Source organism: Coffea eugenioides, chromosome 1, assembly GCF_003713205.1.
Source record: "Coffea eugenioides isolate CCC68of chromosome 1, Ceug_1.0, whole genome shotgun sequence".
Classification (NCBI taxonomy): domain Eukaryota; kingdom Viridiplantae; phylum Streptophyta; class Magnoliopsida; order Gentianales; family Rubiaceae; genus Coffea; species Coffea eugenioides.
The window spans coordinates 40,548,263-40,609,279 of record NC_040035.1 but is presented as its reverse complement, the minus strand read 5'-3'; the positions used below and the strand labels follow the sequence as shown (position 1 = coordinate 40,609,279).

At 33.7% G+C, this 61,017-nt stretch overlaps 3 protein-coding genes across 5 annotated transcripts; 2 read left to right on the top strand and 1 right to left on the bottom strand.

The window, feature by feature from the left end:
- The first annotated feature begins 21,416 nt into the window (after positions 1–21,416).
- Positions 21,417–24,766, top strand: LOC113772714. Its single transcript, XM_027317254.1, has 3 exons — positions 21,417–21,651; positions 23,581–23,828; positions 24,089–24,766. Exons 1-3 carry the CDS (start codon positions 21,417–21,419, stop codon positions 24,431–24,433), a joined length of 828 nt encoding a protein of 275 aa, XP_027173055.1. The 3' UTR covers positions 24,434–24,766.
- Positions 24,767–28,059: 3,293 nt separating this feature from the next.
- Positions 28,060–39,539, top strand: LOC113769417 (ubiquitin carboxyl-terminal hydrolase 8). The gene is made up of 13 exons (XM_027313892.1): positions 28,060–28,405; positions 29,223–29,471; positions 30,164–30,299; positions 32,190–32,249; positions 32,329–32,424; positions 34,169–34,507; positions 34,880–35,020; positions 35,213–35,383; positions 35,990–36,247; positions 36,360–36,508; positions 37,198–37,752; positions 38,477–38,750; positions 39,011–39,539. Exons 1-13 carry the CDS (start codon positions 28,248–28,250, stop codon positions 39,131–39,133), a joined length of 2,709 nt encoding a protein of 902 aa, XP_027169693.1. The 5' UTR covers positions 28,060–28,247; the 3' UTR covers positions 39,134–39,539.
- Positions 39,540–45,521: 5,982 nt separating this feature from the next.
- LOC113765036 (putative axial regulator YABBY 2) lies at positions 45,522–54,222 on the bottom strand. 3 transcript variants are annotated; one of them, XM_027309103.1, is made up of 6 exons: positions 53,821–54,222; positions 51,519–51,638; positions 50,700–50,817; positions 49,283–49,331; positions 49,000–49,075; positions 45,522–45,994 (listed from the first exon to the last, which is right to left on the bottom strand). In XM_027309103.1, the coding sequence occupies exons 1-6, from the start codon at positions 53,887–53,889 to the stop codon at positions 45,875–45,877; spliced, it is 552 nt and encodes a 183-aa protein (XP_027164904.1). In that variant the 5' UTR covers positions 53,890–54,222; the 3' UTR covers positions 45,522–45,874. The 3 variants fall into 3 exon arrangements, with proteins under 3 accessions (XP_027164904.1, XP_027164896.1, XP_027164891.1); XM_027309095.1 differs by having other exon boundaries at positions 50,700–50,823; positions 53,821–54,221; XM_027309090.1 differs by having other exon boundaries at positions 50,700–50,826; positions 53,821–54,217.
- Between the last annotated feature and the right edge of the window lie 6,795 nt (positions 54,223–61,017).

Genomic DNA, 61,017 nt, shown 5'->3' with positions numbered 1-61,017 from the left:
AGGGTCGCGTAGTTGTTGGACAAAATTACCCCGCACTTTGCCACTAGGGTCGCGTAGTTGTTGGACAAAATTACCCCGCACTTTGCCACGTGTACAGCTAATTTTACAGATTAAGAGCAATTATCGACTAAATGGTCGCGAGTTTACTGATTAAGTTGTTTAGTGGTCAATTACTGACGAAAATTAGTTTGATAGTCAAAACATGATCTGACCAATAGTTTAGTGACCGCTGAGGTTTTTTACCCAAATAATAATAATATTAGAGTGTTTGGATACCCAAATTATCTCAAATAATATTTCGCTTGTATCATAAACACATTTCCCAACCTACCTTTTTATATTCCCAATCACCTTTTTATCTCACATACATCACATCACAAAAAGTGCTACAGTAATTATTCCAAATAATATTTCAAATAATGTACTACATATTATTATAATTTGGGTACTGAAAAACTTTATCAGAGCTGCTGGAGCTGGTTCACAGAAGTGGCGGTAGGAGGAGGGACAAGATATTACAACCTGTTTTTGTGGAGGAACATATAATATAAACACAATCCATAGGATTCTTCTGACAGGTTTCTATGATGTGGATAGCAGAAGTACCTCAGCCATATACAACATGAGAGCTTTAGGCCAAAACAATTGGAATATTTAGCAGCTCAATTCTAGATATTTATACCTAAGCTTAAAAGAAAAGTGTCTCTTAACTCAAAATGGACATAAAAATAGAAAAATCTAGGAAGAAAAAAATTATAGTCCACGTTCATGTTAAGAGAATTTAAGCTTCTTGAGTGCGAGATAGTGGAAAATTTTACAGGGTGGCTAGGAAACCAAAAATAAATCCCTAGTGTAAAAGAACAAATCAGCAAAATTTTGAATGCATATGGGGCAGCTATGAGCAGAACACATCATTCTAGAAAATGTAAAATTAGGTAAAGCAGGAAAAGAACGATGATTGGTGGAAAATGGCTTAAGAGGGAAGCAAAGGTATCACTTTGAGAGGCCACCATGATTGGGCGGCTAAAAACCCATGATCCACAACTTCATGACAGAATCATCACCTATTTTATTTTATTAATGTATTGTACATTAATAAAATAAAATACAAAAAAAAAAAACTTACATACTCAAACAAACACACTTTTTTCATACACAATATGGAATAATTAACGTGGAAACAAGAGATGGAGTCACGTCTTATTATGGGGCCTTCACAGGCTCTCGTCTTCTCCCTGAAATTTTTGTCTGCCAAATACTCTGCTTGCTGATTTATACGTAGTCAGTTTTTTGGGTTACAATGAAATGAAGCCACTAGGGACTGATCATACGCTTAAATTCTTCCCAATTAAAAAAGGTTGGGATGTTGATAAATACAATCCACTGAAAATGTATATTTATTTATAGAAATAATAATGTTGAACATACGTACGTGTGCATGTATTTAGTATAGAAGACGAAGACGAGTCCACTTGGTTTTTTTTTTTTTTTTTTCTGTCAAACGTATAATTAGATTTCACTCAGAGGTTACATGAAAGACGATCCGAAAGCAATTTAAGGTAGACCCACATAGAACCTCCATCCACTTGGTTGCTTTGCTACAAAATGAGGAAGGCCAAGAGAAAGCTGGATGCCCCTTCACACTTGTCTGCCTACAAAGCAATGCCATCCAATTCCTCGATCCAGTCTTATCTATTACCCTATCTACATCCAAGTTTTTTCTTTTCTTTTTTCTTTTTAAGCAAATTGGTGTTGTTAATAGAAGAGGGATGCTTAAATAAGTTGAATACAATTATTTGGATAACTCTCTTATATCTTTCTTGTTAGGACAGCAAATTAAGAAGGATTAGATGATTGCTTAAATGAAAATATATAGTCTACCAATTTTTCCTTCCCCACACCTTTCTTACCTCCAACTGTGAAATCCAGAATTCAAATATTGAACCTAATAACGAAGAGAATTCTAAGAACCCTCCCCGATCGTTGTGTGAACACCAATGGTTAAATGACAACAGTCTACCTAATCATCATTAATTCATTTTTGCTATATTATAGGAGTCTCGATCCTATGATATCATATGTTGCCTGTTTTGTCTCTTTGTTTTCAATAGAGTGCACTGATTGTGGTCTAGAGAAGTTTAAAAGATGAATTCTAAGTTTCTTTTACTAGAAATATTTCACTTGCCAAGATATAGAGGAAAAAGAATTTTAAGCTTGATTAGAAGCATCATAGCTAGAGTCCAATGACACATGTTGGTCTCTACTAGATGTCCCTAGCAATATACCAATGTCATACATAACTAAAGAGGAAAAGGCAAAAGCATGGCATCATTAATTCGTTAAGTAACAAATAATGGATTAGCTTATGATAATGACAAAGATAGAATCCTAGTATGCGGAAGTCAAATAACTCTATAACTTGAGCTTTAAAAGGGGTGGAGGAGTCCCAAAGAATGTAAACTTTGATATTAAACAATTTGGAAAATGTTTAGGAATATGAGAGTATGTTCCAGTTGTCAACTTCCCTGCCAAAAATTACTCACATACTTTTCCTCTCAAGTCAACTCACTTAGTGATGGGCTGAGGTTGCTTAAGACTACATATTAAATATTTACTCAGCTTAAGAATAAATCATATACAAATACAGCTTTAAAGAGAAATTAAAGAAATTCTTTATCTTCCAACCAAAAAATTAATTCGGAAACACAAATAATCTTTTATTGATTCCATATTGACGTACTCTTTTATTTTACCATAAGGAGCCATTATCCATGGAACAATGCATCGTTTTAGTAATCTAATTAATCTATTCTTAAGAATAAAGATGTCATTAGCGTTGCATCCTATGCATCTCAAGTACTTTCTTGAGGCCTAAACCTTTTGCATTAGGGATTATAAAATCGGTCATCCATAGTGCTTTGATATTTAATGTCCACTAAAAATTGTTAATAATTGTTGCACCAAAGTCAACAATTTATGACTAATGAGCTGAGGCTATTCAATTAATTTGATGCAATAGTTAGTAAAATCTTCGGGTCCGATCCTCTTTGTTGAATGCTTGATGCATGATCAAGCACTTTTGAAATAAGGTTCAGGGTTTCGTATCCTACTTTAGTGAGACGAGGAATGAAAAAAGGTTGAACCCTTTCATATTTAAAGTTTTGGAGTACAAAATAAAAATACTAATATATAAATTCGAGTCTAAAGTGGAATTAGTCCATGTAGTTATGAAAATTACATTTTGCTAGCTAGTCATGGTGGTTTTAAGCTTGCCGGATATGAGATGCGAAGAAAAAATTATTTTTGACCGTTAAATTACATCATATATTTCATTGAAGAATCTAACCAAAACCTTTTTGTCTTTGCTTGTTTACTCAAATTAATACTTTCTTCAATTTTATCTTAAAAAATGTCTACCGAAAGTTACCAAAAAAATGAATATCATCTTTTTAATTATTTTTCCTAAGTCAGATCATAAAGTTTTGCTTCTATAATAAAAAATTAGCTCTTCCTTCAAAAAATAAAAAATAAAAATAAAAATTAGTTCTTAAAAAATGAAAAGACAGAGTTTTTTTTTTTAAATATATTTCTTAAGAATTCTTAATGTTGGTACACAACCACGCATGAAGAGCCAAGTTTAGCAAATTGTTACGAATAAAAAAGACCCTTTGGATTTCAGCCATGGCTTCTTTTCACTTGACTCTTTTTTTTTTTTTTTTTTTTTTTTTTTTCTTGTTCTCTAGCTTGTTTACTTTAGATTTCAGCCATGCATCTAGTGCTTATTTTTTCCTGGATTGTTTTTACCTTAAATTATCTAGTTGACAAAGCTAAAAAGAGGCTAAAAATGATAATACTTAATTAGCAGATGTATTTCATCCAACAATAACGTGTAACTACTAACTACAAAGTACTGCTCAAGGTAACATCTTGTACTAATTAATTATGGTCTAACCATCTAATTAGGTAATTCAAAAGGGCATTTTTGGAGTATAATATATGTGGTCTAACTACGTCACAACAACATTTTTGGAATACTTCCACAAAGTAACTATCACTACATTAGGCTTAAACTGGTCAATATTTTTTTCCCCTCATATTGAAGGGAAAGATCTGATGTACCCGAATTTCATGACTTCTTTTTTCGGAAAAGCCTTTCCACACACAAAAAAACTCTATTGCACCAATTCTCTGGGGGTAAACCACATACTTTTTAGTTCTGGTTATTTGATTTTAACCCTTGGGAGGAATCTCCACGGACAGAAGTGATTATGTCACAGCCAAGAATTTCTTCTTACCATAAAATATGTAGCAGAAAAATGAGACCAAAGGTTATGGAAAGAAAGAGCATATGGTTCTGTCCACTACCACCTTTAATTTCACAACCCTTCGACACTTGCTTCGGCTGTGATTCCCACTTGCACTTAGTGAGAAATGGTATGGACTATAGCCATTCCTATCTAGGACTACTAAAGAAAGCCTAGATATGTGCTCTTTTTTTTTTTTTTTTTTTTCCTTCTAATAAAGGGTCCATTTAGTAGACACTCGTTAAAATGAGTTTCGAGTGTTAATGTTTTAAAAAAGAAAAGTTAAATAAGATAAATATTCAGATATAGAGAGACAATAAATGTAAAATTATGCATGCATATAATAAGTTAGGTATAAATTAAATATATTAATCAGTATTTAATGGGCACCGGTTAAAAAAGCTCCAATCAAACAGTGTGTACGTGTGTTATTATTTAATTGTTTCTGCTTTTGGTAGTTTATATATGTATTTCTATAAAAAGAAACTTCATGCACAAGCTCACAAATAGGCATGTTTGCTTTGGGTTGACGAACTTTGACGACTATGACATTTTTGGACTACACTAGATAGCTAGCTATATATTTTTTTCTCATGTCTTTGGCTCTTTTGCAGAGCTAGAATCTTCTTCTTTTTTTCCCCTTCTTATTAAAACAATTTCTCGAAAAGGGGAGGGCTTAGAAAGAAGAAGAAAATATTGAAATAAGAAGCTTTTTATTGCGTATGATTATGCTCCAAAATTTTTAAAAATTAAGGAAATTCGCATGGACTCGATCAATTCAAATTGTTGATTAGGCATCGTAACTTTTCTAAAACGACAAACTTTTAATGCATATGATACCATTTTATCAATTATATTTCATGGTCTTTGCACAAACCTTGTTGTCTCCAACAAAGGTCCTTCTTCATTTTAATATATCTACAGCTTGTTAGCTCCTTTGCAGTTGGAACCTAGCGTCAGCAGAAGTCCATTTCATTTCTTTTTGAGATTGAGGACCACCAAGAAGTAGGTCGTCTTACAACAGCATGGTTTATGTTGATCCGAATTAAACAGTTTGATTTAACTTGTTTAATGCTTTCTCTTTTGATGCAAATACATTTTTTAAAGAAAGATTTCCCACTCATTAATCCCTTTTTCAGAACAAGAACAAGAACCAACACAGGCAGGTCTGGATTGCACCCTCCCACTATTCATCAATCTGACCTATTTTTGTTTTCTTTAGTCTAATAATTTGGAAAAGAACCCTTTAGCATGAAGGAAGACAAGTTCAAAACAAGCCAATCGTTTTATGCTGCTTTATTTGAGTCTATCCAAATAGAACTTTGTTATGCATACTTGTTATATGCCATCGTTTTCTCTTATATGGACTTCCTCAGCACTAAGAGATTGCTGGTTGATTTTCATTAGTAAATTGTTGGAAGGTTGGTCACTACTTTGTTCTATTTTTGCTTCACAACATGCAGCATTGGAAGTTAAGCAATTTATAGGGTATGTCCTATATATATGGCTCCGTTTGACAAGTGAGTTTTTTGGGTGTTTATCTAAAATTTTACTGTAACTTACTATAGAAGTTTTTTAAAAAAATTTTGAAGTGTGTGTTTTTTTTTTGAATATTTTGAAGCGTATAGTTAAAAAATTTTAAAATTTTTTTTGAGATTACTGTAACTAAAATTTTTAAAAAACTTATAGCACATAATTTGGCAAAAAACTTGTCAGCCAAACAAGGCTTATATATGGCTAGGAAAACTGAATGATAGTGCATACATATTCATACAAGAACGTTCTTTGGTTTGAAAATAGAGAAAATTCATTGAATATATTCCAACCAAAAAAATCCATTCATTATTGCAAGAATTAATCCTTCTCCTTTTTCTTGAGTGGTGGGAATGCATAACGTTGGCCAATAGCTGCCGGAAAATATCAGTTTTCAAGTCCCTAGATGAACTGACAATCACAGATAAGCACACGAACGATTACAACTGTGTGGTTCATTGGGATCACAAAAAAGAATCTATGTATGTATCCATTAGTTCTACTTTCCCATGACCAACATAATATGATTGATCTGGAAGGCCTTTCTTTTTTCTTTTTTTTTTCACACAAGCTTTAACAAAAGATTACTAATTACTCCCTCCCTTTTTTTATAATTGACGTTTAAGGTTTTGCACACCAATTAAGAAAAGTTTTTCATTGTTTAAATCTGTACACTACTTTCCTTTTGTACCCTCATTAATTGTCCAATTCACCCATGTTTTCTCTCACTAGAGTACTAAATGGTGCTGTTTTACTAGGCCAAAAGCAATGCAATAATTACTATGAATAGTAATTAAGAACCCTGTATTGGAAAAGAAAGATAAAAGGGTAAAATTGTGAAAAAATAATTAATACTGTATGGAGATAATAAAACGACAGATAAAAGTACACTAAAGCAAATTTCTTAAACGTCAGTTATAAAAAAAAAAAGGGAGGGAGTATCATTTACATGATCCTTGAAGTTTCTTAAGAATAACAAGATAGAAGTCCCTTTTCCTAGAAATGAAGAAAAAGTGTAGAACCAAGGCCCATTTGATGTCAAATGAATGAAACATTTTGTTAATGGAAGTAGCAACAGTAGAAAAAAGAAAAGTTTGCACATCATTCAATACAAAAAGTCCCACATCATACAGATTGTATTGAAGGCTTTTGACCAGCTATTCATATTCTAACACTTAGCTTGGAAACAAAAATATCTCTGTCATCAAGCATTTTGGGCCTTTGCATATTTAAATCATGTATTAAAGGAATTTCAGCTAGCCATATATTATTTATTTAAGTAGTATCTTTTTCTGGGGGAAGTCATCTAGTCATATACTGTATGGATTTCAGCTGGAGACTATGCTTGAAACTTGAATGAAAATTCCAGGACGGTAGAAGGTGAGGGACAATATTTTGGCACTATGAATTTGATTCCCTTTGAGGACGACTTGAATGGCTGCATTTAGTTCCAGTGCCAGGCATGTTAGCAAAACACTTTTGCTTCATCTGATAGTGGCTTGGCAAAATATTTTTAGCCAAAAATTGACATATTCATTTTGATCCCGAATTTAGTTACACACAAGAAAAGAACTACGTACGATGAGTTCAACTACTGCTTTCGAGTGGAATGGACAAAGATTTTTGTTTGGATTGGTCATTTTTTTAAAAATAAATTTTTCAAATACAATATTACAGTAATACATATAACTCAAAAAATATCTCATCCATACAATATATCAAATATTTCAAACAAATTTTTTAGTAAAAATTTTTTCATATACATTACTATAGTAAATTTTTTTAAAAATACCCCCAAAAACAACTAATCCAAACGGTATTTGAAAATTATCTTGGATTGATTCCTACCTTTTTTATTAGAAAAATCTAAAAAAATTTTCAAATTCACTTTTGAATTATCTTTTTATCTCGCATGTACACTTAACTGAAAAGGTGTGAGATGGTAACATTTCTAGCTTTTCTTTTCCCCCTGTAACACAATGCAAGTGAAACTTTAAAGGGCTACTTATATCCTGTGGGATCGATGCTGGAAGATGTAGAAATCTCTAAAGCAACATGCAACTGCGCACATGTAATTAATTCATACACATCTTCACTGTTTGAGATGTCCCATCCAAGGACGTCATCATGCAGCATAAAGAACACTTCTCCCTTAAGAAAAATTTTCTGATTTGGGCAAAATCTAATTAAAAAGAGGATGATGTTTGATAAAAGGAAAATTAATACAGAGGTGGGAAAACAAAGCAAAAGGGGAAGATATTCCTCCCCGACAATGATTACTTTATGAAACTTTTGAAGAAGGCTTTGGCACCACCTTTATTATTCTCATCGAATATGTAGAAGAAGATCTTACTATTATTACACTGATTGGATGATCTGGAGTGGCACAGAAAGAGAGAAAGTGATTGACAAAAATGTTAGAATATGTGGAGAAAAAATTCCTTTTCTCAGTTTTCTTTTACAAGATTGAGAGACCCATCTCTCAGATTGCGAATGAAATTGTCCCACGTTGCAAAATTTGGAGGATGACACGTTATCTGGTAAACAAGAAAATTTTCCTCATGGGGTCATGGTGAGGAAAAAAATTATTTTAAGTGCAATCAATACATTCAATTAAATTTTATGGTGTAGAAAATTAACCATTCGATAACAAATTATACTTTAATTTATCTTTAATGCCCTTAATTTTTTTAAACATAGTGAGAGTTAATTTTAAATTAAATTTTTTTGCAAGAAAAAAAAAGATTTTTTTGGGTGTAATTTGACGTGATGCAACTAATAAATTGAATAATTTGTCAAAGGTGATGGGGTTGGATTTGTTTGTTTATCGTGGTCCAATGTCTTTAACCCTATCATCCATATTGATGGTGAGACCAGCGGTGGCTAAGAGGTTTGCCTTTTTAATCATGAGGGGTGAACCCCAATCCTGTATTGGTAACCAGCCTAGCCGAATCTTAGTATATTGAATATTCTAACTTCTAAGGTGGTTTGATTACGTGCCTTTCTCTTATGAGCTATGTATTTCTTCCAAGCTTTTCAAGGGCCCTTCCAAGCCTTTCTTTTTAGGGTTTGAATGATCCTGTCTGAAAATTTTAGATATTCGAAGCCAAATTATTCTCAAAAGCTTTGGCACATAGTGTACCAAAGATCTTTTTCAATCCTAATTCATAGTTCTTCATGCATGCCTAACTGTGTTTGAATTGCTATTTTTAAGATTTTTTGTAGGAAAATATACTGTAACAATTTGATATATATGAGATAAAAAGTGATTAGAAAATGTGTTTACAGAAAATGTAAAAAAATTTTGACAGAAAATCACAATCCAAACAAGGCTGTGTGAGCCCCCATTCTAATATATGATTTCTTTGAAATGTAAATGCTAAATCCACACCTTCTAATTTTACTTTTAGATACATGAATTGTATAAGTTTTAATATAATTATCGAACAGGTCTGCAATGCAAATTCCCATCGAACTTGTGAATTTAAACACTCTCATGTGATATTTTATGGTTCATTACATAAATATTTAATGATGTGCTTTCTTTCCCCAAGAGATTCTATATGCAGCGTGTCTTAAAAATCTAGAATTTTATCCTTAGCTGTAGTTTTTGGTGTCCAGGAAGATGGCACCCTCATGGTATTATCCTTAATGGATTCTGGGAATTACTAATAAATATCAATTACCAAATTGAGTGGGGAAAAAATGTGCAAAAGCAAAAATCCACTAGTATGAATGCTATTTGAGGAACAATATATGTGTGCCAAGGAAAAAGCATAAAGCTAGAATTGATTGTGCGACACTCCCATGATAAGACACAACGAGGATAAGGTGAAAATGGAAGAAAGATTCATTTCTATTTATCATTTTGAGGATTCAGGTCCTCCCATTCAACTTCGTGTGTTACAATAGATTCCATCTGCTTAGTAAATCTATTTCTTCATTGGTTCGTATGTGTATAAATTAGTAGTAGTAGTATTATTAGTGATTTTTAAACAAGTTTTTGTGCTGTGATCCCAAAAAAGAATAGGGTATCTGTACATTTGCCTTCAATATAAGCATACTTCGTTTCTTCTGTCAAAGGGAAAAACATAATTTCATTAATGGGTTAATTTAGTATATATTAATAGTTTTATACGGTAGTATCGTTTTCCTTAGGTGCATGTAGGCATGGCCATGATTCCATTTGGAATCGGGAACCAGACCGGAACCGGACTGTTTGGAACCGGACTAGAACCGGAACCAAAACCATGGAACCAGAATCGTGGTAGAACCTTGGATAAAGGTTCCGGTTCTGGTTCTCTAAAAAATAGAACCAGAACCAGAACCGTTAAAAATAATTAATATAAGTAGTGAGATAATTCAAAAAAAATTAGATGTGTTTAATAGGTTTTAAGAAAGTTTAAATTTTATGGACTTTCTATATATTTTATTAATTATTTAATTCTTTCTATTCATCTAATATCTATCATTATAATTTGTGAGTATTAAATTATTACTTACATTTTTTTTTTTGCTTATTTGCTATCAAATGACAAGTTTTGATGGTAGTAGCTCATCTTCAAAATCAAGCAAGCAAAAAAATATTTTTTGCAATATTTCTTCAAATGGAATCTTCAACATTGATGATTGTCCAATTCAAGAAAGTCAACACATGACAACCATTTGATAGTGTAATGTATTTTTTAATTTGACAATGTAATGTACTTTTCATAAAATTTATATTATCTATTTATTACTTCTTACTTTGTAGAATAATAATAAAATTAAAATATGATCTTTATTTTGTATTTATTTTTTTACATTTTATTTGAAATTTGAAATATATTGTTATATTCGTATTAAAATTGGTAAGGATAAGGAATTAAATAAAATTGTATACAACCATACAGAACCGAAAACTAGAACCAGAACCATAAGAAACCAAAATCAGAACTATGTGGTTCTAGTTCTACCTCTTTAAAGAACCAGAACCAGAACCATCTTATATGGTGCGGTTCTGGTTCTACCTCTTTGAAGAACCAGAACCGGCAGTTCTGGAACCGTGGCCATGCCTAGGTGCATGTCATATGTGTAAAAATTAAAGTTTAAATTCCAATTTATTAAATAACATATATTCAATGGTATTAATGTATACATTATCAGTATATGCAACTTCTATTATATTAATCTATATCAGGGAAGGGTTCAATTCGATCAAGTAAAAGTTAGAGCAAGAGCCACAATTCAGGGATAGACAGGTTTGCTAATGTACTATTGGATTTTTAACCAGAAAATTTTATAAGAGGCTTATTTCTTTGCTGGCAAATATATAAGCCAAGAACAAGTGGCCAGTACTTTTATGTATTTAGTCTTTCTAAGAAATGAAGATTAATATGAAGGGACGAAGAGAAAATGAAGATATATAGTGTGAATTCGTGTTCTAATTCTTCGTTCTTGTTATCGTCAATTTTTGTTGCTTCAGCAAGAAATTCTTGAAAAATTTGTTTGAAAAAAGTCGAAGTATTCTTCATTCCTAAAATTGTAAAAAATCGAGAGTTGCTATAGAAAGCACTTCAACAGACACTCATCAATTTATTTTTAAATAAAACAAGTGAAAAGTAAGATAATAAAAGTAAATAAAAATACCTCAAAACAACTATAAATTGAACAAAACTTAAGATTCACTTTAAGTGTTCTTTTAATCAAACTCACTTTAAGTTAGAAAAAGAAAAAGAACAAATGCGACAAGACTAAAAAAGGAAGATGCTTAATCACTCGTGAAAAATGCTTGGATCATATTTGCCCAGTAACATAATTATAGCTAAATCAATTAGAGCAATTTCTCGATCAAGAACCTTCTCTGGTGTGCTGTCTTGATCGTTGGATTCCATTACGCAAATATATGCCAAAGATGGGGTGAATCTTGTGATTTGTGCGTTTTCATGGACTTCAAGTCACTGTTTTGTTACCCAAAAGAGGGGGAAAAAGAAAACAACCAAAGTTGTTTTTGTCCCCTCAATACCCAATCCATCCTCGAGGCGGAACAGCAAAGAAAGCAACACTTAGATAAATGAAGTAACTTTAATTTGGTGGGTAAAAACACAGAGAAAAACCACTTAGGAGAAAGAATTTGTGAATATTTATCTCACACACACACACACACAGAAAACAAAAACACAAAAAAAAAAAAAAGAGAGAGGAGAGGAGAGGGTTTTTGAGTATCTCGACAATGCGGGATTTGTGGGCTTGGCACAATTGTATGTGGTACACCAAGCATCCCACTGTCGCAAAGTTACTGATCAACTCTCTGCTATGAGATCATCTTCATGATGATGAGTATCCAAATGAGGAGAAGACGAATACTTCATATATTTACTGATTGTTGACTGGTGTAGAATCATTGAAGGCAAGAAGAATGTGTAGCTTTTCTGACATGTTTCTTTCTTTCTTTTTCTTCTTTTGCTTTTATACCAGCAAACTACAGCGTCTGTTTGTAGAGGTTTTGGCATGGGAGCCGTATTATTAGTTTTAAAATAAATGATACAAAGACTGTGACTCAAAGTCTTACCAGTCACTCAGAAGGAAAAAAAACAGTTATACATAATGCTTGCATGCTATCAACATCTAGGAATCAGAAGTTCAGCGTTCAAATTTCCTTACCTTGGTCTCGCTTCGTAAGTTCCGCCCTTCTCCTGTTGAAAATTTATAAAAAAAGAAAAAGAAAAAGAGAGAACCGTTGATTAAAATCAGTATTAGTAAACAGTGCGAGTGAAAGTTGGAGTTTATTGAATTTCAGAGGGCTATGATATTTATAAAGGAGGGAGAGGAAAAAAATGGAAACAAGAAGTAGACGATTATTTTGTCACGTTATCAATTTACACTTTAGTCGCGTAGTCGTGTTTGGTACAATTTATCATTTTTCTTTAGGTTTAAGATATCAAATCATTAACCATAAGATCTATGTTCAAATCTTTTTCGTAAATGGTATTCAACATTTTCAACTGTGCCTTAAACTGGAATTGACTAATGCTGTGGTTGAAATGAACTCAACAGAATTAGTTCTCAATGGCGTCACCTCATAATCTAATAATCTACAACATGCGTCAGTTAGGTTGGGTCAAAATCACTCTTATGAACTATCGAACTTGGCTCTTGATAGTTTAGCAATACGTATGATTATAGACTCGTTTGATACTATGCATGTTACCAGTACGTATGTTTAGATTGTATACTATGCATGTTACGTTGCTGTATATATATCTGAAACCAAATTTTGCATATGTATTATGTATCCAACCGTAATAGTGAATACACTGTCAGTGTATATAAGATTTACTCGTTACTTTACACTGTTCTTATTATAATTTTTGGATGATAAATTGGGAGGGTTTAATCCCATCAATTAACCATTTTAACGTAGATTCTTTCTTGAAAGTCCTCTGATTAAAATGTATATTACTTCAAGTAAACAATTTTAACATACAAAAATCACACCCTAAGGTGTTAACCTGTTTGCAACAGCATTTGATTTGCCAAAAGAGTGCCAATAAAGTAAGATCTTCCATTGCTGAAGTAGTCATTTTGAAAAGATCATATATTTCCGACTGAGTCTTACATACTCAATGTTGCAGACATCAGACAGCACTTTGAAGCCATTTTCAACGCCTAGCCTGATTCATAATCCTTCTAGATTCCAAGGGTCAATATTTGGTGTCCCCTTGTCTATTATAAAAGAAAAAGGTATTGCTGAAAAAATTGAAGCACTCGACCGAGTTATATATACCAAAATTTTACCCTACTTGTTGATCTTTTATTCTTCAGCCTTTAGTAATGATTAATGATTTTTAACCATAGTAAAAATTCCTTTTCTTTATTGTTCGTTAACCAATCTCTCTTCCCCCCCCCCCCCCCGGGCCTTATGCCTTTCTGTTGGGTATTCATGACAATCAAGAGTATTTCAATCGATTGTAAGACTTTTAATGGTGATGAGAAGCATTATTGTCTACTAAACAAATGTTTATTTAGGTTCTGCAGTGCCTATTTTCAATTCTTCACATATAAATAAAAGTACACTTTCTTTCTGCTCTATTTTAGCTATTACATTGGTCTCCCGGGAAGGAGAATGAATGTTTTGTAATCGGAAGTGAACAAATACAAAACCAGAATTCTGAAGTACTTGAACCAAGGCATATAGTACATAGAAGGATGGAACCAAATAAAATTTTGTTTCTATAGCTTCAATCTCTTTATTCTTTTCATTCCAATTAATAGCCATCAATTTTTTCCCATAATTTATATAAAAATGCTTTTTATATGACATTAAGTTTTCGGAATGTTCTTCACCCGAATTCTTGTTGATATTGCAAATTGCATTTGTAATCAAGTTCAAACTATTAAACCATGCTCAGAACTTCTATCACATGAACTGGAAGGTAGATTAATGGAAATGGCAAGAATCAAACTGTTGCTTCCTTGACAAAGAACAGAAATCCTTAAGCATTGTGTTATTCAATTCCAGTCCTGTACGAATACTTTGTTCATTTAAGGTAAGCTTCTCTTGGAGGGGAAAAGAAGGAAACAAGATTATACTGAGACAAGTTTTTCTTTGGAAAAACAACTTCGCCTATAACACATTTTGTATTAATTGCAGTATTATTTATCTCAATGTAAACATAACGCAGGCAATAACATTGGTACTAGCTAGTAGTATATGATTTCATTTCCTCTTAAATAGTGCCAATAATCACGGCAAAGTTGTAAATGGCCAACAATTATCAAGTGTTTTGCCCGTGTAGCAGACAAGGTGCCAAGGGACAAGGCTAAAGTTTTGGAGTGTTAGGTGTAGCACATAAGGGACAATGACCTAACATAGTTTGATATGTGTCCAATTACTCAAAAACCATAATCAAATCCCAGCACCAATTTGCAGTACGTATCCTCCATTTTCATGAAAAAATTTGCATGGGATGAGACACCACTAACTTTTGACTTGTTGGGACCTTGGTTTGTTGCACCATGAGTATGTTGATTGCATGTTCACAATTTCTTGTCTTCCTGCTTCCTTTTTCTTCTGTACCAGGCTACAAAGTTCTATTGGGCTGTCATCATAGCTAGATATAATTGTGGGACTAAAGGCATGAGATCTTCTTAGGGTTGCAAATTGCAACATTGAGATTGTTGTCCACATATTTCTTAGACAGAATCTTTGAGAATGATATGAGAGATGATGGACGAATTGGAAGGATTCCAAAGGCATAAATAAGGAATTATACCATTTGAAGTGGAGGACCGAAAAATAAAAAAGGACGTCAATTGGGACTAGTTAACACAGCTAATATTCATTCAACCTACCATGAATGTATACATACTAACAACTATTATCCTTTCTTGCATTTATATACTTTTCTTATTTAATCTTACTTACCATCTCTTGTATTTATTTACTTTTTTAAATTAATTTTACATTTTAAAAAATATGATATCTAAAGTATATCTTAACGGATGCCCCATAGACCACCCATTAGATAGACCCACTATATGATTTTAACATCATAAATATATACCATTTGAACTTGTTAGATTGCATAAATAAGGAATTATTTCAATTGCTCTATCTCCTTGAACAATTCTTTTTTTTTTTTCTAAGAAAACAAAACGTGTTTTCAAGTTTACAAATCTTTAGTGTGATACTAAACAAATCTTTGGTAATCAATTTTACATAATTTAAATGTATTTCGAAAGATGTATACGAGTTCTAGATCCACTTTCTGAGCCTACAAGCCTAGTTTACATGCAATAAATAGTACGATAATTGTCAATTATATTTGTATTATATTGCAAGACATAATATTAAGTTAGACGCACGAATGAGTTATAGATTGCAAGTGAACACGGCTGATAGGATATATATTTCAACTTAATTCTACATTCTCTAATCCCCTTCATATCTTTCTTAAAGATGATTATTATGATATCACTATATGGTATTATTTACCCATGGTCAAACCAATGTTTTTAAACTCGGACCGGTCAGTGAACCAGAGAGGTGGCCGGTTCACGGTTCAACCGGTCCGACCGGTCCAACCGGCCGGTTCAAAGGTTCCCTGTTTTTTTTTTTTTTTAGTGTTAAGTACTAAGCATGTTTCATTCTACACTTGAACTTTACCAACATAACTTAATTTAAGTTATGATAATAATAAATTTTCTAAAAGTTATACATAAAACATGGAATGATAAATATAATTAAAATATCATAATTCACCATAAGTTTTCATAATTTCATTATAAATATAAATAGATACAATCCAAATGTTCACCAATTATCACAAATAAAAACACAAAAAATAAATAAATTAAATATTGAAATTCTTTTACAACCCTTAAAAAAATCCATAAAAGAGTTCAAGTTAAGACAAACTATTTGAATAGCAAACTTTTATCAGTGGCATGATAAGCAACCACACCACCTTCACAATTTCATCAACTTAAGCTGAAAAAGTTAAAATTTATTATAAAAATATAAATCTAATTGCTCAAACTAAAAAAAAACAAATATACAGTTAAACATATAAAAAATTAATTGCTACTAAACATTACTAATTAACATGTTATATTAAATTCAATGATCCTATACCATTAATTATTTTAAATTCAATTATCAATAGCTTCAATTATGTGCCAACTACCATATTTTTGACCAGCCCAATGTTATTATTTGTAATTCCTACCCAATTCCTACACGGATGTGCACTACTTTTGCAAAAATTTCATCCTTAATTAATCGAATAAAAATAAAACAAAAATGAGGGAAACATATGAAAATTGAGGGGAAAAAGAAGAAAATGCAAAAAATCAACTAAAGATAATAATATAGAAAAAAAAACCTTGAAAAGAAAAAAATTAAACTTACTAAGATGTTGGAAAACAAGAAAAGTTGAAAATTTCAACTTGTTTACAATTTGCTAAAGATAATAACCTGATAATAATGGTGAAGACTTGAGAAAATCTTGTTGTGGATATTTGGGTTAAAAATGGTTAAGAAGAAAAAATTGAAAAAAAAATAAGAGAAGAATTTGATGTTTTAATATATTTTTTAGTCAAGTAGAATTTTCAACAAACTTAACTATAGTCTAGCGGTGAGATTGTCATATCCAAACTTGGAGACCCAGGTTCGATTCTTAGCTACACCATTCTTGATATTTTGTTGAAGAATTTAAAAAACCGCCGGTTCACGGTTCTTAACGGTTCGCACGGTTCGTCTGGTTCGTCCGAGTTTCAACGGTTCTCCATGAACTTCCGGCTTTAGCATTAGACCGGACCGGTGACATGGCCGGTTCGCGGTCCAACCGGTCGAACCGGCCGGTCCGGTCCGGTTCTGAAAACATTGGGTCAAACAACTAGGATTAGTGGTGTAAATTAAATTCCATACTTGGTTCTTTGTCAAGTTAAAGCTAGATTTGAATTGAATGTGGTGAGATTGTTTCAACCAACTATTTGATTAACAAGTCCTTCTCGGCATCAAAAAGACGTCAATTGAGTTAAAAATTAGGCCATTGAATCTTATGGTCAAGATAATATGTTATCAAATGGGGTTTAGTGGGGCATTTACAAGTCATTAAAAATGCATACTAGAAAGCAGAAAGCAGTATTTTATTATCATGATTGTTCAGAGAAATAATCTTATATATATTGACATTATATATACTGTCGCGATTGAGTGCATGATACATTATTAAAATTTGGAATTCAAATTCAAATTTTGCATATTTGTCATATATTCAACGATGATAATGTATATAATAACAGTGTATATCAGATTAATCCTTGTTATAAACCAGAGTAATTATTTTTTTCTTGAACTTAAATTGGTTTCTTAAGACATGTAAGATTCTAAAATTACCAAATCGAGGTGGTTTGCTATTCAGAGGGATCTAAAAAAGGTAAATTAAGCTGAACTTCGATAAAATTTGTAATTTTTACAAATATCCGTCTAGCTTGTTAAAAATATACCATGGATCTCCCTCGAGATGTATTTCTAATCGGTTCAGTATGCTTTTCAACTCCTTTACAGATCCAAAAGACAGTCCAAAATTGTGATAAAATTCTACAATTTTGAAGATTATGTGACAGTCCAAAAGATATATAAATATGTTTTAACACTCATGAGTGTAACTGGACAGCCTTCACAAAATTGTGACTCGTACTGCATATAGCCCAAAAGACAGACTTCTAAGCCCGGGCTGACATTCAAGACAAAAGCAACACTAGGCCATATCCATATCGAGCTTCGAAAAATTGATTCAACTGACACTGGGCTAAGTTGATACTGGGCTAAGTTATGACCGTGTAATAATGAGAACCCCAAGAATATGATTAAAAATATATATATACAACTATTTTATTTCATGGTTAAATCTAAATTTTATGATATCTATATTGCCTGCAAAACTATAAGCCCAAAAAGATCAATCATTTTGGATAGAACAATATTCATTAACAAAGAATAAAAAGTATTAATCCATAGATAAGAATTTTGTGTTTATGTTTGTGACGATGTCAATGTTATTGGTGAGGCCTTCTTTTAATTTAATTTTTGAAAGAAAACCTAAACAAAAAATTGTTCTAGAAAAACTGTAAGCTAACTTCACCAACTAAATACAAAATGGAAAAAATTTTCTCAACCTCAAAATTTTATGTTGCTTAAAGATTTCAATTCAACCGAAAACACTAGCGATGCATGTCATGTCTCACAAGAATTTGAGTCCGACGACTTTGGTGATTAAGGAGGTTTGGTATGTGTGGATGCCTCAGCCGCTCTAGTCTAGAAGATATGAGAATTCACTTCGGCATAGCTTTCTTCTCCGAGGTTATCAACAAACCTTGATTCACCGCTATGTTTTGACTAGTGATAGATATGATTGATGTGACAGTCAATTGCTTTATTGTTAAGCCCTATCATTGACAATGTCGTCATTTTTTATCTTATGAAATCAGACTATCAATAGATCTTATCATTGTGTTTCCCAACTCTTTTAGTATAAATACGAGTCCTTTGCCCACTTGAGAGGTATTTGTCTGAATCCATCTAATATAACTCACGATAGCTACTGACTTAAACATGGGCTTAGCGCCAGACATTTCTGATTTTGCAGGTGAGCTCATTTTGCATTTAACCTCAGCTCGGCTAGCTTGACCTAGCCTACACAGTATGCTTCACAGATGAAGGGATAATTGCAGAAACCTCCCTTGAGATTTCTGACATTTGCACTGACCTCCCCTCTAGGTTTAGAAATTGCATTCACCTCCCTTGAACAGTAACAATTCGTTGCAAAAACCTCCCTGACAGCTTGATGTTCCATTAAAAAATTATTTGTAGAAGTGAGATAAAACATTTCTTCCAATTTTGCCCTCATCTTGCTTGACAATTATTATTTGCTTGACAATTGATTAACTAATTATCTAATCACCAAGTAATGTGGTTGGCCTCTTCGATACCTACCAAACAAGGAATGGTCTATCAGCATTATCAAGCGATAAATAATAAGTATTAATACACTACGCGGCATGTCACGTAACACGGGTGTGCGTGATACACCCAATAACACCTTTTTAGGTGTACGGTACAAGTGTGGCCGTACCAACCACTCTACACAAAACATGACTATGTTGACTTTGAAATTTCTCATGTTTAAACGGGTCAAAGGACTTCTATGCAATTGTAAAGACGTCCTTGACAGTTTTTGACGGCTTAAAATGAGAAATTTTTTTAACTCGACAATCAATTCTGTGCCTAATTAAACCAAGACCGGCCACTGCTACACAGCGCTGCATCTACTGTGCACCAACCAAATGTTTCCAGGGCATTGAATCCCTTTTTACACAAGTGGTAAAATCTTGCAGTATTAGTATTTGATGTATTAGTGCACTGGGATGACAAATCCTAAGAAAAATCTCACTAGTTAATCATAGGGAAAAGTAAAACTAAATTCCATAGGGAGAGAGAGAGCCAAAGGCCTCTTTTTTCTTGGGTAAATTTTTTTTTTTGGCAGAGGAAGTTTACCCTGAGAGGGAAGATGAAGGGATGGAATAGTTAGCAACCATGACATTTTATTATCTAGGAGGTAAAACGTGAAATTGCAAAATACTCATTTATTAAATTACTAATGATTTATACCTTTCAACCAAATTAAATACATGGAACTGCACATAACACAAATGTACAAAATCTTGTAATCTTGTCATTTATATATATACATATATATATGTATGTATGTATAACATAAACAACAAGGACAAAACAATTGACACTCTATATATGTCTTCAGGAGTTGCATACGTACGTAATTCAGTCATGCTATTGAATTCATAAAATATCACACTTATGAAAATACTCAAAATGGAGGAACCAAGACCTCCACAAAATATATATGAAGTTGACCTTTGACCAAAAAAAAAAAAGACCTCCACAAAATAATATACTTTCCACTAATTAAACTAAGAGATGTCATTATGTCAATGTAGCTTTGCCAATTATCGGGGGGTTATCCATAATAACCATCATAAAACCCAAGGTTATCGTAGTTTTATTAAAAATATATAATTAGCACGCATTAACTTGTTTAGCAATTTCCAAGATTATATGGTAAAACAAAGGTGGTAGCAATTTAATTTGTATAATTTTCACACCCGACAATAATTTTTTTGGTCAAATAATAATGTTTAATAGGTAAAATACGTTATAGAAATGTAAAAGAACGTATTTGGGGAGCATAAATTTGAAATTTATGTGCATGATCAATTGTCTAATGCAAAGGGTGGAGCCAATCATTAACATTAATTTCTCACTTTTTTTATTGCAATAAGTTTAGAATAATTTTTTTTAAAAAATGATTCTATATACAATAACTTCACAAGTTTATAATAACTCTTACTTTCTTCTTTTCTAACTTTTTACCAAAATAAAAAAATTTAGCCATAGTTAGCTAATAGCTAAATTGGAGTTAAAAGACGACTTATTTATTGTATAGTGCTGAAATATGGTAGTTATCACAACATTATCAACACAATTATATTTTAAATCGTTGCTATTTTGCAGCTCTTTTTCCATTTATAACCAAAAAAAGAAAAGAAATGCCTATTACTATTTTTTATACACATATGCCTATTCCATATGTTTCTTCATACACTTTTCAAAACAACACTAAATTCTATCAGTATGTTGGAATTTATTAAAGATAAAGAAAAGAAAATTAAGAAAAGGAAAAGTCTAAGCTTTTTATATTCCAACAAGGAAAAACAAAATACTACCCAAGTAATTTTTGTTATTTGTTAAAAAAAAAAGCGAAAAAAGTGAAAAAAAAAAAACACTTGGGTAGTTATGGAAATAGAACTATCTTTTGGGTAAAGGGGGAGATTTTTTTTTTCGAATTTTATCTACGATTTTATCTTGAGACTAAATTAAAATTCCAACCAAACCCTTTGGGACTGGCCTGCTCTAGTGTGGCTGTTTAAAAGAGACAAGAAATCAAAAAAACCATTTCTTGTTGATTTCCTCACATACAACACACACTATAAATATTTAAAAAAAAAAACACACCTATGAGGAGGCCAGGCGGAGGAGGAGGAGGAGGAGGAGGGGGGCACAACTACGGCGGTGGTGATTCATCAGCTGCCTATGCAGCTGCGGGAATGGCGCCATCGCCTCACATGCATCATCATCAGCAGCAGAGCAGCAAGTCTGAGCGTCATAGTAGTAATCACAATCAATGGAGATTGGAAAGAGATGGGGCCAGACTATCCAGCCCTATGTCACCCCACATGTTCCACAATGAAGGCAAGATTCCATTTTTAGCTTAATTTTTTTTTTCAATTAGTTGTCCCATTTATTCTTTATGCTTTTTCTGACGTGGGTTTCAATTTTTTTTTTGACTCATTTGGATGAATTGGCTATTGATTCAGGTAAGATTTATGCTGCACTCGCTGGCTGTGATTTCTTTCTGGGCTTTGTGTATCTTCTGTACTTTTAATTTTGTAATTGACCTGATAGCGTTCGTTAATAAATGTTTCAGCTTTCGATAAAAATTTGTGTGTTAGTGGAAAACGTCGAAATGATGCTGTTAAAGCATTGTGGCATTGGAAGGTTATTGTCCTTTGTGATCTAGGGGCATTGGTTTTACCTGCATTAGTGAGGAGTAATTCTGAATTGTATCCTTTAGTTGGTTTAAAGACTGCATATGGTGCTAAGTTCATGCGAAAATTAGTTTATATGTTTCTTTTAGCGGTGTAAAATCTATGATACCATCTCATTTTGCAACCGAGATATCCGTTTAGTAAGTACTGATAACCACTTGTTTTGATTTAATGCCCTGGAACTGGTTGAGATAGGTTTTGGTATTGAATGTTGGTTTTGTCCCTTTTATTCAAATGCTGGTATGTTCGGGTTCCACTTCTAGATTAAGAATCGAATTAAAACAGATTATAGATAATATGAAGTGTTTAGTATCTGTGTTTTAGACAGTCTTTGACAAGGTAGCCTTTTCAGATGGCTTTGCAATCTAGCCATCTAGATGTTTCAAAGTGTATGGTGACACAAACTAGCATAGGTGTGACTGTTGGGAAACAGCAAATCTTCCAGGAATTGCTGCTCCCTGACAAAGTCTGTACCTTTAAGATCTTGGGATGGGATGATTAGTGGTCTTTGTCAATTTGAACTGTGTTTCAAAATTTAACTTGGTAAAGGGGGCCTTTTCTGCAGTACAATAGTTTTCTGTGCCCCTGAAAGGAAAATTGTTCTGGAGATATGTATTTCCATAATTGGGAGCATAAATTTGCAATTTTATTGGCTTGTATGAACGAATCTGGGGCTGTTCAATTATGTGCAAGATTATGCTTTCCATTTTTTTCGAACCTTATTGATATTTTGATTGGGGATGCAACTCTGTGGGTGTCTTAATTCATTCATTGTATAAAGAGTCAAACATGCATTACCAAAGATCGCTCTGAAAGTTTATAGCAACTAGGCATTGAATTATTGAAATGTCTTATTGATAAAGGTTCCTCAGTTTTAGTCAGTGAAACTACTATGCAAGGATAAATTGGTAATGCTTGAATAGAAAGATCTCGTATGCGTGTTGTATCATATTTTGGCAGTTTTCATGCAACCCTCTCTCTCTCTCTCTCATGCAATAGAGCTCCACAGTCACATGTTATCAAGCATTGCCTGCCATTGAGTTAACCAATGCTAAATCCTTCTTTCAGAACAAAGTGACGATTGATTGATTCAAAATGTTTAAAAGGTTAATAGGAAGGACTAGCTAGAAGGTAGCTCGATTGTTTCTACCCTAAGTGCATTACTGTTGTCGACAAATAAATGCAGCAGTTAAGTATGTGCAGATTGGATTGGGTTTTGGCATGATGTTTTTTTTTTCAACCAATAGGAAACGTTAAGTTGCTGATCATGTTCTGTTCAAAAGGCATGCATGTTTACATATGATGAGATGTTTGTTCCACATTGGCCATAATCTTTACTTTTCTATTTGACCTTTGTTGAGAGTTCACGAAACTAAAGTGTATTTCTTCAGTTGGGAAAAGGCATGTTTTTATCTTTAAAGAGTCAAAGTTGAACTGGGACCTTCCAGGATCTTTGTGCAACCAACTTCTTATGTTTTGCAGACTTACCTATACATTTGCTTCATTCTACTAGTGGGATGACAAAATTTATGTGCCCTTCTGTGCTTGGATCTGATATGAATTTCTTTTACAGGTCAAGGGAACGAAGCACCTAGGTCTTACTACCAAGCCCAAAGGCCAGAGCCAAGGATGGCACCGGAGAGGCAAGGCAGCCATGATTCAAGGTCTCAACCTCGTGGAGAAGATATGAATATGGGGTATGAAGAGAATTTCATGCCGCAGACTTTTGAAGGACTTGAGGAGAAATTCCTCGATGATCTCATGAAACTGAGCAAGGAGCAAATTGATGCGGAGGACGCGGAAATTGCTAGGCATCGGGAGGTTAGTTCAACTTAAAGTGTATCCTTACACCCTGTATTTGTTAAATTAAAAGATCTCCTTTGCTTTTTGATCTAAAAAGTCATTAGCCACTGAAGTTTAATTTTTATCTTATTTTCATATTTGACATTTGAAAGCACGAGCATATTGAATCCACTTCCAGAAATGAAATCCATGCATTGTTGCTATGTTCCCATGGCTTCTTTCCCTTTGCTTAGCCAATCTTCTTTCTGACCAACACAAGTTGTATCCGTTGTTTCCAGAGAATAAATATGATCAATGCACAATATCAAGAACAGCTTGTTGCACTTCGAGCTCAACATGCCAGTCGGAGAGATGAGTTTCTTCGACGAGAATCTCATTCCAGACAACAACAATACCAGCAGGCTTCAATGGACCACTATTCTAGCAGTGGCCATGGTGATCCTCAAGGGTACAGTACGGGGACTCCTCCAGCTAGAGATCCACAGCGACTTTACAATGCTGATAATTATGATTCTCATAGAGAGCGTGCACGATTTCTTGGTAGTGGCAGGAACGATGATTTTGAGCATAGACTTCAGTACCCTGGTGGCCGGTTATATGATACTGGCTCACGTTATTATTGAAGTGTAGCAGCTCATGATTTCTAAATCAGTGGATAGAGATGTAAGTGCAAAGCTGATGCTGCCTTATCATCTGGTCATCTATTTCTCTAGTTGTGTGGTTTCCAGCCATTTGTATCAAGGCCAAATGTTAATTTTTCATGCTTGTGAGACCATTTCCCAACATAGAGAAGAGAGTGCAAAGCTGATGCGGCCTTATCATTTAGCCATCTATTTCTCTAATTGTGTGGTTTCTAACTATTTGTATCAAGGCCAAATGTTAATTTTTGATGCTTGTGAGACCATTTCCCAATACACTAACCACTCTTGCTCTATAAAATGCTAGTATTTGACATATTCTTTGATGGAGTTTCCTAACCAGAATATAAGTACTAATGTGAGTAATGTTTATGAATATGATGCTTCCTCATTAGGATTGAGGTTATACTTTGATACAGCCAAATCAAGAAAACTTGTCAAAATCTCAGCCAAAAACAAAAAGAGAAAAAATGGAACTGCAAATCTTGATTATATAACGATTAAACAATTCAACTCACAAAAAGTCCTTTTTAATTGGTTATGCTCTCCAAAATGGAAAAGCATCATCATGGTGCAGGATCAAGTAATGTTTTTGAATGTTTGCATAGACAATAACATTAAATAAAATTCAACTTATTATGTGATGTTCCTCTCTTGGAAACAAAAAGGAAGAAAAAAATGTAAGCTCAAAGTAACAAAAATAGATTAATAGCGCAATGAGGACATTGAGGATCCATATTTAGATTGTTCTGGGACTTCATAAAAAAAAAATTATATATATATATATATATATATATATATATTTGCACTAAACAAATTTTTTTTATTGTCCTACACTCTCACATTATTGGGGCAGCAGAGCATTATAAAACCATGAATGACATCCTTTACTAGCTTCTTGCTTGCTCTAGCCAGCATCCAGTATTTCCATAAAAAAGTAAGAGAGAAAAAAAATAATGGATAAAAAAGTAGTTTTAAAATGGATAAAATAATTTTATTTTAAAAATTGGAGTATTATATGGACACAACCCTAGCACTGAATTACCCTTAAAATGTTGCATACTTTTTTTAGACCGTTTTATTTTCCCACTTGAAAGAGTAAAAAGCTGTTATACACTACAGAAAAAGTTAAATACAATTGATAAGAAAGATAGGTTTTTCCAACCAAATACGCCATGTAAAATACATAGACATTGTTTATGTGTGGATGTGTGTATATATAATACACACACACATAAATAGACGTCCGTGTAATGTACATTGCAAAGGAGTCAGGTAGATTTTATTCTATAACAAGATGAGACGTGTGGATGTGCGATATACTGATATAGGAACACATAAATAGACTTATGTATAATACACACTATAGACAAGAAAGATAGATTTCATTCTAATAAGAAAATGTTAAATACAACTAATAAGAAAAATATATAAAATACACAAAAATTATTGTGCGTATACGTGTATATATATATGCACACACATACGTAAGGAGACATACATATAGGGTCCGTTTGGTTGGACTGAAAATATTTTCCTAGGGAAAATATTTTCCATCGAAGTCATTTTCCTGGAAAATCACTTCCTTCCCCATAATTTTCCAGTGTTTGGTTATTAAGTGATAATATTTTCCAAATTCCTTTTTTCTATTTATACTAATAAAGCTCAACAAGACAGAATTCCTCCATATCCCAATCACCAAAATGAAACACAATCATCACTGGGGCAAATGGGAAGTAAATAATGTCACTTGTTATCAACGGGTGTTTACCCAAAAGCAGCAAACTCAAGCTAATTATTGAAATCAATCTAATTCCAACATCAAAAGGGGTACAGGAACTTCAACCAAAAAAGAAAAAGGAAGTATCCAATTGTCTTCTGGTGGTACCCCAGCGAAATCTTGTCACAAATGGTCTCACCAGATTGTAAGAAAAACACTACCCTACCCTACCCGGATTCTGATTCCAAGAATCATAAAACCCCCAAAATTCAGCAGCCAAATTAATTCATTAGAAACTAAGAGTTAAAAAACCTGCCGAATGAAGATGACGTGAGTATATAGATTATGCGGTGGTAGCCACCGAGATAGTGTCGCCGGAGGAGGTGATCGCCACTGAGGACTGACGCCGGAGGAAGCGGGAATGGGGGTTCTTCGGGAACAAAAGGAAAAAAATGAGAGAGAGAGAGAGATCTCCGAGTAGTTATTTTCCCTTGGATTTTTGTTTGCTGATGTCGAAAATCCTTGCGAGGCTGTGAAAGAAGCTGAGGAAAATAACTTCACAGGGTTAGATACGGAAGTTATTTTCCTCCGGTGGGTGTAACTTATTTTCTATCAGAAATTATTTTCCCAAATTAATTGACAACCAAACAATTGAAAATATGGAAAATGTTTTCCTGGAAAAGATTTTCCTTCCAAACAAACAGACCCATAATATATAATATACACTATGAAGGACTAAGGTAGATTTTATTCCATAACAAGATGAGATGCCAAACCTAGTTGGGAAGTTTTCTAGTCTACAATTGAGTAATTTACACAATCATATAGATGGATAACTTCGCTTTCAATTGTCTACTAATGATTCATTTCCTTGATTAGAAAGTTTTTTTTTTCTTTCTCGAAGAAGCTGTAATTCACCTCTTGCTTAATGATTCATTTCCTTGATTAGAAAGCATATTTTTCTTTCTCAAAAGAGCTGTAATTTACCTCGTGCCTATCCTCGTTTTTGGATACTTGGCTCAAAATAAATAAATAAAAAAAGAGGTGTTTTTTTCTCGTGCTCCTATCTATACGCGTTAATACTTAATAGGGATGTAACATTCGACAATAAAAAAGTTCAAATTTATCAAAAATCCTCTAAATTGCATAAAATTTTCATCGGGTGGACCCAATCAAAAAATGTATTAGAATGAACTCTGAAATTCCTTTCCATATCCTGAATATAGGTTTTCTTTCTTCATAGTATTAATGAAGTAATTCTTTTTCTTACTAGTCCTATTCTTTTCATCTACACCATGGAGTAATAAAGTATTAAAGAAGTCATTCTTTTTCTCCATTTGTCATCTACACCATGCAAACTTTTCAAAATGGAAAACTCCTAGAGTTATGAATGGTCTCATATGATTACACCTTGCAATTGTTGGGTATTTCTCTTCACCTAAGGTTGCCTGCTAGGCAAACAATACTTTGTGTGTTCTTGACACTGAGTATCAAAATGTGCAAAATTAGTACTTTTTAAGAGTAAAACGGATATTTCATAATGATGATTTGCTCATGTGATGCGTAAGTGTTGATTGATTTTTGATACTCTCGAATTTGGCATTATATCAAATCTGTGGGTGATAAATGTGATTAGTGATGAGTTGCTCACGTGATGCGTAAGAGCTGGTTGGTTTTAGATACTCTCTCGAATTTGGCACTATACAAAGCCTATTAGTGATAAACATGATTATAAGAAGGAAATATTGCTGAGTTAGTAGTATTACTATACAGTCTATAGTCACTAATATTTTTACGCTTTTACTAATTACTACTAATTACTGCTACCATCCTTTTGAGTCCTCTTCACAGAAAAAAGCTCCACTTGTTTCTCTGCAAATCCGCCCTTCTCTCTCTTTTTGTCTATCCGTCTGAAGTGAAGGGGAAAAAAACAAGAACGATGGCCATTTTGCCTGCAAATCCCATCCGCCATTTCTGACCCCGTGTTTTGCTCTCTCTTTCATCAATCCATCCATTGATTGATTACATACCAGATAGACGCATTGGATTTTTTTCCTTTTTCTTTAACCAGAAAGCAGAATGGAGAGTAGTAGTAGTATCATTAATAGCTCCGATGAATCCTTGGATTGTTCTTCCCATTCTCAACAACAGCAGCAAAATCAAGAGCCCCATGAACAGCTAGAAGAACAATCCATTTCTGGACATGGTGGCCAGCGAGTTTATTTAGTCCCCCTCAGGTATTTCACACGCTCACCCACTGCTCTATTTTAATTAGATGTCCCCATCCTTTGGATCAATTCTTGAGTCTCTTGTTTGATTTTTGTTGTTTGAGAGGAACCTGTTATAGAAAATAGGTGAGAAACGTTTATGTGACGTGGGTTTCTGTTTTATGCTTGATTGGCAATGTAGTCTTGGTGGAATTGGGGTGAAGAATGAGAGGTTTATCCTAGGAAATGGAAAAAATCAAACCTAGCAACTTGGGAGGATTTGATCAGGAACTTTGGGGCGTGTTGAATTCTAATGTGCTTTACTTTCTGGTGTATTTGACTTGATTTGGTTTTGAATTTTTTTTTAATCTTGTTGATTGATTGGAGTTTTGGATTATTAAAGGTAATGTGGGAGGTTTCGTGCTCTTTCACGCATTCAAACATTTTGTTATCTATAATAGAATGTGGGGGCAGATGCTGGCAGCAAATCAACAAGCAAAACACAAAAATTTCTTTTACCCCTTTTTTTGATTTTTTTGTTTGTCTGTTTATTTGTGGCTGGTTAGTTTAGCATTTGCTAGGTTAGGGTGTTTCTTCCCATCAGGAAAGGGAAAGGAAAAAAAGAATTGTGACTGTAGATGGTGAGTAATTGGCTTAGTTTGTAAATCCTAATCAGTGGTGAGTGATTGACTGAGTTTGCAAACCCTAGAACCAATGAGGTATTAAAGTACTATTTTGGGGTTGAACTGTTCTATATGTGCGTTTATATTGTTAGGTAGTTAATGGTAGTAATGCTTTCATGTTCTGGTTCTGTGTTTAAGTGATTGAGTGTGGTTGCATGTTATAGGTGGTGGAAGGAAACGCGTGACTCTTCATTGTCAGATGAAAAGAAGGGAATCTTGTACACTGCATCGCCTATGCCATCATATGGAGGGCCGATGAAGCTATTCAACAATTTTTTCAGTTCTGATCTTTCATTTAACCTGAGAAAAGAGGATCATTCATTGTCACATAATCGTGGGAATGGTGAAGTTGGGGTATCAGGTCGTGACTATGCTTTGGTCTCAGGTGAAATGTGGCTTCAGGCACTCAAATGGTTAGTATTGTTTCTATGTTAGTCTTACTTTATGTTCTTTTAACTCTCCAATTGTTTTCCAACATGTTGGGAGCTGAGGCACAGTTTGCATACCTTGGCATACACTTGTGAAACTAAAGCAAATATAACATCATTAATTGTTGGCTGAGCCCACCATTGTTTACATCATTCTATGTTAGCGATGAGCTCAGAGAGTGATGGATAATTCTGCTTACTTGAGTTCTTTAACATGCCTGTGGCCGTTGAATCATTTCTTAGATTTTGGCATACTGCTTGAGGGATATATCCGATGTTGTCAAGCTGAAACTTTTGCTTCATGTCATGCATCAACTGCCTTAATCATACTGTTCTGACTAGCTTTACATATCCTCTTCTGCCTTACTTTTTTGGGACTCTTAGATTATATGACAGATCCCCAACTTGTAATGAAGTTTGGTTACTCTTACTACTTAATTCTTAAAACTTTTTGTTGAGTTCCATCTTTGTTTTCATGGCCTTTTGAATGTAATATGTCAAATTTAGTTCGTGTGGTATTCCTTATACGTTGTGAATGAGAATCTTTTATTTAAAGAATAAGCATTTACCTTGAGATTGTACTCACCAGATATTTGTCTTGGTTCTCAATTTTGTACATGTTTGAATACCATGCAGTTTTCAGTCTCTTATGTGTTGATTGTTTTGTCTCAATCCAGGCACAGTGACTCTAAAATTGCATCAAAGGACGGCAAAAGTTCTGCTGAAGAAGATATGTCAGATGTGTATCCTTTACAGCTCAGGCTAGTTGTTCTGCGTGAGGCTGACTCATTTGGCGTGAAGATAAGTAAAAAGGTTAGTAGCTGATTTGCTAGTTTCATATTATGGGGTGACTTGTGGATTTGAAGAGTGTTACCACATCCATGGTGCTATATTTTGTCTTTGTTATTCAACCATGAGTGGCCAGCTTGTGCTTTGTGTTTTACTAGTTGTTGCACTGGTAAAAGTTTTAATAAAACTAGAGATTTGGGGAATCTTTGGTTTTCCCTCAATAAAGCAAATGGGCTTGATGGTGTATGCAATGTATTTTTGTTCACATATCAAATTGAGTCATAAAATATTGCATCTCATGATAATGTACAGTTGGAGAGTTGGTCAGTTAGAGTTGAAAGTTTTACCATATAAGAAAGCTAAGCATGTTGTAGGTTGTCTAATTTCCTAGCTGGTACATTCTCTTCATTGATGTGCAAAATAAAGAAATTGTTCTCGATTACATTGTTGTTATGCTACCACCTGAAATGTTAGTTGTCATTTTTGTCTTGTTTGGTGGTTCAAACTGCTTAATTTATGCTTAATGCTTAATGAATGATAGTAAATATGGGCAACAGTTAATGTAGAATGGTAGGTTAATTAATGATAACTAGTTGCCACATTGACTGTTAGTGGTCTGCTGGCACTTAATTGCTATCACAAGGGTGGTTTCGGGGTTGGCTGTTGGCTGCTTGTTCCCCCCCCCCCCCCTCTCTCCCTCTCTCTCTCTGCATTTCTTAGAGAATTGAGCTGGGATTGAACGCTTGCGTGTATTTTCAAAACAGTCTTACATTATCAGTTACAAGTAATCTTTGAGAAATTAAAAGAACAGTGCTTTCTTTTAGTATTTAATGTGCTTTGGATTTGCCATGCAAGACTACATCACAATGACTTATTGCCTCAGTCTTGTGCATGAGTTTTTATCCCTATCTGTGTTTCATGACTAATAAACAAGGCATGCCAGAATGTGTATTTAGTGAAGGAAATTCTTTACTAAACAAAAAGGTCATTGCTATATTCTCGTGATGGTCCTTGATTTACAGTTTGGTCTTGTCGATGAATGTAGAAACATTTGCGTGTATAATCATGACAGGCAGATATAGGTTGTAAATTAAATTAAGATAAGAAAGTGACTAAGTGAGTTTCTAAAAGTTTAACAGATTAATTCTTTTCTTTGAACTTCTTCTTCTGATGACACTTGAATCCAGATATAGTTGACCTGCTTTCTACTGTGTTGGATCATCTTAGAAGTTTCAAACAAGGTTGACTAGGCTCTGCAAAGAGATGTCTGAATTGTTAAATAGTTTGGAATTATGGAGAGACTGAAGAAGAGTGAATAGCAAAGTGCGTTTGGACCCCTGTTATGAGACCATATATAAAAGAAAGAGAGGAGAGGATGGGAAAAATAGAAATTGTAGCAGAGAGCACTTATCTCCACTTATGATACCTTGAAATTTCTTAAGCTGAGACTGCAATGAAGGTTTGTTTTGTCTTTTGAGAACTTCCTATGAAGCCAACCAAGATTTAAGAAACTGTTTTATTTCCCCTTATGAAACTGAAAAGTTTTTGTTCACAAAATTATATGTTGTTCTCTCAACATTTTTATGAAAAATTTAAACTTGGCTTGGCTCGCTAGTATGCATAATTTGTTCCCAGCTATTAGCTTGTCACTGCACTGTAGTTGTGGAGATAAGGTAGAGCTTCAGTTTTGAATGAGATGTTTGTTATGGGGTAATGAACAGTGGTCTGTCTTATCTGCATAAGGTTTAGAGATGATGTATATCTGTGCGTCTGCATGTGTCAGGGGAGAGAGATAGAGAGCGAATTTCCTTTTATAAAGTTTTCTAGTTCCATTTATTTTGAAGATTTTTCTTATTTAAATGTAATTGTTCTAAATTTCATATGTTTTATTCTACTTTCTTATTTTGCTTTCAGGAAAATACTTTGGAGTGCTTTAGGAGGGCCTGCAAGATTTTCTCTGTTGAGACTGAGCTAGTGAGCATTATGGTGGAATTTAGTTTTATGCTGAATGTAGTTGCTTCTTGTGGGATTTGACATGTCTTCTTTTGTGCAGTTAAGGATTTGGGACTTTTCTGGCGAGATGCTTATTTTTTTCTTGAGCGAGAAGCTTAAGATGCTAAAGGACAGTCAGCGACAGTCAGAGCAAGATGTACGTAACTCCTGGATATTTTATGGCCTTGTCTTACACTTCTTTGCATTTTCATACCGCCCCAAACTAGGAAATTCCAAACCTGACTCAGTTATACTACTGTTTTGACTAATGAACCTCATAATTGGGTCTTTTCTCCTTTGCTTCTGTTTTTGAAGCTGCTTCAAGAAAGTGATTTTTGAAAAGCTTCTCAAAGATTCCAAGGGTTGTTTCAAAAGTTTGAAAGGCCAGAGTGTTTTCAAAGTACTTTGTAGTCTAATTCTTGTAATCAACTTATTCATCTTATACAAAGCTAAAAGCAGAAGTCAAAATCAGATCTTAGCAGCTCAAAAGAGCTTTTAGCTTAAGCTATAGCAACTCATACTAAGCAGCAGAGAACAGAGGGGATGGCATTGTCTAGCTATTAAGTTGCCTAAAATATTAAGCACCAGGAAATCTAAGCTTTGCATTTTAGTTTTTTGGTAGCAATCCTTCTCTCAATAAGCAGTAATAATGAGTTGACTAGCAATATTCTCAGTAAGCATCCTTTGCAGACATCTTTGTTGTATTCACTTTTTAAGGATTTTTCTTGTTCTCTGCATTACTGATGCCACTGCCACGCTGAAGACATGCTGTGTTAATGTGCTGTTTCTTATGAAAGCTTAACTGATGCAGCAGATAAGCCTGGAATTTCTTTTCCAGTGCTTTTTTTTTTTTTCAATTGAGATGGATGTCGTTAGAAGGCATATTTTTCCTTGTTATGGTGTCGTTTACAAGTTCTTTTATTTCAGAGTATTAATGAGGTTTGTCTAATACGCAAATTTTGAGGGACATGTTAGTTACGTTTTAGGAACTGATCTGTGAATCCTAAAGAATGGAAAAGGGGATATCCTTTAAGTCACTGATAGAAAGTGAATAAAAGGAACTTGTTCTAATTTGTGCTATCTTACAAGGGATATGGAGAAAGTTACTCCTGTCTAAGAACTTTTGCTACGTATCACTGCATCAGGTTATTTGATTATCCTAGTCATCTGAACAGAAGTTCAAGTTAATTTTGTTTCGTTTAAGTAATGGGCATTAGAATGTTGCACATACGGTGGTGATTTGGGGTTGCATGGATGATTTTTTTGTTTATAAAGTTACCGTATATACCATAGACTGAGGAAAGATACCTAATATTGTATTAGCTATATACTTGTAAGCCGATCACACTTCTCTTTTTTCTGGATCACAATGGATCTGAGGAAAGTTTCAAGTGTTAGTGAATGTAGTGATATGCATCAGGCACCTTTCCAGAATAATAGTGCACAGCGGAAGGATTAAATTCATAAATGGAAAATATAAGGAAGAACTGACTCTAGCAACTTAAGGCTTGGTCATCTGAATTACTTCTTTTAACTTGAGAAAGGATCAGCCTAGTATCCTATGTACTGAATCTCCTCAATTACTAAAAGTTACTTTCTTGTAGTTATTTTTTTTTTAATTTTTTACTATAGTAATTTGCCTATTTTGTGATTGCAATTATGGTTGGTGGATCTAATCAACGTATTTTATATGTTAGGAGAACTGTCATAGGTTGTTGAGCTCTAGTTTAGGCATTGGTACTTGCTCGTTGATCACCGTTTCTCAACTTTTAGTTGGTTTTAATGAGTACAGTTTTTTATGTAGTTATATTTCTAAATTAGTATTACTTAGAGCTCTCTCTCTCTCTCTCTCTGTTTGACTGTGGTTTTCTTACATTTCCTCATCTAATTTTCCTGTACAGATGCTACTGGAGTTGCAGGTTTATGGGTTATCTGATCCTGTTAGAAATAGAGGAGTGAAACGAGATGATATGACAATGCAACATTCTAATGGTGGTTCACTTATGATGAATGGTTGTACAGGAAATTTGTCGTCTAATCACTTGCAGAGCAACTCTAATATGTCTGTTGGCAGCTCATGTGAAGTTGGTACTTTAGGCTTAACAGGGTTGCAAAACCTAGGCAATACATGTTTCATGAATAGTGCCATCCAGTGCCTAGCTCACACCCCAAAGATGGTTGATTACTTCCTTGGAGATTTCAGGAGTGAAATAAATCATGATAACCCATTGGGCATGAATGTATGTTTTTGTTCTTGACTTTCTCATGCCATCACTAACTTTGTACTTGTTCACTTATTTCACATGCCATCAGTAAACTTTGCTTTTTTGAGCATTGGTGTCAATTATGATATTGTCATACTTTGGCTGGAAGGTCATAGTTTTAATACACAGAACAGCCTCTCTGCTTGAAGAGGCAAGGCTATGTGCACCTAGCCCTTCATGGGCCTCAAAAGATGTGAGCCTCAAGCATCATTAACCTTCTTGCAATTCCTTTTTTTTCCCCCTAGTTGGCATTTTCTTTCATGCTGGATTTTCCATTGTAGTATTGGCCTTGCTTGTCAACTACTACCGAGCACGAACTCAATTTTATAGAATGTTTTTATTGGGCAGGGTGAGATTGCCTCTGCATTTGGAGATTTATTGAAGAAATTGTGGGCCCCTGGGGCAGCTCCAGTGGCACCGAGAATATTCAAATCAAAACTTGCCCATTTTGCTCCTCAATTCAGTGGTTTTAATCAGCATGACTCCCAAGTTTGTATACTTATTTTTGTTCTTTCACTTTTTATCTTCATCTCTTGTTAATGTTCTCTCCCGCTTCTTCCCTTTTCCTCTCTCTCTCTCTCTCGACATTTTTGGTAACAAGATACATGTGATAGACAGGGCATCGTTTAGATTTATTGTGTCAAGATCTTTCTTGAGGAAACCTCTTCTTATTGACTATAGGAACTCCTTTCATTTCTTCTGGATGGACTTCATGAAGATTTGAATCGAGTGAAGTGCAAACCATATGCTGAGGTTAAAGATGGAGATGACAGGCCTGATGAAGAAGTTGCTGATGAATACTGGAGGAATCATTTGGCTCGCAATGACTCTATCATTGTTGATGTCTGCCAAGTTAGTATTTTTCACATAGGGTTCCTCTGCCTCATTTTTTGTATGATATGCTACCTTGTGTTTGGTACTGGCTTATTGTGGTCTTTTAATCTTTGTTATAGTTAGTTGTCTACTCTTGATCTGTCATGAAGCCAACATAAAATAAGGCTAGTATGAGCTGTCTCAGTTCAGTAGTTCATACTATTCGGGCATTGGTCAGAACTGGTGTTTCTCTTTTGGAGGAGTTTAAAGTGGTCGGTGAACCTAATTATGAGGATATCTCAGACTTAGGATGCTAAAAGTATAATGTTCTAAACATTCGGGGGAGGTCATTTGAGAATAACATTGTCAAGGTGGTGGAATGTACAAATTTATGTTTAGAAATTCTGTTTGCTTCAATCAATTGTGATCCTTTATGGAACACATATATCTAATCTCTGTTGCTGCTCCTCAATTTTTCTTTCATTTCAAGGATGGATATTGAATATTGCTTATATCTACCTGGACTTTTGGTACTCTTTTGGACTTAAAACAAGTGAAAATCTTCATAGGCTATTGTACATTGCTTGTATTGGCTGAGAACTTTTAAGCTTTGTTGATTAAAGCTTATGAATTATGACATTGCAGGGTCAGTACAGGTCCACTTTAGTGTGTCCTATTTGCAGAAAGGTCTCTGTTACATTTGACCCATTCATGTACTTGTCACTGCCTCTGCCATCAACATCAATGCGGACAATGACAATAACAGTTATGAGAACAGATGATAGTCCAAAGCCAACCGCATATACTATCACTGTTCCCAAAACTGGAAAACTTGAGGATCTTATTCAGGCATTGAGCAATGCATGTTCTTTAGGCGCTCATGAAAGCCTATTGGTGGCTGAGGTATAGTTCTGCAAAATCCTTTGAGATTAATATTTCTCCTATTTGATAATTCGTATCCAGTTAATGCTCTTCTTTCATCTAGATCTCCTAATGATAATTTAGTTATGCACAGATATTCAACAATCGCATCATACGTTTTCTAGAGGAGTCAGCTAATTCACTATCGTTAATCAGAGATGAGGATCGACTGATTGCTTATCAAATGACAAAAGAAATTGATGAAGCACCATTAGTTGTTTTTACTCACCAGCAGATGGAAGAGTAAGTTATGTTGCTTCTGAATTTGAATAAAATTTTTTGTAGGGGGTTGCATTTGAGTGGATGATTCATGCAGAGTTATGTGAATGTTCTGCAGTTGGACTATGCACCAGAGTATAACTTGGCATTTTGTTTTATCTTTTTCTATCACTTTTAAGGAAAGGTTATCTGATCCTAAGCACAGACTTTTAGTAGTTAGAGATATCTATATCTATACTATATATAAAGCCTGAGGAGGTTTATGCATTGCAGTTTACTTGTTTTAATCTTTTTTGAACTACCATTTTATCCTTTCATTAAGGGGTTAAATGGTTCAACCATATTAAAGAAAAATATGTTTGTTTTATTAGGAATTTTAAATTATGTTAGTAACTACCCATAATTTTAGGTTTTTAACAAAAAATATTCATTTATATTTTCTATTCCTAGAATTCTCTAGAAATTCTTTTTTTGAAGCTTAAAATCAATTTCTATGATATATTGTTTAGAAATAAATATAATTTTTATTCTATGCACACAGATAGAGTGTGCCTTGACAACCAGTGACCGTTGCAATTGAAGTTTCTCTGGGAACCATAAGCCATGAGTTTCTACGTAGGATTAATTGAAAATTGTATCTATATAACTTCTTTATCTCTGCTTTCTTGTTTTTGTGCTCTATTCCAACTTTGTAAAAGTTATTATTTTGTCAGGCAATATTTCTATGGGAAGCTAACCACGGTTTGGAAGGCATTTGGAATTCCTTTGGTAGCAAGAAGTAAAGTTACTAATGGATCTGACGTTAGGAATCTTTATATGAAATCACTGCTTCCTTTCTCAATACCAAAAGAAAATTCTGTTAACTGTTGCAATGAGACAACAAAAACTGAAAGTGAAGAAATTAAGGAAATTGAGGATGCACTTAGTCCTGATTCAAATACATGTACTCAGAATGGTGATCTACTAGATGGTGAAGCACAGTTTGACTGTGATTTTGAGTTTTACTTGGCAGATGAGCAGGGAAATGTTAGAGGTCCCCAAATAGCAATGGATGAGCCGGTGAACGCTAAGGCTATGACTGGACAGTTAAGTGTAATTGTACGTTGGGCAGATAAGATGGTTGAAGAGCACAGCCAACAACTGATTTGCTCATTACCTGAAGTTTTCAAGTCAGGGTACTTAATGAAGAGACCGCAGGAATCTGTTTCTTTGTACAAGTGCCTTGAAGCATTCCTCAAGGAGGAGCCTCTGGGACCTGAAGATATGTGGTTAGTGTGCTAAGCATCATCTTCTAAACATTTTTTCCATGCTTGTTATCATCTTGCACGGCCATTGGTAATTAATTTTTGTGTCAATGCTTTGTCCAAGCGTAATACACAAGAGGTGTGTGATTTCTTACCACAGTGGACATATCAATTTTTAGGAAGCCATGATCAATTGAAAAGTGGAACACAATTACGATGACAAACTATTTTGGATTGTAATTATACTTTATTTTTTTGTAATTGGGAGGGCTTGAACTCAAGACCTCTCAATTAACTCCCTTCGAACCACCCAACCCATCCCTCCCCCCGGTTGTACTCATACTTCAAAAGCCAAATGGCTGTTCTCGGTTCAAAGAAGTCATTTTCTCATTTATAAATCTTCCACTATTTGTGGTGCTTCTGAAGTCTTTGTTCCTTATTTGTTTGACTTGGCTTGTTAATCCCCTGTAACCAACCATTTTTCCAAAGGTACAAGCACTTTACTTGCCTGCATGTTAAACATTGCCCCCTTGTTTCCTTTCTTACCTTTACCTTTTAATGCAGTCAATTTAGATGCATGTTGTTTGGATAAACAATTGACATGTTGCTTGTTATCAGATTTCACCTTTCTTCATGCAATAGATCTTATTCTTCTTTTTCTTCAGCCTATGACATAAACTCCAGCTTTTTCTTGCAAAATTATCCATACTATAGTATCTTACGTGCTGCATATTATTCTCGGAATCAGGTATTGCCCTGTCTGCAAGAAGCATTGCCAAGCCAGCAAGAAGTTAGATCTTTGGCGACTTCCTGAGGTTCTAGTCATACATTTAAAAAGATTCTTATACAGCCGGTTTCTTAAAAACAAATTGGAGACATATGTTGACTTCCCTGTCCACGATCTTGATTTGTCTGCTTATATCGCTTACAAGAGTGGGGAATCTTGTAACCGCTACGTGCTGTATGCTATTAGTAATCACTATGGAAGCATGGGAGGCGGTCATTACACTGCATTTGTCCATGTAAGTGGCTCTTCACTTTGACATAACTTTTAGTTCGGTGTGCTCTCTTTGGGTTTTCTTGTTTTTCCATTTTCTCTTTGTTGTCCAAGTTGAAGTTTGGAGAATTTAAAAAGAGAGTTTTCTGATTGGTACAACTTTGGAATGTATAGAGCTAAAATATGTGCTCTCAATGATGGTGCCTGGGATACTATATTTAGTATTTACTCAGTCTTTTCTTCGCTCGGCAACTCAATAATACTAACATCATTATTCTCATGTAGCATGGTGGCGATCGGTGGTTTGACTTTGATGACAGCCATGTATCTCCCATCAACGAGGACAAGATTAAATCTTCAGCTGCTTATGTTCTTTTCTACAGAAGAGTGGAAGATGAAAATAATTAGATGACAGTTTACTAACTATTGAAGCCTGACGAATCATTTTATTGGTTTGTCCCTGTTTTTAAGGGTAGAATTCTTTCATCCTTGGCATTGTTTAGTTGTAGTTAGTAGCCTTGAGGAATAGACTAGAAAGAATGGCTTTGATTTAGTGAAATGCCAAGGACAATTTACATAGTGACAACTGACCTGAGAGATATAAGCTAGGGAGCTTATTTTTACAGCTATAGCCTTCTGAGATAGACGAAGATCTGTTTCTTTTGTTTTTAGAGCAGAAACAGGAAGAAGTATGTGAAAAATTGCTTTCTGCATCTTCTACAGTGTAACTTTTGTAGAACTTTTTAGACAACTGATGAGCTGATGTTTAGTAGAGGAAATTATACAAATTAAAATTTGCAGTTTTCTGGTCTGATATACTCATCAGTTGGTTTTTGCTCTTTCTTAACTTCAGTGTTCAGTTATCCCTTTCTTATTAGAATTAATTGCACTAAGCCACCCGTGAATTTTTTGGGGGTTTGAACTTTGCCCCCCATAACTTGTTAAATTGGCACTTTATTTCTTGTTTTGTGTTTCTTGATCAAAACACCCTCAAAAAGATTAGAAACTTTATTCTTTGTTCTGATATATTTACTGTTACTTCGAAATCCCCTTCCCCATAAGATGTTTCAATGATCTGGAATGTGATAGAAACAGAGAAATTCATCCTAATCTGTAAGAGATTGGGGCCTGACCACCCATGTTGAACATACACGAGTAGAATATGGATTCAATTTCATAAAATGAAAAAATGAAGCATATAATAGAAACCAATTGTTACCAAATATTTTAGACTAGAATCACGGTGTGCACGGTTAAATCTGGATGCATGCGTGAATGATAGGCTTAGAGGGTGTAGGTTAATTTGTTTATTTGCACGTTGTAGCACAATGCTGGAAGGATTAATTTCATTTTGCACCCTTGAACTTGTATCATTTTTTTTTTTTCACTTTGTATTCTAAACTTCAATTTTGAACACTTTACGCCCTAAACTCTCAATTTTGGACGTTTTGCATTCTAAACTCTCAAATTTGTCTTATTTAAATCTAATCAATGACGATTTTAGCAAAATTAATAGCATAGAAGATCTAACAAAACAATAAAAATGTGCCGAAAGTGGTCAAAAAATATCAAGGTATCGTAGTGAAAATAAAACAATACATTGGCATTAATAATATTAGTGAGTGAGACCATATAAACTAATAATAATGTATTGAAAGTGAGAAAGTAAAAAAAAAACTAAGGAATCCCAGTTAAAATAAAACACTACATATCATTATTTTTCACCATTCTTTGTCTTGTTAATTTTGCGAATGTAATTATTGATTGGACTTAAATGGGACAAATATGAGAGTTTAGGATGCAAAGTATGCAAAATTAAGAGTTTAAGGTGAAAAAATTTCCAAAATTGAAGTTTAAAATGTAAAGTAACGATGTGGTACAAGTTTAGAGGTGCAAAGTGGAGTTAGTCCCTTCTAGAAGCATGCAAAAAATTAGGCTTGTTTGGATGTGGTTATTTTAAATTTTTTTTTCCTACTATTATCTAAAGACGTTTTCTAATCACATTTTATCTTACATATATCCCATTACAAAAGTGTTATATTAAATACTATTAAAAACTTCTCAAATAATCTTCTACAAATAGGTTTATCATTTTGTAAACCTTAATAGTATGTAACAAGACTGCAAATGAGCCGACTTGAGTCAATTTTTTGCCTAATTGATTCGAGTTCGAGTCTAATTGATTTCAAAAATAAAATAAAAAATAATTATCATATTTTTAAAAATAGATAAAATAAATATTTCATTCTAATAGATAATAAAAGTATTGAGGACATAAATATAATTTCATAACAAATAATGAAAAAAATAAAAATATATAAACTTGAGCTGGTGCGATGAGCTAACGAGCCAAGTATAGAGATGCTCAGCTCAACTCTGAGCAATTCGCTAAATCAGTTCGAGCTCAGCTCAAATTTAATGTTAACCAAGTTTGAGTCGCGTTTTGATCAAACCGACTAAATGTATTTAAAGTACTAAAACATAGATAATTCTACAAGAGGCCTTTGGGAGTGCTATATTTTTGTTACAACAATACTTTCAGATGATAAAAGTGCTTTTGAAATGTTTGGTGAATATTGTCCTATAAATTTAGTAACAGAGTTTTTGGTGTTAAAAAAATACTTTTAGTAAAAGTTCAAATTTTGTGTTTTTAGAATGAAAATAAAACACAAAATTTAATTATTTTATTCTATATTATGAACTCAATACTGAGATAAATACATTTAAAATTTCAATACAAAAAGTGAAGTACGCATCCAAACAACATACTCAAACACTTGTGTTTTTGTTAAAAATTCTATTAGGTGAACTATTTCTTAATGAGCCACCACAACCTCAAACCGCCCTAACACACACCACGCAAGTTCATATTTTCATATTTGCTTGTTCATGCTTTCTCTGCGATATCCCCTACAAACCATGAGTTTGTTCAATTGAGGCAATTATAGTGAATCATAAGAAGATCAGTGTCACCATCGCAATGAAGTCTTCTTGCCTGGAGTGGACCACATTGATCTTTACCCAGTGTGCATAACATGTGCAGCTGACCCTCCCAAGTTCTGTAATCAGTACAGTAGCAGGACCACTTCAACCTATGATGTACTACATTCTTCTCCACCCCAACCTCCTCCTCAAGAAAACAAGAAAAACCATGGTGATGGAGGTGCACAACCATGTTTGATTGGCTTTGTGGGCAAAGATGAACAAGAAAGAAAGAATTACTGACATGAAGCTTTGATTTGAGTTTTGCATTGCCTCTAATTACTATGTAATTGTTTTATTATCTAAACGAAATAGTTTGAATTTTGAAGTGCAAAATGCTCTGTCTTTTTACCCTAAAAAAGGCATAAACATTTACTCGATTTTTCCTTATACACACAAGTTTCATCAGTGTAAAAAGATAAGAAACACGAAACCAAAAATTTAACAAAAGGGGGGGGGGGTGGGTGGTAGTAAGATGAGAAAAAGAGAAAACAAAAAGATATACCATATCATGATCCTTTCTAAGCCATGAAAAATCTATTCCAAATTCCCAGTTGAGAAAAGAAAAAGTAGCTTGGAAATCTAAAGGATATCTACAGGTTGAAGTTGGCAGCCCTGGCCTACAATTTCCCTTTCATCTGAGGTGCTTTGCTGTGTGGGTGGCATCTAACTTTGTGCAGCCAGATTTGCCTTGCATGTGATATGACAACTAAGCCAGACATTTTAAAGGTAAAGTGAGGCAAGTATTAGCAGCAGCACCTTTTACACTAACTCATACTTCACTACTATATCACAAAACCCCAACAACATGATTTGACATTACAGATTCTACAACCTCAGCCCCATCCCAACAAACAAAAGGACAGGCAATTCTTTAAATATTCAATGAGAAAGTAATCCTAGCCCATGGTTGAGGGATTTTGCAGTTGCCAATGGCAATTCCAGGATCAGGTTTGCAGTTTAGATCAAATCATCTTAATTTGGGTTGTTCATTTAAATTTTTGTAAAATGTTAGTTGAAAATTGATGATTCATATATACGTCACATCGTGTTAATTTGACTTCGCCATTAATTGTTTTCTACCATTACTCTCGTAGTTGTACAAAGACCACTCTGATAACACGCTTTCCGTGTTTAAAAGTAAAGTCACGTCTATATTTTTATTTTTTTTTCTAAGCAAGGGTATGGTGATCAGAGGGAGAAAAGGGAAATTAAATCCAAAGATTTCTGATTTTCTACACATCCATGTCTACGTACTTAGGTTGTACTATTTTAATTTTCTAGATTGATTCTCTTATGAACCAATTTTTCAATATCTGATACATGCTCTTTTATGTATAAGTGGTTATTACGTGATGGATATCAGAAATGACAAATGATATTATTACAACTCAACTTTCAAGAGCAATTCTTTTGATAATGGCAAGATTATGCATTTCAAGTCCAGATGCAATACGAACTTGAGAAGGGAAAATTTTTACCACTTCTTCAAAAGTTACTGTAACACAAAAATTTGAGATCTGACAATAATATGAAACATAACTTTTATTACTAAAACAAATATATAATCGTCCTATTTATGTTATTCGAAGGAAGTATCAAACAGCATGTTCTATTTCCCTAGTGACAATGTTGTACCAGGTAATTAATGTTTTCTTCTTTTTCTTTTTGATTTTAATTGGTTTGATTAAGAAAAATCAAAAGGTATTTTTTACGCTGTGTGTTACTTAATTATATTCATTATAATTGCGTAGTCCAAACATGTGAATTTATGATACCCAATATCTCTTATAAACCAAGATTATGGATTCTTAAACCAAGTTCCAAGAGTTCCAAATACAATATTCAAGCAACTTCTTAAGCGCCTAACAAATAAAAAAAGAAATATGGTTATGGCATAAAATTTTCCGAGTGAAGTTCGGAGACGATATAAAATGGCCACTTTAATGTCTAATTTTAACTCATAAACTTTCATAATTATTTAGTGAACACTTTCTTCTTCTTCTTCTTCTTCTTCTTTTCCTTGGCCCCCCTCCCCTCCCCAATTTAAGGCGGGGAGATATGGACACTTTTCAGTATACTTAATTTACACCTAATTTACACGCTCGTTTGCGCCTTTATATTAATTTAGACATTTATCTGATTTAATTTCATGTTAGACAAAAAAAAAAAAAAATTTAACAACTAGAACCACTAGACATACCTTAGCCAAATCCTAAACTCTATGCATCATCTGTTTTCTCCTAGAGGTTGCCATCTCCGGTGTCTGATGGATATATTTTTTACTGTTTCGATATCCAGATCCAAACAAGGCCATGTACATTTCGCAGCATGCAGTAAATAATTTAGAGAATGTTCGTGTATCTGTGCCACGATCCACACCAACTCATATGCACAGAAATCATCGTTTTCTGCAACTTCAAAGGACAAATGGGTCTTAGTACTCTTACATTTTCTCAACTTTTTCTGCTCAAAAAACAGTTCTTTTTTTTTTTTTTTGCCTTAAAGGTTTGTAAGACTTTGAATTCAATGTTGTGGCATGAAATTTTGGTGTTAGATCTGAGTTTCTCGATTCTGATATTAATGTGGTCTGATCAGTGAATGCGACAGATGAACCCTTGAACTGTAACTATCAAAGCATCAAACGTCACATGCATATACTATAGTATGTGATACTGGTGCAAATAACCCCATCCAAGATCGGCCCACCAGTTTTTTTTTTTCTTGGTTTTGATTAGGAAGCATGATAAATAAGGCAAAACCAAAACCCTTTAAAATAGGGTACGGTGACAAGTGACAACCTACCTCGTCTTGGGACAGAAATCTGGAGGGACCTCTCTTATGGATGTTTTTTTTTGTTCATCTATTTCTGGCAATAATGAAACAAGTTAGTAATGTTATCGTGGCAACCTACCCAAAAATATATATATATATATCAAAGTTTAGTATTAAGTAAAGAAAAGGGTAAGAGGGGTGATGTACCAGGTTGGAATTTACCCTAGTTTCTTCTATGAGAATGTGCAGTCGTGTTCTAATGATTGCATTGATTTATATTAAGATTAATTTTGTACACAATGAAAGTGTATATATATATATAATCAAATTTGGATGCATGATGACTAAATTTAATTTAAATTTGAAATTCGATATGTGTATGCATTCAAATACGATAGTGTATATACTGTCAATATATTAATAAGATTCGCACATATCATATTACGTAAAAATATACAATAATCCTTGACATGAATAGTACTTCGTTATACACTTGAAATGTGTATACAGTGTCATATAAAAAGTACAATATGTATGTAAACTTATACTAAATTTTGTAAGAATTAGTTAAGGGTAGGGCACTTTGTAGTACCTTAGATAAGACATCCATATTCACTATTCAGGAAACCAATATAAAAAATTTAAGATATAATTTCTCAAGAGCAAAAAATTTGGGTTCAATATGCATTTTAGGACACATTTTATTGCTAACAACAATATACAAAATTGCTCCAAAAAAAAAAAAGCTTTGTACAAAAATTTTTACTTGTGACTAAAGCTAGTACTCGCTTGTAGTACAGTTAATTGTGAATTTAATTGGCTGTGATATTTTTGACCAAATGTACAATAAGTTGTATGGCATCATAACATGAATCAGCCATGCAAACTCAAATGATGTCAATGTTCATAATCGGAAAATTTTCCAGCAATAAATCAATCGGAAATAATACATGATTATGATAAGACATTGAGCCCTAATATGCTGCTAAACTAATCAAGAGGGGCAATATGGATCATACCACATTGTAATGGAGTTCAATTTGGCAGTGAAGGCAACTTCATTTATTACAGAAAATATAAGTAATTACATTGAATATATGCATATATAAGATCTCAAACGTATATAGACTACATATATAAGTCACTTTTTTAGCTACATATGGAATTCACTTCCCTTCTTACGTAGGATCATACTTGAAAAGATAGTACAAGGATACTAAGGTATGTGTGAAGTTCTTCCCATTTGTTGGAAGAATTTTTCACAAAACTCAGTATAGAGTAACGTGAGGGGAAAAAGAAAACAAAAAAAAAAAAAAAAAAACAACAACAACAACACTGATCACTTAGCATCCTCGTCTGTTTTCTCCATTGTAGGATGATATAATATGAAGCTTAGTAGAACCCACGAGATTTCTGAGTCCCTTGATCTCCTGCATCTGGATGGTCCAACTTATTGGCTTGTTTGTTGCCATCAACCTTGAGTCCAAAGTGGATATGAGGAAAATGTGCCCACTGCAATACGGAAAATATCATTTTTCTTCATCAGAGTCCCTACCATGAATGCCCTTTTTTCATGGGCAGAGAAAGAAATCTGTCATCCAACAGCTTGCTTTGGTTGATTTGTTATCATGTTTTTTTCATTTAGAACAGGGAAGAAGAACCTAGACTTCTTTTGAAAGTCAGCACAAGAGTTTAATGGCCAAAAAAAAAGTTGCAAGTAATTCAAGATGTCTTGAAGTTGGCCATCTCAAATTTCTGTACCTTTTGACCTTGAATTCAATGTTTATAAACATAATAACCACGGAAAATAGGGAAACCTATGTGGTTTTTACATCTACTCATGCAATAAAAGAGGTGATATCAATTAGTAGATGAGATACAAGCAAGATTGATGAGAGTGTACTTGAGAATATAAACATGCACTTATTATTATTGCTCCCTCATCCCATTTTATATATCATAGTCAACTTTATACACAGTTTTAGAAAAGAAAAAAAGATTTGATCAAGGCACATCAGCTATCAAAGAATGTCATTCCATTATTGCCTTCACTTAAACTTTAAAATTTTGTTAGTTGAGTTTGGAATTTTTTTTTAAAAAAAAAAGCACAACTATCTAAGAACAAAGATATATACTTTGCAGCATGATTTATTAAGAGAAATGACTTAAATATTTATTTCTATTTATTAAGAGAAAAGTTGAATTTCATTTATTTCTATTTTAAACTGGGACAAATATTTTAGAACAAACCAAAATAGAAACCACGACGTATAAAATAGGATGGAGAAAGTATATTTAACATAAGATGGTTCTATAGATGTAAGAAATGTTAAATGTTTTAAAGAAAATTTAAGGTGGTGCACAAGTGAGGGGAACTAGACCTTGGTTTTGGTTTTAGTAATTAGGTTTAGTTTGTTGAAAATTCAAGTTTTCAATTATTACATTAGTTTAAAATCCCCACCAGAGAGCCAGTGCTACAATTGAACAGAATATCACTACTTTCAATTTAATGCTTACCACATACTTGGATAATGTGCAAATAGACTAGAGAACTTAATGCGTAGATCAAAACTGTGCAACCAAAGTCTGTATTCAAACTTCGAAGAGTATAGTGTTTTGTTTTAGACAGCTGATATGTTGTTCTTGCCCATGTTTTATCAAAACTATGAAGCTTTTGAAGAGAAAAGAAAGCAAATTAAGGGGCAAAAAGAAGAAAAGGTAGTTAGGCACTTCTGTTGAAAAAAATTTGCCAACAGCTTCTCTTACTCAAAAAAAAAAAAAAATTTTCTGACAAAAGACATTTAGAATTCTGTTGCAACATCTAGTAATATCATAAGTAATTGAACAAGAACAATTTAGAGTAATTTTTAAAAAACTTTTCCCTCATCTGGTGATATGCATTGGTACAATATGGGGGCAGTAACAGGAATCATTGATTCATTTTTTTTTTTTTTTTTGCAATTTTATCCAAAAAAAATTGTCTTGAAAAAGGAAATGGTTGTTTGTGCTTCTGAAACAACAAATGCATGTTTCATTATGTTATCAAACAATAGATATGGCTACCTTTATAAATATCTAACCTTAACAGTATTGTTCTGGGTAAACATATGTATATATAAGTGTGTTTTTAGTAAAGTTTTTGTAACTTAATCAATGAGATTAAATTTTTGCTTTGTAATAAAGTATTAAGTCGCCCAAAATTATTATAGTCCATTGTTGGAATACCACAGGATTTATAAAAGAAAAACTCTTTACGTGGCATGATACTTATTGACCAACCATTAATGGTATACTAAAATTTCACTTACTAATGAAAACTTGAGCATTTTACGTTTTGTTAAATGTTTATAGTAGGGACAAAATATTCCATCTTCTACCAAAGAAATGTAATTTAGTGTGGACAAGAAAACATAATGATCTAGATAGTTAATTCTTTGCACCAAGTATGATAGAAGCATAACCAAATCCGGTTAATAAAAGTTGACTATTTCTGACACCTATAATCTATGTATTATTACATCTAAACCAAAATTTTGCTCCTTGTTTATATAATTGGAATGGCCTACAAGTAAAAGTGACCATTGGAGCTCAATTTCCTACCTAAGATAGACCATTTCTTATCTGTTTGTTGTATATAAAAGGTCTATATATAAAATAGCTTCTTATCCTGAAATGCTAAGCTTTTGTCATAATAATTATACCATCTAGCAGTAGATATCATGGATATTGTTCGACACAAAGTTATTTGTTGGTGCAAGTAGTCACTCTTTTTTCTTCGTTTTTAGGTAGTGCAAGTCTCTTTTACTTGTGCCAAATGTAGATTTCTTCTCTTCTTATAGCTGCAAATTTTTTGTCTCTCATATCTATGTTAATTATGTAAATTTTCCCCAGAAGACTCTAACTACCCTACCCTAACCATGGGCAGAACTAAGGGATGGCGAAGCAAAACATTAGAAATATTTCAAGTTGTATACTTAAGTGTTAGTTGAATTAGAGTTTGCCCCCCTCAAGGGAAATTTTCTAGTTTCGTCTATGCTCTAATCACTAGGCTGACCCTAATGATTTTATAGAATTACGACCAATATCAAATAATTAAACTCCAAATGAAAATAAATAAAATCTTGTGTGATAAATTGCATGCAGTTGGAGTTATCATAAGCACATCACATTCAAACAATTCTACAACTACTACTATTTTGACACTTACTACAAGTGTTCTTGTGCCAAGTCAAAATATTAATAAAAGTACCTAGCAGTAGCCAAACAACTTCGTAAGAGGCAGCAAGATCTTATATAATTCGACCCAATGCAATGCAACATTTTGTTAAAAATTTACTAATTTCTTGCACATTGTAATTTTCTAAGAAGATGATCACCCTCTTTCGAGACATGATTTTCCTCGTAATTTTAATGCTAAAACAACACTTAATTGCATCCCACTCATAGCAGTGGCACACATCAGTTAATTTCTGACCAGACTCTCATTATATAGTCAATAATATCTTGGTAATACTTACATTTTTTGCTGCAGTGCTAAAAGCTTCCCGGTGGCTAATTTCAGGATTGCTGGCCTTTATCCTTTGTATCTCTTCCCTGTTTTAAAAAAAATGGAGGAAATCAAGTCTGTTTTTCTTTTCTTTGTCTTATCTCTTGTTTCAAATTTCTTGCACATGAACAACTATTAATAACAATGATTCTCATCATAAGACCATATATTTTCTTACCTAGTGAACTTTTTAATTCTTGCTGAAATTCTTGAATTAATACAAGATGTTTCTAATAAATTTGCATCAAACTTACTTGATAAATCTGTTATATGCAGAAGGAACCCTTTGTCTTTTCTCTGGGGCTGCATAATGCATGGGAAAAACAGTCGCAGTTAGACTAATTTGACTAGAACGAAATGTTCAAATAAATGAATTGGTCTACTAGTGCATATAAATTTCCATCCTAAATATTGTTCTTACACTGAAAATAACTAAGAACATGTGCCTGATTTTCTTTGTTTTGTACTAATTAATGATCAACTGGTGGAAAAGTCGATTAAAAGTTATGGTTAAGAGCACAAACGTGAAAATGATAGGACAACACTCCAATATTAAAGGGATCAATTTGTAACGATTTTCAAGATGTGATTCCACCAAGGTGGAGTGAAGCAATTTCCTCATTATAAAGCTGTTCAAGTCTCTTGAAACACACTAGTGTCCATGGGTACAAAGGATGAAAAGCGTCCTATATATATGGTCAATGCCTAGTATGTCAACACATAACAGACAATAGGAGAGAGTGAATATTGATGATCATGCAGGTAACTCGAGGGTATTTTGAGTTCTACTATTCAATGCAAATAACTTTGTGTGAGTTTTGTGAAATTCAAAATTCACCATTTCCCCTACATGAATTCAAAAAATCATTTGAGGCGAAAAAAAATGGAACATTTGTTATTGGGTCTGGTTTACTGTCTCATTAACCCTAAAAAGTGGTTAGATGGACAAAGTAGAATTTTCTTGCACAAAGGACAAGGTATACATTTGATAGTGTGAATATTTATGTATTTCTTGCTTGGTAATGCCCATGTCCGTATTATATATGTCATCTAAATCCAAAATAAATTCCATCACATTCTCCGGTTAGAACCCCAAAAAATTCTAGTGGCACAAGAGTACCATCCCTATGTGGCAAAGCTGGCATTAAAATCACTGCCTGCTGACTGAATGCTCAGAGAAATAAAGAGGTAAGTCTGATATAAAAAGTGATTATGGCAAATTCTGAAAGATGCCAATCTCACTAGTGAGTTGGATTGAAGTGATATGTCACAATCGTAGCAGTTCATTAGTGAAGCAGAAATTCAGGTGACCTTTTCAGCCCTATCCTATATTCATTCATCTAAATTCACTTGATGACAAATGACAAGTGGCATTCCCAATGAGATTTGTAATTGTAGGATTTTTTTTTTTTTCAAGTAAATTTCTTTAATGCCAAAATAGTACTTATTCATTCAACTTTCACCCAGCTAGTATCCATTTTTGAAACTATGACACTAGATGAAAATTTGATGTACACTGCCAGGAGTAAGAATAAATATTAATATGGACTCTTTTTTAACAGATATTTCAGTTGGTGCAAAATTTTTCTTTGGTTTCTTTTGTATTTTTTGGTTTTAAGTGGTAAAGTGCTCAGATGTTTTGTGGGTTGAGAAGGGAGAGAGAAAGCTTACGACGAATGGGAGTGATTCTTGGCTGATCATGCTCAGCAGAGTCGAATGGAGTAAACTTGTTGCATTTGGAAGAAGAGCCACTTTCTTTAGTAGCATCTTCATTGTTGATCTGTTGTTTCTGCAACTTCTTTCAACCAAAACAAGACATTGGCATTAGTTTTGTTTTTACTCAACACAAATGCCATATAATACAAGCTGCCTGAACCTAAAATGTAGTAAAATATGACCCCATAAAATTGGTCCAAACTTTTTCTTGAACATTTTTAACTTGGGCCAAAAAAAAAAAAACAAGAATTCAAAGCAGGAAACATATAATAAGAAAAAAGTTGGAATATTCAATTTGGAAAAGAAAGTTAAAAAGAGAGAGAGAAAAAAAAAAAAGGAAGCTCATTACCCACATTTCAAGAACAAATACCCCTCCACACACCCCAAATGAAATAAGACATCTCTGAGCAAGATGCAGAAAACTTGACTGAAGTGATAAAACCAGCGTCATGTTTTTTTGGGGGGTAATAAAACCAGCATTACTTAATAGTGAACTTCTGTTTAGACAGATTAGCAAAAGGAATTACAACATGTGGGAAGAATCTTGAACATGAGAATCAAGTCAAAGGAATCATTATATGTTGCAAGTTTAAGGTACCATAGACACTGAATCTTATGCATTCTCATCTATTAGTAATATAATAGTACTGTATATCAAGCAATGCAACATACTCTTAGGTTTGTTAAAAAATACCACAGTCTCGTTGAACTTGCTAGGAGACAAACTAGAGCCTGAATTCTATACTAGTACTACATAATGTGCTAAAAAAATACCTGGAGATCTTGTGTGGGAAGAGTCTGAAGCAACGCTCCCACATTAACCGACAGCAAATTTGCACAATGCCCGCATCTCACCGTAACAATGGCGAACATACTGCTGCATGGAACACTAACCTACCAACACACATTTGCAGTTTGTAGAGAAAACTAAGTTAGACCCCTCAAACAATGTAACCATTTCTATTCTTTTTTTTTTCGTGAAAAAACCTCCGAATTTCTTCTGTTTTTCTCTTAAGATTCATGTTTTCCCAAAAGGGTTTAGCCCTTTTGGTCTCATTTCTCAAAATTCATGCTGATTAATGTACAAGAATGTACAAAGAAGGGAAGAAATAGTGAAAAATTAAAGGAGAGAGATAAGGAAATTTTGATTAGATCTTTCTTGAAGGATAAAAGTAGAGGAAGAAGAAGAAGATAAATATTTTTAGTCTTCTTTTTTTTTTTCCCCTCTCTCTCTCTTTCGGCAGCATGGTTTAGCTTCTGCTCTGATATTTCTTTCTTCCTTCATTTGCTGCTTTATGGAGGAGAATGGAGATGGATAAAATTCGTTAGTGTTGCTTTCAGAATGTGAAAAACGAGGAGGAGTGGCTACTTCTTGGCTTGAAGCTAGCTGTTATCATTGATCAGTACTGATCATTTATGATGATCACGGATGATAATAAGACATTCAAGAAGAGGCCTCTCATGACTCTCATTACAGTCACATTGTAATAAGTACGCTGCTTATGTTTAAAGAGCTTCACAATGTCCATTCCTCCCCTTCCCCTTTTCTTTCGGTGCTCCTGACTTTTTCTGACACTTGATGACAGAGAAAGAGAGAGGCCAGCAACGAAAATGACATGACTTGCAATGAAAAAGAGAGATATCAGATCAAGTGTTTTTTTTCTTGGCTGTTTGACTGTCTCAATTTGTTAAGTGGGCTAATAATAACTTCAATTGATTCCAATTTCTTGAAATATCTGCCTTTGATTCATCGTTTTGTGGTCTTGCTCACCATATATAAGACCACATATATATGCTCCTAAAGGGGCTTCAACAAAAGAGATATCTTATGATGAAATCGCAGTTCAAAAAGGGAAGGAAACAAAGCAGTTGTAAATTGCAGCCATGATTTTCTTTTGGCAGCTCTCTTCTCATATTCTTGGCTAAAGAAAGCTAGCCAACAGTAATGAAGATCTTCCACAGTAAAGAAAATAGCCCACAACTAGGTAATGATCTGCAACAAATGATCATTTATGCTTCAGTGGGCACAGAAGAAGCCATCCATCCATCTCCCCCACCACCTCAAAGAAAACAACACTCACATAGGAAGTGAAGAAGGTAAGATACCATTATTTCTTTGTTTATCTGAAAATCATCCTTGTTTCTTGGCTTTTTTTAAAAACAATAAGAAAGAAATCAAGAAATTAGTGATCTAGTACAATTATCAATGAGTGGTGACTGCAGAAGTATGAACATGAAAATGCTTAGAAGACAAGGTGAGTAATAAATTGGAGAACTAAATGATCGATGGCAAGGTAACAGTGGCATCAAATTTAATACACAGGCAAAGACATGCAGTTGGCATACTGTTGAAAGGTAGGAAGGAAAGATCGATTGATGTAGGTAGAACTTATGACGCCAAGAAAGAAGAACCCTAAAATCTTATCTGCAGCTAGCCCTTATGTCAAATACATTTGAGGGAAAATTAGATTCCTTTTGGTTAAAGACATAGGACTTGCTACTTATGTAATAGATCATTAAATTTCTGAACTTGAAAGAGTTAAAACTTGAATGAAAACTGCTTCTTTTTTCCAGCAACAGCTTCATGTTTTGAAGCTGCAAACTGAACTGAATACACAAAACCTCCTTGTGAGTATGAAATATATAAGCTTTTTGAGGACAAACCAAATCATGAGTTGCCATAAAATATCACTTTGACCGGGAAAAAAAGTTGGCAAAATGAATTCAACTGACTCCATCATTTGCGTTTCTGGTAATGGAATCCATTTAGCTTGTTTGCGCTTCTTAAATTTGTGCAATATAGTTTTGAAAACTTTTTTTGAAGTAAATGTGTTCTCTTGCTACATGTTTCTTGATTTCTACTTACCATCACCCGTAAAAGCTCAAGGACCGGCAATGATCAGAGACGGTTACATGTGGATTGATTCAAACTACAAGCACTAGAAGAAGTTTAATCTTTAAGATTGTGAATTAGGCCACGGTTAATTCTTGTAACATGCCAGCCTTGACTATTGAGCTAGCATATGCAAAGCTAAAGAAATACAGAAAGAAATCAAAAAAAGTATACGTATTATACCGCTAGAATAGTGTTGCAGAAATTGCAGTGCACATAGCAAACTCGTTCAGATGTGATATCCATTGACATTTTAGCCGAGATTCGCGGATCGCCGGACAAAGAAAACCCTCTTTTTCACTAAAGAAGATGAAGCAGCAGGCTGTATTTGGTAGCAAGCTATATATGTAGCTATATGCAGATCAGGAAGGAATTGTGTGCATCAGAAATTTTTAGCACAAAGACAAACAGAAGAAGGAGAAGGAGGAGAAGGAGTTAGGAAAAGCCAATTCAGTGGGAAAGAAGAAAAGGAGGAGAGGGAAAGATAGAAATGAGGGGGTGAGATAAATATGGGGTATGTAAGTGCAAAACAAATAAGTGTACAAAACTCAAAGATGAGGATGGGACTGATCTGGTGGGTAATGGGGCAAAGGGAGGGAGTGAAGTGGGAGTACGGATGTAAGAAGTGGCATTAAGACTTTTTTGTTGTTTGTGTCAAGAATAAAAAAAAAACCCAGAAACCAATAGAAAAAGTAGTGTATATATCTAAGACATGAAAAAAAAAAGGAAAAAAAATTAAAGGGTTTTTTGGAGAAAGGTGGAATGTGGATTTTGGAGTGAGTGAATTTGTTAAACCAAAAAAAAAGACAAAAAAAAAGCGTATATATCCAAGACATTAAAAAAAAAAAAAGAGGGAGACAGCGAGAGAGAGAGAGAGAAAGAGAGAGAGAAGAAGATTTCAAAGGGTTTTTGGAGAAAGGTGGAATGTGGGGAAGTGAGTGTATATGAAGGTGCAATGTGGATTTTGGAGGAAGTGAATGTGTAATTTAAATTTAAAAAAAAAAAAAAAGAAAAACGAAAAGTACTGTATATATATACATATAAGGCATAAAAAAGAAGAAAAGAAAAGAAAGAAAGAAAATGAAAAAGGGTTTGTGGAGAAAGGTGGAATGTGGAAATTGAAGTGAATGAGTGAATGTGTGCAGTGTGTGTGGGGAAGGGAGTGTTATGATTGAGGGAATGAGTGGGTGGGAGGTATCCATTTTACTTAACCATCTTGGGCATCTGAGTAGCGGACGAGGGGGGCGAGAATTAATGCTTGGAATGTTTTAGGGAGTAGAGAAGAGATATGGAGATGCTTAAGCCCTAAGAGAGAGGGAACTGTGAAAGAGATGGCTAGCTCCACTTGTTCACAGCTTTGCACAATTAATGCCTCATACCCATAGTATTTATTTTTCTGACCTAAATTCAATGTGTTGTATGATACTTCATTGTTTAGCATAGTATGGTTAATTAAATATATAAATCTTTTATGCACTGTCAATGTATGCACTGTCAATGTATACACTAGCGAATATAGATATATGTCATTTATGTAAAGTTTTGTGTTTAAATTCAAGTTAAAATGATGTGACTTGTATTTAGACTCCTTACTATCGAAAAGATTAATCTTAATCTAGCTGTATTTTAAGTGAGATAATGATATTCACACTTTTATTTTTGTTTCTTGAACACTTACTAAATTTTTTTTTCCCAACATTACAGTGTCTATACTCTACAATTTTCTCATTTTGCATTTTATAACTGTCTTTTTGTCTTACAAAAATTTTGGATAATACTCTCTTTTTCTTGAAACCTATTATTGGTTTAAAAAAAATACTAAAGGTGATCAATGTTGCTAGTTGACCCAAAAAAAAAAAAAAAGAAAGAAAGATAAAAAAGCATAGTCAATTTGGAGTGTCAAAAGAGGATAGTCTATCACCTCAAAGATTTCCATCAAAATGGAATTATAAGAGGAATGTCAATTGCCCAAACTAATCAATAGTATTATTATTAGTGTTGATTTTTTGCAAATATAATTAAGTGCCATTGCTTGGTAAAGGCAAATGTATTTTCAAGACCTTGACCTTGAGAAGAAAGGACACAAATGTAAGCTACTTTTTAAATCAACATAAATTGTCCCATAATACATGCCCATTGTCCAATGGAAGTGAAGCATCAGCAGGCAAACTGCAAAGGAAATGCTTAGACATGACACTATATATGCAGCTGCTATGCAATTGTGGAGATTTGACTGCGTACACGTGCCATGTTTACACGTGACTTTACATGCATTGATCATATGAGAAGGAAATTTTATTTTCGTTTTTGGTATTTTATTGTAGATAAAGACAAAGACAAAAAGATAAATCTTTATTGCAGTAAATTATGGCTCCTTTTGCATTTCTAAATTGCAAATTAGGATGTCTTAATTACCAGCGTGCTTTAATAAGATTCATGCCTTAACATTAATTTGTGTTTAAATAGATACTGAAATAGGCTCCATCTGCTCTATTTGGATTGAAAATTATTTTGAAATAATAATGCAGTACTTTCTGAAATGTGATGTATAAATGAGACAAAAATGTGGTTAGAAAAATAAAATAATAATTACAAAATGTATTTATCATGTAAATAAAAAATTAAGTATCCAAACAAACCAAAGTCGATGTATGTGTAATGTTACTTTCATGTCATCATCTGACTATATTGAATCCTTTGAAAATTCTTTTCCAACTATTATCGATCATTTGTTGCTGGACGATTTTCAACAATTTTAGTAATAAAATTTTTTTATCAAAAAAAAATGTAAATGTCTGCAATTTGGCTAAGTCGACTTATGTATGATATTCAAAGAATGTACTTTCCGTATATAAATTTTATAGTAAAGTCAATAGTCTATAACAAACGTACAAAATTGAAATGCTGTCATTAGATTTTGCTTGAGATACAGCGAAACAGGGTTATTTTTTGCTTTTTGCTTCTTTTTTTTCTTTCTGTGGGTTCTGATCCAGCCTGGTTTTTCATAGAGGAGGGTGGACCAGAAGAACCATCCCTCAAGTTCCTGAAATTTAGTAAAGGCCTCCAATATTTCTAAATATTTTGCCAGAAGTCCCTTTGCCCTCCCTAAAATATGTCGTCAACTTTCATTTGCCATCAGTTTGCCTTGGGGAAAACCTACTCATTACCATTTCTCCAATTGTATTTCCACATGATCTCTAGTTAATCCCCTACAAACTATCCAATGCATCCTGTCAACTCCATATGGCTTTTATCAAACCATTATGTTTTTCTTCTTCTACCAATGTTTGAAGTACAAAATTTCAAGGTCAGTCAATTGATCCATATATATTGTACTTATTTTTTTAAAAAAAAAAATTTCTCGTAGAGAAAGGATAGAATTCAAGAAATGCAGAGGAAGAAGAGATATTAGAATCTAGAACTTCTAAGGTCTGGAGCTGTATATTTATTATACTTACAAAATTAAAACTTTACTCCAAGCTTGACAGCTGAAAGTACCTAGTTAAGTTATGGGTACAAACAATTGAGTGGACAAAGTGGATCGTAGTAACATGACCACATTCACTTAATGTTTGGGCAACAATAGTACAGGAGCTGGCCATTGAGTAGGATTTGACCACCAAGGCTATAGCTGGTGTTCATATTGAAGCATTGTTTGAAGCATATTAATTATATGTGTATATTCTAGACCATCTTGCAACATCCTTTTTTTTTTGGCCAGTATATCCTAATCTAGGGGGAGGAGAGCCTAAGGAGACTTGTGTTAGGGGCTAATGGATAGTCAGATTCAACTAAACCAAGAGAGTGCTGTGATTCTTAGATTTTTTTTGCTGCAGGTGAGGTTTGAACCCTCACCTACAGCCCAAGGAGGGACTTAGGTCCCTCCCTAGTGGCTACTGAGCTAAGCTCAGTGGTTTGCAACATCCATTTGATGGTGAGACAAAGAAGGTTGTTATTTGCAACGCTTAGTGGTTTGCAACATCCATTTGATGGTGAGACAAAAGAAGGTCCATTTGATGGTGAGACAAAGAAGGTTGTTATTTGCAACCTGAAAAGCGTATTCATTACATGCAGTTAGGCACATCCCCTCTTTTAAGATTTCTTTGCATGTTTTTAGTCGGTTAAAAGAAAGAAAATTTTTCTAATTAGCTCAATTTGCATGAAGCTTAATGAATTCCTTGCATTGTTACATAATAAAAGAGATATACCCTTCCAAAATAAGTAAATAAAAAGAGATACCTATTCTCGTAGCTCTATTAAGGTTTACCACCAATTCGTATTCTTGAACTATTGAGATATTGATGTCTAACACCCTAAATTGTTATTTTTCACATTAAATATTGATTCTTGAAATGAATGAAATTAGCAACTTAAACATTAAATCAAATGGAATTATAATGCAGGGTTGAAGTGATAGTTAGATACTCTATTGTATTTAAGTATAAAATTAATTTCAGTATGGATTGGGTTAAAGTGGCAAGATTAGGAAACTTATTAGATGTTAAAGTGTTGCAAATAAAAAGGTCAGTGTTCAAGTTATTCAAAACTCAATACTTTGAACGGTGGGATGGCTGCCACACAATTTGTCCTAATCTTCCGGGCCCCAACTACAAAATCCAGGCACTGAATTGTAGTTTTGTATTAATATCTCCAACTGACAAAAAAATTTAATTGATATGACCAAATATCAATTAATTAAATTGCTCAACTATCTATCTTGATTAAATCACTTTTGAGGCTGATTGATGTGATTTGGTCGTCCTCTTTTCTTTGAACAAATTGAATATCCATTTTATTTTGTTAAATCACTCGAGGCTAATGTCCCAAATTGAACATCCATCTTAATAACAGATCGAGAGTTACTGATAATGTTGTAGAAAAAAAAATGAGAATCAATAATCAAATTTTAATGTCCCAAATTCAAGTCTTATAATTTAAGAAGGTGAATTAGGCAAAGTTCGAAACTAATCGATGCCATCTCGAGACAAAATTATGAAAACAACACAAAAAAAAAGGAGCAAAAATATTGGTATATGCACAGGAGCGATAATGCTATGCAGTAGTGGAATTTAAATACTTGGTTTTCTTTTCTTTTTCTCCCAACACATTACCCAAATTTTCTTCCAAGATAAAGTGTTCAAAAATAAAATTTAAAAAATGAAGTGAAAGCGCGTCTATAATTTAAAGGCCCAAAGTAGAATTTAGCCAAAAACCAACACATGCAGTAATGGAACTTGGATATATACGAGATTTTATTTTTTTATTTTTTGCAAACACATGACCCCAATTTTTCTTTATCCTGTTTTTATGCTTTTAGCTGCCCCGAAAAAGGCCCTTTCGAGCATGTCTTATAACACAAACAGTACAATTGAATAATGTAGAACATGCAATGAACAAAATTTGCTATGAAACTCGTACAAGGCAAGAAGTCCCACGTTGAAGAAATAGTGTCACATTTGCCAGAAATGTTAATGCTAGAGACGTAGTGTGGTTCACACTTACCAAAAACAAGCCATCACCTTGTCCATGAACGTCGCTTACATGGTTCTTTATATGGAAAAATGACAAAGCTGTTCGTTCTTGAAAAGTCATGTCATGTTTAGTAATAATACATTACAACATGCATTGTGGTTGCATAGTTCTTCATATGACAAGGAATAGCAACTAATGTAATGAAGAAGCATTAAACACAAAGAAAGCGTCATGATAAGAATTAGGGTCTGTCTAATGGTTACCCGTTAAGATATATTTTAAATATCATATTTTTGAAAATATAAGATTAATTTAAAAAAAAGTAAATAAATATTAAGGAGAGTAGGTAAGAATGAAGAGGAAACGTATATAAATGCAAGGATAGATAGTAATTGTTTGTGTGCGTATATACATTGTCGGTTATATAAATTTTAAATGTGTTAACGAGTGTCCATTGATTACTTGTTAGAAAAACCCTAAAAGTTATTGCAAGATAGCATGAAAGTTTCAATTCGCGTTTGGATTGCATTTTAAATTGTAGATAACTTCATAATTATTTGTTCGTTTGGGCTTTTACATTTGAAAATGGAAATACTTTTAGTGTAACCATTACAAGCCAATTAACTTCTAAGATTACCATTTTAGAAACCCTGCAATTAATGCACTTTTCTTGTTACTTTAACCTAAAGGTAAAGATCATATTGTTGTATAAGCCTGATCATGAGGGAAACGTTATCTTTCTTGTTTTAGATAAAGTGTTTAATGTTCACAACGCCTGTATTCTCTATCTTAATGCTTATTCCCCTTCTCCTTATGCATCAACTTGAACTAGAAAAGTAATGGCAATAACTTACTTGGGTAAGGAAGTTAAAAGGGTAGGGGAGCAAGTTTATTCATAAAAACAGTAATACTTTTTTTCCCTTTGTTGCTCCAAACAAAGATTAACTTTTTTTTTTTGGGTAATAAATGAAATTAAAGAAATAATGTCGTTCATTCTTGATGTGACACACGCACTAGGATGCAATATTATACAAAACATTCACCCAAAATTTTTTACACTTTTTTATCTTTATTATAATTATCGAAATCATTGTGTTCTAGTGACCTTGGACAAAAATCTGTAGTTGAAACTATTCGCTGGACAGGAATTGAATGAGTAAAGATCCAAACCATTTTACTTGTTCCAATCAGAAAAATGGTCAATGCATAAATCATTCATCAATGTTGTACCCTCAAAAATGATAAAGTTTCCTTGACTTGCAATGAGAAATAACATGATTTGAACCCCCAGCTGTGAGCACACTGGTCCTGCTTTCTGCAAGGTTTTGGCGTGATCAGCTGAGAAGAAGCGAAAAACAAAAAGGTTTCATCAGTTAGTGGCCAGCATAAACATGGCACCCAAAAATCTTAAGGCCTAGATTTTGTTTTGAGGACTTTCAAGTAAAAAGGAGTCGCTGGCCAGACAAGTAAGTGCAAAGTATAGCACCATTATATACTCAAAATTCCAGCTAAAACAAAGGAATAATCCTTTCTATGCTAGTGGTTTACACACAAGCTATGGAGTATGTCAATCAAATGTGTAAAAATGCAAATTCAAATTGAGATTACTTATCATTCGTTTAAATTAAAACCTATTACTGATTATTTTTAGTCTGGGAGAGATTCCAAGTCTTACAAGCTGGATAGTCGAATTAATTAATCCACAGATAACTCGTCCTCTCTAATTTGTGTGCAATCAATTTACCCCAAGTCAAGCCATTGGCATTTAGCCGTAGGAGATGTCAAAGTGGAACGTAAAATGAGAAAAATGGGATCTGCAGTCGGGGAAAAAATAACCCATTTGATTGAACACGCTACCAAAAAGATCATTTCGAGCTCTAGGCTTTTTATTAGTAAATTTCATTTAGT

Bases quoted from the DNA above. Each gene is read 5' to 3' on its own strand.
- LOC113772714 (XM_027317254.1), top strand. From the start codon at position 21,417: ATGAGGAGGCCAGGCGGAGGAGGAGGAGGAGGAGGAGGGGGGCACAAC. The intron at 21,652-23,580 runs GCAAGATTCCAT...TTTCTTTTACAG, and splicing joins CCACATGTTCCACAATGAAG to GTCAAGGGAACGAAGCACCT. The intron at 23,829-24,088 runs GTTAGTTCAACT...CGTTGTTTCCAG, and splicing joins AAATTGCTAGGCATCGGGAG to AGAATAAATATGATCAATGC.
- LOC113769417 (XM_027313892.1), top strand. From the start codon at position 28,248: ATGGAGAGTAGTAGTAGTATCATTAATAGCTCCGATGAATCCTTGGAT. The intron at 29,472-30,163 runs GTTAGTATTGTT...GTCTCAATCCAG, and splicing joins TGGCTTCAGGCACTCAAATG to GCACAGTGACTCTAAAATTG. The intron at 35,384-35,989 runs GTTAGTATTTTT...ATGACATTGCAG, and splicing joins TCATTGTTGATGTCTGCCAA to GGTCAGTACAGGTCCACTTT.
- LOC113765036 (XM_027309090.1), bottom strand. From the start codon at position 53,889: ATGTCAATGGATATCACATCTGAACGAGTTTGCTATGTGCACTGCAAT. The intron at 49,332-50,699 runs GTAAGCTTTCTC...TGCATTATGCAG, and splicing joins AAGAATCACTCCCATTCGTC to CCCCAGAGAAAAGACAAAGG. The intron at 45,995-48,999 runs GTAAGTATTACC...TCCGTATTGCAG, and splicing joins TTAGCACTGCAGCAAAAAAT to TGGGCACATTTTCCTCATAT.